Source organism: Palaemon carinicauda, chromosome 6 (genome assembly GCF_036898095.1).
Source record: "Palaemon carinicauda isolate YSFRI2023 chromosome 6, ASM3689809v2, whole genome shotgun sequence".
Lineage (NCBI taxonomy): Eukaryota > Metazoa > Arthropoda > Malacostraca > Decapoda > Palaemonidae > Palaemon > Palaemon carinicauda.
Window position 1 is genome coordinate 168,298,597 of NC_090730.1, and position 72,089 is coordinate 168,370,685.

Here is a 72,089-nt window from a genome sequence, read left to right on the forward strand (position 1 = left end):
CTGGCAATCTACTGGACTGGGGTTCGAGACCAGCTCAACCACTGTAGTTTCTTGTAGTGTCTGCAAATTCGCCATCCTTATGAGCTGAGGATGGTAGGTTTTGGGGAGCCTATAGGTCTTCCAGCTGAGTCATCAGTAGCCATTGCCTGGCCCTCCCTGGTCCTATGGATGGAGAAGGATCTTGGGCACAGATCATATGTAAATATAGTACAGTGGAACCTCTACATACGATCTTAATTCGTTCCAGAAACTGCTTCGTATGTTAAAACAATCGTATGTTGGAGCAAATATTCCCATAAGAATACTGTAAGTCCCCAGGGTGTTGTCCTCCTAGAGTATTTTCACTGTTCCTTGCCTCTCTCATTCATTAGTAATCTATATACTTTTTAATAGTCATAGAAATTTACAATTTAAAGGTTTAAAGGCCGCTCATGAATGGCAGAGACAATGGACAGTGATATTGCCCTAGCAAGCGGGACAATTCCCTATAGAATAACCTTATATACATATAAGTACCAACCCTCCTCTCCACCCAAGCCAGGACCAGGGAGGGCCAGGCAATGGCTGTTGATGACACGGCTCTTGAATATTATTTCAATTATTATTATTTTTATTATGATAATTTTAATTATTAAATTATGTAAACGAGTCTGATATATCTCTTCCTTCAAGTACTAATCTTGATAATTATTCTTATTATTATTTTAATTGTTTTAACTATGATATTTTAATCATTATTAATTTAATTCTTTTATAAGATTTAATTATTATTATTTTGATTATAATGATTTTAATTATTTAATTCTTATGTAAATGAGTCTGATATCTCTCTTCCTTCAAGTACTAATCTTGATAATTAATCTTATTATTATTTTAATTGTTTTAACGGGGGTATTTTAATTATTATTATTAGTTTAATTATTTTGATAAATTTAATTATTTGATTTTAATTGTTAATTATTATTTTAATTACTAAAATTATTTTATTATGTCAACGGGCCTTATAACTCTTCCTTCAAGTACTAATCTTGCTTGAGTGGCACAGGATATAACCATGTTCTTCCATATACAGTATTATTTATGTGCAGAGAAAGTAACATGATAAAGAAACTGGTTGATGGTTTAAATAGTTTCAGAATGAAGGTAGCGTTGCCATTCCCAACTTCTTAACAGAGGAGGAAGTAGAGTCTCTTCAATCTGCTTGTTACAAACTAGTTGATGAAATGAATCCCCAAGTCCACACACCCACTTCTTTCTCAACCGTAGGCCAAGAACAGGTAATACCACATACTTTAATTATGCAAGTTGATAATTCAAGTAATAAAGGTTTCCTTTATTGACATTATGATATTTGTGTGTATTTTGGTAGAATTAGATTTCCAAATTCCTGATTTATTATTATTATTATTATTATTATTATTATTATTATTATTATTATTATTATTATTATTATTATTAGCTAAGCTACAACCCTAGTTGGAAAAGTAAGATGCCATAAGCCCAAGGGCTCCAACAGGGAAAAATAGCCCAGTGAGGAAAGGAAATAAGGAAATAAATAAACCATATAAGAAGTAATGAAAATTAAAGTAAAATATTTTTAAAACATTAACATCATTAAAGCAGATATTTCATATATAAACTATAAAAGGACTTATGTAAGCCTGTTCAACATAAAACATGTTATATTCCACCGATATACCAAAGAAAACTTCACTTAACCCATTTTCCTATGATTACAAGATAAAACTGCTTCAGTTTCTTTAGAAAATTCTGAAGAAGTAACTCTAGCAAGTTTTTTTATTTCATTTTTTCCTCACAGGCAAAAAGCAGATATTTTCTTGACAGCGGTGACAAGGTTCGGTTTTTCTTTGAAGCGGAAGCATTGGATGAAGAAGGAAATCTAAAGGTAAAGTTTTCCCACAAAAAAGCTTGTTCAGTAAGTCAAAAAAGAAAGATACGTATCAATCTCTTTCCTCCCTTTTTATACATTGGAAAGTAGGCATCAAAAGTTTAGGGGAGGATAAAGGGGTCACTATATAAATAATGGTTTTGAATGGAAAAAAAAAAACATGACATATGAGCAGTTTATTTCATTGTGTTTATTATACAGTTACACAGACTTGAAAATGCTTTTTAGGAGGGAGGCCAAGATGTTGAATACACTATAGTGTTTGCATATGATTGAATGCTACAGAGGAGCACTTGAGGCTAGTGAAAGTCCGAACCCACTGTAATCTTGTAAGTTTAAACATAACTGGCCTTGAACCCATAGTTTTTCAACCAATCTCTTTATAATATACTATGCGAGATTAAACAATAACTCTAGAAGTTTACATCTTCTGAATATACCATAAATGAAGAATGCTTATGGGTTATAGAGAATTGGAATATAAAGTCGCAAACATCTCCCCAAGGGTAATACGTAGCCTGATGCAGTTACTGGTTCAAACAAAAAAGGAGTCTAATCATTTATATCTGAAATCCCTTAAGTGAGAAGTTATAATAAACTGGCATAACCAGAGCCAAAGAAGTAAAGATGGCTCTGACTTTATGGAATTACACTCTTGCCTATTCTGCTTTTCCATGTGACATGTGACTGTAGGCTCTCAAAAGTATTAATCTTAGCCAATAGAAGACCATGTTTTTAGTGACTTTACCATCTTTCTTTCTCTGGTGGTACCATTCTTGAATGATCCTTATCAAGGTGTAATAGCTTTTATTGGAAAGGGCAGATCTTCAATATTGTGTGGTCTATGTCAGGGAGAGAATAGTGAAGCATCGTTGCTTAAGTCTTCTCCATGAAATCAAGTGAAAATAACAGGCCCTTTGACAACCAAAGTGGAATGTAACCTTACTAGATCGTACAATAATAATATAAAGACATACCACTTCTTGCATGGCCCTGGAAAAGAAGTAAGTTGAAGATTACAGGCTCTTTTGTTACATGACAAAAGCCACATGTCAGGCCATAATCATCATTAGAGGATGAACTAGTTTGCCAACAGAGACTAGGATCAGAAAACTTTCATCCTTGATCTAGTTTTATCAAAGTAGTCCAAGTTTACAAGTCAAGTTTTAGCAATTCCTGATCAGGCACCTCATTTCAGGTCACAGTTGCTTCAGCTTTAACAAACTGGACAAATTAGTCAAATTCTGTTTTAAATTTACTGCTGTTACCACCATCTCTAGCAAGTTGTCAAGACAACTCAAGATTTATTTTAATCTGAGTGACAATTCTGTAATTGGACATGAAAATAAGCATTCTTGTGAGGTAGGATGCTAGGAAGCCCCCCTTCCTATTGTAGCACTACACTGACGAGTGCTTTTCTCCACCGTGAAAGGGGCTTTCTGCCCAACTTTATTCACTGAGGTGAGACTGGTGGTTAGTCTCCATCTTTGTGTCACCTTGGGACCCATAGAAATGCAACTTTAGGACTCAGGTGATCTTTCCTACAACCGCCTAATCCCCTTCCTTTACAACATGCATTACTCCTTGTTATTCAATGCCTAGAGTTTTTGGAAGTATTAAATTATTCACAAACTCTAATGGCTGTTATGAAGGGCTGCTATACGTGCATCATATCCCTTACTGGTTCCGTTGTCCTCCATTCTTAAACTCACATTAGGGATGACTGTTGTCTCCACTTCTTCCTCCATAGGGAAATTGAAGGATTTACTGCCAAGACACATCACTGGTGGAAAATAATAAGGGACAGGAAGTACAGGAAGATCTCTTGACCAATGAGGATCATGTCTGATCATCACAGGAGTAGAGCTGTTGTCACTTTATATCTGTCGAGAGCTAGAGTTGAAAAGACGGGAGACAATCTTCATAAGTGGGGTCTCGCCTCTTCTGCTGAGTGTCCATGTGGTCGTAATGGACCACGTACTTCGTGGGTGTGAATAGGGGCCAATCTATACAGATTTGCACCTCTACGAATGTAATCAGGCCGCTATGCAGTGGACACGATGTTCGCGCAATAAGATATGATATTGATGTGTCGAGTTCTGTGAAAAATTGTCCACTATCACTGAATTCCACATATAACCACTCCTGTCCTTGTTTTGTTCCCATACTCTGGTTGATAACATAAGGATTAATGGAAAAGATAAGTAAATAAACACTGTAATTAGAAATAGTCACAGTAATGTGAAGAGAGCAAACTGAAGGCACATGAAACAGTGAAAATGTGATGTGAAGACTACCTCTTATCTGTTAGAGAAGAGTGGTGAGCCTGGGAATGTTTTTGGACACAAATATAGACATATAGATGATATATATCATTGTTTGGCATTTAGTTCACTCAGTGGCTTCCTAATAATGAAGTGACAGGATGGTATTATAAATACATTTTCTCTTCCTTAGTCTAGTATTCCATTGCTATGAAAAATACAGAATTACAGTATAGCTGTACAGTATATCCTTAAAAGTATCAGTAATTGAGTCCATACATCTTGTTCTAAATACTGTACAGTATACAGTACTCTTAAACTTTGTTTTATTCACTACTAATTAATTACAAGTTTAGATAATATTTAGTAGTAGCAAATAGATGAGTTATTCAAAATTTATCATATTTTGTAATACCAATTTGCAATTGATTACAGTAATGATATGTTGATCATCAGTTTTTTTAGGTATAGACTGAAAATGGTTAGTTATTGGAATAAATGTGAATTGCTACTTATACTGGAATTTCCTCATAGAATTACCTTTCTGAAAAAAACCACCTCTCTTGCAGGTGGAGAAACATGGAGCTTTGAACAAAATTGGGCATGCCTTACACTGGCTAGTACCTGAGTTTAGGAGTGTGTCATTCTCTGACAAAATGAAGGCAACAGCGAGGCAGTTGGGTTTCATATCTCCAGCTGTTGTACAATCAATGTATATCTTCAAGCAACCAGGCATTGGTGGAGAAGGTAATGGCTATACAGTATACAGTACTAGAATTGTTGAACGTACTGTAATTATGTAATTATCAAAATAGGAACGTAGGTTAGATTTACAATATTTGATAAATTAACAAATTGCAGTAAATTTTATTCTTGCTTTTTAACTCTTTGGAAACTTGCTTTTAATCCCACTTATTCTTTAATACTAATTATTTGTAACTTGATAGTAGCTCGTCTCTGGATATGGCAGACATTGAGGGAAAATTTTCTTCCTTTCTCCCTACATAATCTGTGTACATTACGGTACTTCCTTAGTAAAGTTTGGAATTTGATAATTGAACCTTTCATTGATTAATGTTTTATGCATCTAAATAAATAGTAGTAACTTTACAAAAATTCACTCTGTGTTTGGCTATCTGCCTCAAAAGTAGGTGAATCTGCTCTTTGGATGATTATTTTACTTTTCCGAACATCTCTTGCAGATTTATAATAAACTTGACAGTTTTTGTATGGATTATTTTTCTCATTTCAAGGGTGGATCCCCATACGCCATTCTTTATAGAGTCGAGTATTTGGTTTCGTGTTTAATCACTGACTTAGTTTTTCTACTGTCAACTTGGTTTACCTTCACTTCTACTCTTTGTTCAATCTATACTGATCAGGACATTGTTTTCAAGAGCTCCTTAAATGTATGCCACCATTCAGTCCTTTATTCAGTTTTCTTAGATAATTCATTCTGCCTTCTTGGGGTTCATGACTTTTCTAAGATTTTGTTTAAAAAAGCAGGGCTTATTTTGATAACGAGAGAAGTCATGAACTCGCTCACTTTGCAATGACCAAGTTTTGTTTTTGATGAAACTTCCCGTCTGTTCAGTATCTTCACATCATTAAAGAATACAGTAGTGTTGGGCTGCTAACAATTGTATATATTTGAATGACAATACCAGGTATTTTAATATGTTAAAAAGAGGTTAATATTCTCTAAATCAACTTATCTCTTATTAAGTAAAAATATCATACAAATCAGTACAGTTCAATGAAGATAAGGTTGCCTAGCAATATACCGTTTTTAGTTTACATTTGTTTTAATTATTGTATTGTACACCTTTAAATATTTCCTATAAAATGGTTTCATTTTTAAAAATAAATAATTGAACATACAAATCATTTCATATTTCAGTGTTACCTCACAAAGACTGTACTTTCCTGTCAACCAAACCTCAAAGCTGCATAGGTTTCTGGTTTGCACTGGAGGATGTAACTCTAGAAAATGGTTGCCTATGGTACAGCCCCGGATCCCATAGAACCCCCACTGAACGCAGGTAAGCAATTTTTGAAAAGACAACTTATAAAATTATGAATATGTGACATTGTATAAGAAGAGCAGAAAAAGAATTCATGTATTAAAGAAACTGTAAGAAAACATAAGGCAGAATAGGACAAAAAGATAATTTCTGGGCTTGAACCTGTGCCGGCCAGTGAATAAGCTCCTATTAGCACTTATTCTTAGGTAATTTACTGCTAAATATACCAGAGAAAAAATGTAAAGGAGTGCTAGGTTAACTAGCTCGCTCACCTATTGGTGTCGGTATAGAATTGGGCGTATAATCCAGAGGTCCCCCACTATTTAGATTCATCCACGACAAAGACCCCAATAGAGGAGAGCCATTCAACCTCACTCGGCACCACCAACTCTGCATCCGCTCAGAACCCAACTCCTTTTTAGCACGCCTGTGTGGTAACCCGCTTGTTTGTGCTCTCGTGTTTTTGCCTTATTTTTCGTGGATTATGGCTTCTACTTCGGTTTCCCAGGAGACACCGTCTAAGTTAAGTACCAAGCTATGTTTTGCTGTGTTTTGAGCAATCTAGACCGTTTAATATTTAAATTATAGGAGTTTATTCTCTTCGATCATCTCGGTCTTGCTCGATTCCGTTTACGGTTGGTACTCCTGTTTTGAGAGCTTTTAGTTTCACTCGCGGTGTTACTAAGTGTATTATTTTTATTATTAGTTTAAATTTTTATATGTTTTATTGTGGATATTCATTATTTAGCGTTTAGAAACCTTGTGGTTCATATTTAGGGCCGATATCAGATTACGTATCGTAGATGGCTTGCCGACCTTCGTTACTGGGCGGCAATTTTTATTATTTAAGCCATCAGGATGTTGTCCTTCGGGATTTATTCATTATTTCGCATGCCTTGCCCTAATTTTTTATGTGTATATTTATATATTTTTCAACGCTATTACTTTTATAATGAATATTTGTGCTTATTACTCCGTATGTTCTGTTTTGGTAGTGTTTGGGGATCGTCAGTTGGTAGCCCTGCTGCTCCGTATCACGTGATCCTCCCCCAAGCTCCCCCTCTCGCTAGGTTGGTGGCTAGGCTTCTCTCCCCCCTCCCCTAGGGGACCGTTGCCTTCCCTCCTTTTAGAGGGGGTAGTTCAGTGTTTATGGACTTTGTCCTCCGGGTGTCCCGGCGGTTTCGTCTCTGTCTAGACGGGTTGGCCACCGGTCAACAGAGTAGGATCCCGGTGCACCCTATTTTATATTCACCTATCACACTTTTATTATGTTATACGAAACCCTCCGGGTTCTGTTGGTGGTTCTTATCTACGGTTCCGCCCCCTCTTAATTTATAACAGTTACTATGATTATATATGACAGATCACTATCCCGGAGTTCCTATATGTATTAGTTTATGGATGTACTTTTATTTCCCGGTCCGGGGCTTAACCTCGCTCCGGGAAATCAGACACCATGTGTCTTAATTCTTTGTTGCATCCTTCTTTATGATCCCGGCTCGACCGGAATGGATAGTTATACTCTAGTCTTAAGTTAGACTTATGTTTAGGCCCGGGTCCTCCAGACCCGCCCCTACTTAAGAGTATTACAGTTAAGCTGTAGTCTTAAGTTAGACTTATGTTTAGTCCCGGGTCCTCCGGACCCGCCCCTACTTAAGAGAATTACAGTTTCTCATATACTATTCTTTTTATAGATGGTGCATTGTCAGACGACGGCCTGTGCGGCTGTTCTTCACCAGCCTTGTGGCCATACTGTGTGTAGGTCTCACGCCCTCTGCGGAGTTCAGCTGGAAGACATCGTAGTCTGGCACCCTGATAATTGTATGGTCTGTTTTGACCTCATCACCACCCTTGGATCTGATTCGGTGAGTCCCGTTGGCTATGTTGTCTTTCTAATTATTTTACCCTTATTTGGTATACATACACTATTTAGTAAGATTTCTATGGTCTTGAAGGACCTCCGGGAATCTTCCTTTCTGTAATTCCCACTATTATTTCAGGCATCCCCGGAGCAGAAGACTGCGGCTCGGGCCACACTGAAAGTGTGGGTTGGGGGATTTGCCCGAAACGTGAAATCGAAACAGCCTTACGTCCTATCTGAAGACTACTGTGCTATGATCTACCCTAATGCCAAGTCTTCAGCCGCTGTGGCTAGGCATGTTGCGGCACCCATCATTGCCGACATTGATGCCACTATTGCGGGATTCATCGACCAGGAACAAGATCCGTTGGATGCCCCCGGAGATCTGGAAGACAATGTTGCCTCCTTGAACTTGGATGTGGAACCTATGTTGTTGGATGATCCGGATGCAGGTAGGGTGGTAAGTGAGGCAGGTGTTACCGGCGCTGAGATTCCTATCCTCAGCCCCGCTCTTTCTTCTTCATCTGATCTCTCTTCTTTCCATGGTTTTTCTGAGGACCGCGATTCGTCTCACCGATCACACCCGGTTCCCCCCAAAGATAAGTCTATATCTAGAACTTTGCCAAAAGCTCGTAAGCCCCACAAGGCTTCCCATAGTTCCAAATCAAATACAAACCCGTCATCTAAGGCTTCCGGCTCCTCCTCTAAGTCTCACGACCCGGGAGTACAATCCGCCACTTCTGCTCCTAACCCGGGCCTTTCCGAATCAGCCATGCTTCGCATTGTGTCGGAGATGCAATCTAAGATTGTGTCGGAAATGCAGGCCAAGATGGACACGATGTTCTCTAACATTGGTCAGAGACTTGGGGCATTAGAGCATGGTGCTCCGGAGCGAGTTCAAAGCTCTCTCATCCCGGATGCCTCTAAGCTTCCGCCGTTTACCAAGAATAACCCTTGGCGCATGGCTCTTCATTCCCCATTCTCAGACGGGATGTTAACGTTGGAAGGTCTTGGTACTCTTCCACTAGAGGATTTTGAATTCTTTCCTCCTGGTCTCGCATTTCCATTTCATGGTTATGCCAGGCTTACCGAGGAAGCTCTGGTTCGGCTGGATAAGGTCCCCAAAGAGACCGTCATTTTCCCAAAGGAACAAGCCCAATCTGTTTGGGCTAGGTTTCTGAATGATATAGGTTGCACCAATACCATGTTGACGCCTCATAAAAGTTCTTTCACAATGTTCTTAATGGACAAGAATACCGTGACTCCATGCGTCAATAAGATTGCAGAGCTTGCTTTTCAATATGCTCTGGAGGAGAAGCCCTTGCCTCCCATCCGAGAGGTAGATCCGATCTCCCTCCTTCTTCCTTCAGGTAATGAGTGTTGGGACAATGTCCATACCACCTTTACTTCTGGCAAGCTAACAGCGGACTTTGCGTCAGTAATGTTTAGTGAACGGCTTCCCCGTCTCCCGGAATCCCTTATTAAACAGGAGTATGATTCCCGCCTACGTGTTGGTCGAACTTTGAACTTGGCCACGTCTACGGAGTCGATAGCCTTAACTTATGATACTGAGAGTATCTTTAAGTCTCTCAATAAGGCTACTTTGCAGTCGTTATATTTTGACTTATATGACTTTGCTCTTGCTAAACGTAGGTGCCGCAAACACGTCCTGGCTGAGGCGACTATTAGGCACGAGCCGAATAAACTTATCCGGTCCTCTTGTTGGGGTCCAAATCTTTTCCCTGAGGATCTTGTGGAGGAAGTCTTGGCAGAGGCTACTAGAGTTAATCAGAGCCTTAAAGCCCGTTGGGGTTTGACTCCTAAGCGGAAATATGATCCCGCTAGTTACCAAGCCCGGGGTAGGAAGAGGCTCCGCCCGTATACCTCCACTCAGTTCCGGCAACAGCAAAGTAGCTCGTCCGTTTTCCGGCAGCCTCTTCCTCCATCTCCTGCTGTTCCTGCACAGCCTTCCACCTCTCAGGCTCCTTCCTCGGACGACTATGTCACCGTTCTGCTCCCTAAGAGCCAGCTTCCCGGTGCCTCCACCACCTCTCCAGCCTTTAACCAATCTTATGAGGCTCAAGGCTCTTCCCAGGGTTATAACAGAGGTAAAGGCTACCACCGTGGTTCATTCCAGAACAGAGGTAGAGGTAGATTCTTTCGCAAGGGAAAGAACTTCCGAGGCGGACGTGGAGGCAACTCCTCAAGCCAATACTGAGGTGCAGCGGGTAGGGGGGAGGCTTTATGCCTTCCGCAACAAATGGAGGTTCAGTCCCTGGGCTTTCAGTATCATCTCCAAGGGACTGGGGTGGAGTTGGATTCAAGGACCTCCTCCACCGAACAGATTTCATCAGCATTCCACTCCGGACCTAGTCGAATTTGTCCAGGACCTGTTACAAAAGAACGCCATACAAGAAACGAAACACCTGAAGTTTCAGGGTCGGCTGTTCAGTGTCCCGAAGAAGGATTCGGACAAGAGAAGAGTGATTCTAGACCTATCCCTTCTCAACTTGTCCATTCAATGCGACAAGTTTCGAATGCTTACCGTCTCGCAGGTGCGGACCTTACTTCCCCGTGGGGCCGTCACCACCTCTATCGATCTTACAGACGCCTATTATCACGTCCCGATAGCGAGACACTTCCGTCCGTATCTAGGCTTCCGCCTAGGAAACAAAAATTACTCCTTCAAGGTGATGCCTTTCGGGCTCAACATCGCCCCAAGGATCTTCACAAAGTTAGCAGAAGTTGCTGTTCAGGAACTCGGAAATCAAGGGATTCAAGTAGTAGCCTATCTGGACGACTGGCTCATTTGGTCAGACACCTCCCAAAATTGCCTAAAAGCCACTCACAGAGTCATCCAATACCTTCAATCTCTAGGCTTCCAGATCAACTTCAAGAAGTCCCGTCTTCTTCCGAAATCAAAGTTCCAATGGCTCGGCCTCTTATATCTCACACTCTGTGTCTTCCCAAACCCAAGAGGTTAGAGATTGCAATGAACACCAAACGCTTTCTCAAAGACAAAGTAAGTTCCAGACGACTCCAAGAGAGGATCCTAGGGTCCCTTCAATTTGCTTCAGTGACGGATCTACTTCTGAAAGCAAAATTGAAAGATATCAATCGTGTCTGGCGTTCGAGGGCGAACTGGAAGCTCCGGGACAGGAAAGTCCGCCTTCCTCCCATTCTCCGGGAAAGACTTCTACCTTGGACAAGGGCCAACAATCCGTCAAAGTCAGTTCCCCTTCGATTTCCGCCTCCGAAGTTAATCATTCACACGGACGCATCCCTATCAGGTTGGGGAGGCTATTCTCAGCTCAGGAAAGTTCAAGGTCTTTGGTCTCCCTTATTCCGCCAATTTCACATCAATGTGCTGGAGGCCATGGCAGTTCTTCTAACCCTGAAACGTCTCGCTCCATCCAAGAGACAACACCTTCGTCTGGTTCTCGACAGCGAAGTGGTGGTCCGCTGCCTCAACAGAGGCGGATCAAAATCAGGGCCTCTGAACCATGTTCTAGTAGCCATATTCTCCCTAGCAGCCTCGAACCGTTGGCATCTTTCAGCTGTCCACCTGGCGGGAGTCCGGAACGTAGTTGCAGACGCCTTGTCCCGGACCTCCCCTCTAGAATCGGAATGGTCACTCGATCTAAAGTCATTCCGGTGGATTCTCTCTCGGGTTCCGGGTCTCCAAGTGGACCTCTTCGCCACGGAGTCCAACCACAAATTGAGAGTATATGTGGCTCCCAATCTAGACCCTCTGGCCTACGCCACAGACGCCATGTCACAGAATTGGGACATCTGGGAAAGGATTTATCTCTTTCCCCCGGTGAATCTTTTACTGAAAGTCCTAGACAAACTGAGATCCTTCAAGGGACGAGTAGCCTTGGTCGCACCCAACTGGCCCAAGAGCAATTGGTACCCTCTCCTGCGAGAGTTGAGACTACATCCTCACCCGATACCCAATCCGGTTCTGTCTCAGATAGTACAAACACGCGTTGTGTACGCTTTCTCAAACATTCAGAGCGCCCTAACTTTATGGACTTCATGAAGTTTGCGGCCATGCATGGTGCCAATATCGATCCTCAAAACACCCTGTTCCTAGAATCAGATAAACGGGATTCCACCATCCGCCAATATGATTCTGCGGTTAAAAAGTTGGCTAAATTTTTGATAGACTCAGACGTACACTGTATGAACTTGAACCTTACAGTCACTTTCTTTAGAACTTTATTAGAATCAGGTCTGGCAGCCAATACTATCACCACTATTAAATCTGCCTTGAAAAAGATCTTCCTAGTGGGTTTTAACATAGACTTAACCGACTCTTTGTTAGCTTCAATTCCGAAAGCCTGTGCCAGACTGAAACCGGTTACTCGTCCTACCCCGGTTACCTGGTTCCTTAATGATGTACTCAAATTGGCTTCTGATACCATTAACAGTTCTTGTGATTACATTCCCCTTCTCAGGAAAACACTTTTCCTGGTGAGTTTGGCTTCCGGGGCAAGAATTTCTGAACTGGCAGCTTTGTCAAGAGACCCGGGTCATATTGAGTTCCTTCCTTCGGGAGAGGTCCTTCTTTCACCTAACAAATTCTTTTTAGCTAAGAACGAAGACCCTCAGAACAGATGGTCCTCCTGGAAAATTGTTCCCCTCACGCAAGATCCGTCTCTGTGCCCTGTTACTACTCTTAAGTCTTATTTATCCCGGACCTCCTCTAACTCCTCCGGGCCTCTATTCGTTAGAGAACAAGGCGGTACCATTACCATTAAAGGGATCAGGCAACAAATTTTGTATTTTATTAAACAAGCTAGCCCTGACTCTTTTCCTCTTGCACATGATATCAGAGCGGTTGCTACTTCGGTGAACTTTTTTCACCACATGAATTTTACGGATCTTTCCAGGTATACAGGGTGGAAGTCACCGTCAGTGTTCAAGAAACACTATCTTAAACATTTGGAAGCCCTTAAATTTCCTACAGTAGCTGCAGGGAGCGTAGTTACCCCCAGGTAACTCACATGTTAATTCCTTGTCATTTTATCTCTCCCCCTTACCTGCCTCATTTATACCCTATTTGTATTCGTTGGTTTCGCACCTGATTACTATTACTATATTTGTAAATTTTTGACTCCTGAGTATCTGTATATATCATCACTCACGGCATTATTATACCTTACCTTTTTTGTCAATTGTTCTACCAAGTGGATTTATGTTCTTTTTAAGATACCCTTATAGCTGTTTTTGGCACTCATCTCTGATTAAAGTAACTTGTATTTCCCTTATGTTTATGTTTTTTCCTTTATTTTGCAAGTTTGGTGACATTTCTCTTGTATATATTCACTGGCCGGCACAGGTTCAAGCCCAGAAAAGGGATTTTGACGTAGGAAAAATCTATTTCTGGGCGAGGGACCTGTGCCGCCCAGTGAACCCTCCCAGCTCCTCTCCCTTGGAGTCCCCAAACTTTGGGTGCTAAGGAGTTGGGTTCTGAGCGGATGCAGAGTTGGTGGTGCCGAGTGAGGTTGAACGGCTCTCCTCTATTGGGGTCTTTGTCGTGGATGAATCTAAATAGTGCGGGACCTCCTTTACATTTTTTCTCTGGTATATTTAGCAGTAAATTACCTAAGAATAAGTGCTAATAGGAGCTTATTCACTGGGCGGCACAGGTCCCTCGCCCAGAAATAGATTTTTCCTACGTCAAAATCCCTTTATTGATAATAATAATTATTATTATTATTATTATTATTACTGTATTATTATTGTTATTATTATTACTATTATTATTTTAAAAAATTATTTTTTTTATTATTATTAATAATAATGAATATTAATAATAATTTTTTTTTTACAAAACAATTCATCGGTGACGTCATAATATTGAAGCAATACCAGCTTATAAAAAAAATGGGATAATGTCAGTCTCCATTCAGCGAGATTCAAAATTGCATAAAGCATAAGGCAGAATAGGTGAAAAAAAAATAAATCAAGTTGAGGAATAAACAGAATTTTAATAATAAAATTTCTTACCATATGTTCGTAATGCGGATTCTCCAGAAGCTAGGTTTATTCAACATTTACCCTTAAAATTTAAAAAAAAAAAAAAAAAAAAATTCCCATTTTCTTTCCCTTCAATAAATACATTCCCTTGGTAAAAGAAGGAATATTTTAGGAGCAAGTGGTAATTGATATGCCAATGTCCTTGTCTCTTCAATTTCTCGGTTGTATCGGTAGTGATCACACCCCTCAAGATTGTTTGCTTATAACTGTGCATTAAGATGTATTCCCGTGGTTTTTCTAGCAATTACTGCCTGGATGTGCAAGGGAATTTTTCTAGATCATGATCCGTATTCTCCTTGGGTATCATGCCTAGGTCAATACTGTGATTTAAATACCTGCTGTGAAGAGTGCGTTTCCCTCATGGTACTTCTCATGGAAAGTATGTTTCAATGGTTGCTCATCAAGTTAAAAGTTTAAAGCACAAAGGAAACTTGCTGTCAGTTCAGGAAAAAACCAGGAAAGACTATACCAAAACCCTGAGCTCACTCCTACCTCATGTTGAAACACTCTTCCAAGCCTTTTCCTCGAATACTCGTGCTCCTCAGACACCTAATTACACTCTCCTACAATTGCTACTTCTGTTTCATGTTTCTTTAATCTTCTGGGAATTCCTTTTAATACCTTACCTTAAAAGAAAATAAAAGAACAAATTCCTAAATACTGCAAAATTTTTCCAGATCATGATCTTGGTAAATACTGTGATTTAAAGGACCGTTGCGAAGAGAGTGTTTTCTTCACGGTACTTATGGAAAATATGTTTCAATGATCGCTGATCAAGTTAACAGTTTGAAGCACAAAGGAAACTTGCTGTCAGTTCAGGAAACAACCAGGAAAGACTATACCAAAACCCTGAGCTCACTTCGGCCTCATGTTGAAACACTCTTCCAAGCCTTTTCCTCGAATACTCGTGCTCCTCAGACACCTAACAATTGCTACTTCTGTTCCATGTTTCTTTAATCTTCTGGGAATTCCTTTTAATACTTTACCTTAAAAGAAAATAAAAGAACAAATTCCTAAATACTGAAAACTCGGCTTCTCATCTCTCTTTAGTCTAAGGGGATCTACATCTTGCTGTCAGGAAATGGATACACACTTTAGTTTTTTTTTTTTGTGCTTATCATTTCTTACACCCTCCCTATGCTATTAATGCTATGCATTCATTAAGCATTGCCATTCACGGTGTGCTAGCAATTTGTTGTCTAATATGCCTCGCTACTTCTCACTCCCAGCACTGAATCTTCTTTAACCAACTATTTCTAAAGGCTCATTATCCATGGGGAATTTCTTCCCAAACATTTATATTGATGTTATTTTACAAAGTTGGAGTAGCTCAAAGGAGGTTTGGCATTATCCCTTAAGGATGATCTCGTAAGGATAGAAGTTGTTAGCATTTGACCTTTTTGGGATTAATGTGCATTGCTTTCTGAAACCAGTGTTTCCTAAGGATGTTTTCCCGAGTTCCAGTAATGAAAGCTGCCAATTCTCTTCAGCTGTTGTACATAGGTGGTATCATCCTTCCTTACCATAAGCAAGCAGGATAACTCATAAGGATTGTACTGTGCTGTATTGTAAACACTGACTTTTAATTTTAATGTGTACAGTACCATGTTGAATCAAATGGGACTTGTGTAACCTTGAATATTAGGACTACTGTGCTGTATTGTAAACACTGACTTTTGATTTTAATGTGTACAGTATCATGTTGAATCAAATGGGACTTGTGTAACCTTGAATATTATATATTAGCCCAAATCGTTCAACAATTTTGTTCCTTAAGAGAATATTTGAAACTATTTTTTTGTCACCTACAGTAACTACTTTCAAGCCCTTCTTGAATAACTGACAGCCTTTTGATACATGACTGTATGTATGCAGGTACAGAGTTCAATAGACCTCACACTGACCAGAGATGAGTTGTAGAGTATTTAGCATGTATTCTCTCATTGCTATATTGCAACTAAAATTACTTTTAAATGCTACTGTACTTCTAAGAAATTTTGTCAGATTTAATTTTTTTCAGGTTCATTCGTAACCCTGATAAAAATGGAGACCTCCTCATTTTTAATGGCCCAAGTGACCAACATGATGAATCAAAATATTTACCATTGCCCGTGAGTAAAGGTAAGTAAATGCAAGATGATAATATACAGTATAGTACGGTATATTATTTTACCCTGTGTAAATACAGTATATATCTGTTGCAACAGAAATGTTGATTGACCTTGTAGGCCTACACCCATAGAGAAGCTTGCACTCTCTTTTTATTATCCAGGCTGTGTTTACTATTAATTTTACATTGCCCTTTCAATTCTTTTAACTTTATTGATGATTTATCAGGATCTTTTAGTTACAAATAAAACCTGTAGAATAATTAATTATGGTAGCTTTCTCTCTAAGTAAAGGATATTCATTTCCTAAGTATAGAACCTTCTTGTTAAATACCCTTATTCAGTCTATAAGGGGAAAATTAAATCCTATGAAAAGCCGCACTTATTAGTTAAAAATCCTTTTTAATATGTAATATAACTAAAGATCTTTCATAGAGAATTCATTTACAGATTTCAGAAGAGTCAACTTCCTACGATAAAGTGATCAATTTTCTTTCAGGAACCCTTGTGCTGATAAATGGGCAAGTTGATCACAAGAGTGCTAAAAATACGTCTTCGAAATCCCGTCATATATACACCTTCCATGTAATTGAGCGACATAACACTGCATGGGACCCACGAAACTGGTTACAACCCACTCCTGAAATGCCATTTACAGGTCTTTATGAAAACAGCCCTTAACAAACCTAGGAAATTTCATTATAGCATAAAATCTTTGCCTAAAAAAATTAAACCATTTCAGATATTTCAGTGCATTATGACCAGCCTAACAGTTAAAAAAATTCTTGAAATAGAAGCAATTTATGTCATACTCATACATATCACTGATTTAGGGAGTGCTATTTTCATTATCTTATAATCCACCACTCGGACTAAACAAAGCTGATGATTTATACTAGATTCATTGAGTGAGTGGGTCGGAGGCACTCCCAGTAAAACGAGTAGGTATTTAGGAAATGTAAAACTACTTAAAAATGTGTTTGGAATATTTTTTTATAAATGAAATAAATCTCTCCCATAAACTGAGTCATTACTTAGGTAGGAGAATCTGGTTGACAGAAGATTCTAAGGCCGCCAATCACACCAAATTGACTTGACAAGATACAGTGCTGTACATTTAGGAAAAGTAAGTATAAGATATGACAATACCCACCAGATATACAATAAATTAGCTATCAGGTGATCTAGGAGTGAAAAGGGTTATTTTGTGATGGAAATAACTGTAGCTGAGGATGGAACGAGTCAGTCAGCAGTCTACTTGGCAAAATGTTATTTTCCTTAGTAAAATAAATTTTTGAATATACTTACCCGATGATCATATAGCTGCATCCCTGCTGTCCGACAGACAAAATCTACGGGAGGAATACGCCAGCGATCGCTATACAGGTGGGGTGTACATCAACAGCGCCATCTGTCAAGTAGGTACTCAAGTACTCTATGTCAACAACGAACCAATTTTCTCCTCTGTCCCACTGGTTCTCTATTGGGGAGGAAGGGTGGGCCCTTTAATTTATGATCATCGGGTAAGTATATTCAAAAATTTATTTTACTAAGGAAAATAACATTTTTCAATATCAAACTTACCCGATGATCATATAGCTGATTCACACCCAGGGGGGTGGGTAGAGACCAGCATAACAAGTTGACATTATGAGCTAAGTATTCCATATTTCATTTTAGCAGTTATTCAAAATAACAAGCATAAAATAAATAAGTACCTGGTAAGGAAGACGACTTGAACAATTACTCTGCCTTTTTAAGTACGTCTTCCTTACTGAGCCTCGCGATCCTCATAGGATGCTGAGCGACTCCTAGGAGCTGAAGTATGAAGAGTTGCAACCCATACTAAAGGTCCTCATCAAAACCTCTAATCTAGGCGCTTCTCAAGAAATGACTTTGACCACCCGCCAAATCAAGTAGGATGCGAAAGGCTTCTTAGCCTTCCAGACAACCCAAAAATATTTCAAGAGAAAGATTAAAAAGGTTCTGGAATTAGGGAATTGTAGTGGTGGAGCCCCCACCACTACTGCACTCGTTGCTACGAATGGTCCCAGAGTGTAGCAGTTCTCGTAAAGAGACTGGACATTCTTAAGATAAAAGACGCGAACACTGATTAGCTTTTCCAAAAGGTTGCGTCGGATATATTTTGCAGAGATCTATTTTGTTTAAAGGTCACGGAAGTTGTGACAGCTCTAACTTCGTGTGTCCTTACCTTCAGCCAAGCTTGGTCTTCCTCATTCAGAAGGGAATGAGCTTCTCGTATTAACAGTCTGAAAATAATAGGATAAAGAATTCTCTGACATAGGCAAAGATGAATTCTTAACTGAACACCCTAAAGCTTCAGACGGGCCTCGTAAAGGTTTTTAAAATAGAACTTAAGAGCTCTTACAGGACATAATACTCTTTCTAGTTCATTTCCAACCATACGATAAGTTTGGAATATCGAACGATATTGGTCAAGGCCGAGAAGGCAGCTCGTGTTTGGCTAGAAAACCAAGATGTAGAACATGTAGCCGTTTCGGATGAAAATCCGATGTTCTTGCTGAAGGCATGAATCTCACTGACTCTTTTAGCTGTGGTTAAGCATATCAGGAAAAGAGTCTTAAAGGTGAGATCTTTCAGGGAGGCTGATTGAAGAGGTTCGAACCTGTCTAACATAAGGAATCTTAGAACCACGTCTAAATTCCAACCAGGTGTAACCAAACGATGCTCCTTCGTGGTCTCAAAAGACTTTAGGAGGTCCTGTAGATCTTTATTGTTGGAAAGATCTAAGCCTCTGTGACGGAAGACTGATGCCAACATGCTTCTGTAACCCTTGATAGTGGGAGCTGAAAGAGATCGCTCTTTCCTCAGATATAAGAGGAAGTCAGCTATTTGAGTTACAGAGGTACTGGTCGAGGATACGGATACTGACTTGCACCAGTTTCGGAAGATTTCCCACTTCGATTGGTAGACTCTAAGGGTGGATGTTCTCCTTGCTCTAACAATCGCTCTGGTTGCCTCCTTCGAAAAACCTCTAGTTCTCGAGAGTCTTTCGAAACTCTGAAGGCAGTGAGACGAAGAGCGTGGAGGCCTTGGAGTACCTTCTTACGCATGGCAGACGTAGCAGGTCCACCCTTAGGGGAAGAGTTCTGGGAACGTCTACTAGCCATCGAAGTACCTCGGTAAGTTATTCTCTCGCGGGCCAGAGGGAAGCAACTAGTGTCAACTTTGTCCCATCGTGAGAGGCGAACTTCTGCAGTACCTTGTTGACAATCTAGAACGGAGGGAATGCATATAGATCTAGATGAGACTAATCTAGTAGAAAGGCATCTAAAAGAACCACTGCTGGGTCCGGGATAGGTGAGCCAAGTATTGAGAGCCTCTTGGACATCGAGGTTGCGAAGAGATCTATGGTTGGCTGGCCCCAGGTGACCCAAAGTCTCTTGCATACATCTTTGTGGAGGGTCCAAAATGTTGGAATTATAGTCCCTTCCTACTGAGACAATCTGCTAAAACATTCAAGTTGCCTTGGAAGAAACTTGTTACTAGTGAAAAGTCTAGACCTGTTGAACAGGAGAGGAGGTCACTTGCGAACTCGCACCATGTCAGAGAGTAGGTCCCTCCTTGCTAGGAGATGAACATCAAAGCAGGGAGTTGTCCGTGTTCACCTCCACTACTATGCCTTGAAGGAGAGACCTGAAGCTTTCCAGGTCAGACGTACTGCCAGAAGCTTCTTGCAGTTAAAATGCATTGTCCTTTGACTCGAGTTCCATAATCCCGAGCATTCCCTACCGCCTAAGGTCGCACCCCAGCCTACGTCCGATGCGTCTGAGAAGAGAACGTGGTTGGGAGTCTGAACAGTCAGGGGAAGACCCTATAAAAGGTTGATAAAGTCCTTTCATCAAGTCAGACCAGACTTATCTTCCGGAAAACGGGATCGAGACCGCTTCTAGCGTCTTGTCCTTTTCCAGTGAAGAGCTAGATGAAACCGAAGAGGACGGAGGTGTAGTCTTCCAAGTGACACCAATTGAACCACGGATGACAGTGTCCTAACCAGACTCATCCACAGCCTGACAGGGCCGTGTTCCTTCTTCAGCATCTTCTGGATGGATAGCAGGGCTGGGGGTTGATCGTCTTGTTCAGCCATGTCCTCATCAGAGGGTTCCTCATCCGAAACTGATGAGGAAACGGCAACGGAGTGGGCAACGTCTGACTCGCTGAATCCGGTCGCACTGGTGGATGCGTGACGGAGCCGGACACAAGATCATGGTACTGCTGCACAGTCTGTGAACTGTCAACCATGGGGAAGCGAGGAAGTACAGCGACAACCCGAAACTGTCTAGACTGTCTGGGTAGTGCAGACAACCCCTTATCGGGTTGCTGAGGTTGCCGCACTGCGTCACAACAAGTCACCTCTGCTGGTTGTTGAACGTCTTCCCAGTGACACACTGAACGTCCACAACCACCTCCGAGAGTAGCTTAACGTCAACGTGCGACTGGCAACCCACACTGGGTCGCATCGGTGGAGGAACCATCTTAACTGGCGGACGTGAGTAGGATACCTCAGCGTCAACAGGGCGTACAACCAACCGGTAGGAAGGTTGTTGGCAAGAAGGTTCTTCTCCGTAAAAAATCCTCTATCAAGGACTAAGCTTGGACTGCATGTCTTGCAACAAAGCCCAAGGTCTATGGGAGCAGGTGTGGCAACAGACGGGGTTAGCGACTGAAGCGGAACCATTTACCCTCCCTGGAAGCATGTTATGCTTTAATTAAAGTCCATAGGAGGCTAAGCAGCTTAAGGCTCCTCTCCAAATGACAGAGTCCTCAAGGGAATATCAGAAGGAGGGAGAACAGCACTTTCTCATTTACAGGAACCATGTCCGAGAAAAGCTAGGTTATCTCAGTGAGGGTTTCACTGGTGCATAAGCAGCAGACCAGAAGGCAACGTTATGAAACTGCTTGACAGTCTGTGAACTGTCAAAAACTGAACTGTCAACCCCAACAGGTGCGTGAGGACATACAGCACTGGTGTATTAGTAGCACACCAGAAGGCAATGTCATGTAACTGTTTGACAGTCTGTGAGTTGGCAACAACCAAAGCTGTGTGGGGAAGCCTCAACTCCTGACTGACTAGTTTGCTGCGGGCGAGTGGCGGTAACCACAGTGTGTTGCTGAGGCTGACACACCGTGTCAAAACACGGCAGCTTGTGGTAGCTCACGCACGGCAACGGAGTGCTCCGTGTGTCTGTGGGAGTCAGCATGCGTCTGGCAGGGTAGACTGCGCATGGGTGGAGGAGCTCTCACAACAAGAGTGTGGGAGCAGGCAGCCATGCCGGGCGCACAACCGTGGCAGGCTGTAGGCCAACGGGTGCATCGTCAACCTTCTCCGCAGTCGGAGTGTGGGAGCTGGCAACAACAAAAGCGGAGTGCTGGTGCGTGGGAGGGACTGCCGTGGGTTGCGGAGCATGCCGCATTGTGGCAAAACACGGCAGCTTGACAGCACCTTCCCACTGCTGATGCGGTAGCTCACGCATGTCAACGGAGGGTGCAGCATGAACATGCGTCTGGCAGGGTCGACTGCGCATCGGTGGTGGAGCTCTCACAGGTGGAGTGTGGGAGCAGGCAGCCGCAGTATCTGCTGAGCGCACAACCGTGGCAGGTTGCAGGTTAACAGGTGCAGTGTCAACCTTCTCAGCACGATACTCCTGCATGAAGGAAGCAAGCTGAGACTGCATATCTGCAGCATGGACCACTAGGGTCTATAAAAGACGGCAACAAACGGAGCTACTGTCCGTTGTGACTGAGGGTCTAAAACAGCTGGTGCGGCAACAGACGGAGTTACTGCCTGTTGCGGTACCACCTTGCCTCTCTCGGAAGGTGTGCAGTCGTCGAAGACTGCAGCGAGTCCGAACTGACCCAGTGGCTACACCTAGGCCGTTGGACTTGCGCGGAAGGGACCGACTTGCACTTAAAAGCTGCAAGATTTGGTCCATGGTTTCTGCGAGAAACCTCTTCCGCAGACGAGGAATAAATGGGCTCTCTCGTCTTTGTGTGGGTGGGGTGATCACGTCGGCAACGTGTGTAGATACACCCGAAACCACGGAGGGAAACGTCTGTTCGTCGATCAAGCCCTGTGGAACCCATAAGTCCTTCGACATTACTTCTCCCCTGGGCTTGGGAGCTTGTAAGAGGTATCGGACTAGGTGAACAACTGGCACGAACAGACGAACCCTCGAACGCAACACTGTAACACTTTGCGCATATCACTTTATCACTTTTGATTTTCTGTTTGCACTTATTTCACTGAAATCGAAACTTTAAGTGATTTGTACCTGAAACACGCAATCCTATCCTTCATTAAAAGGTAGTAATTGCGAAAACAGTTTTACAATGCAACAGAAAAACATAATGAAAGATAAAGAATTCAGTGGCTGGAAAAGAGAATAAACACTAGATCAAATAAACTACGTTTAAAATCTCCCACCGCATAAAGCCTGGGAACAAGAATAAAACTCTAGAAACGTTTTACCTTCTTCCCCTATAGCGACTAGGGAGAAGAGTAAAAAACGAGAACAACGTTACCCGCTTGAACGAAACGTTTATTCTCCTCTCTCTCCCTCCGTCTCTATCTCTCTCTCTCTCTCTTGACTTAGAACCTGAGAGAAGAGCCCAATTATATATCGTTAAAACATATTATTTGTTAAAGGAAAAAACTGAAAGGTTTCCCAAATAAAAAGTTCCTTTATTAGCATTAAAACCATTTAAGCTAAGAAAGAATGAACGAAACGCTAGAATCGGTTTACTCTTACTGCAACGTGAAACCGTGAAATACTCTCTCTCTATCGTAACGATAGAGCGCATGTTGAACGTTCTGAACGTCAACAACTGCGGAGACTAAACTAAACGTTAGTTCATCTTTGAAAACAGTACGAGACTATCAAAGAAATTCTTTCAAAAACATTAAAATTAAAAAAGTATAAATTCTTAAAAGGAAAAACGATATGACGGGCTCAAAGTTAATTAACTTCGGATCCAAGTAAGGACCGCCTACTATTAGGGAAGGTCGCATATAAACAAACATAAAAATTAATTTTTATAAGTTTATAATAAATGGAAAGTTAATCGAAGAGGCCTATAAAGGCGGAGAGATATAAAATAAATAGATCTATAACTTGTTAAGCAAAATTACCAAAAACCTAAACACACTTCCGTCTAAGGGAAGGGTCGGTCAATAAAAGTGAAAGAGAGTCCATACTCTCTTCGTCACCAACACTTCCGTCTAAGGGAAGGGTCGGCCATTTAAAAGTGAAAGAGAGTCCATACTCTCTTCGTCACCCTAATTAAATCTATCCAAAACGAGTTCAAGTTTTGAAATGAAGATAAAACCCCTGCATAGCGAAAGCTCAAAACTGGAATAGTGTACTTCACCAAATCGTTGTGAAAACAAATCCAGTTAGGGACGGCGTATTTAGTAGGTCTTGCCTGTGGCACGACAGAGGGAAAATTGGTTCGTTGTTGACATAGAGTACTTGAGTACCTACTTGACAGATGGCGCTGTTGATGTACACCCCACCTGTATAGCGATCGCTGGCGTATTCCTCCCGTAGATTTTGTCTGTCGGGCAGCAGGGATGCAGCTATATGATCATCGGGTAAGTTTGATATTGAAAAACAGAAAATCAAGGAACTACAGTACTACATTGTATAGGTTTTGCCTAGATGGTTACATGTTCTAAAGGAAAGTGCATATGACTCAATATTGGTTGAAAAAAAAAAGAATGGCTGCTCACCTTTCCTGTTTAATCCATTTTCCCCTGAAGCACAAAAACTCCTCCAATCTGCATATTGTATTTACTCTTGAGTACACAATGATCCTGATCTTTTATGTTACAATCTCAAATAATTGTTTCCTAAGGAATATATGTCATCTGGCTTCTTGGAATTGTCCCGGTGTCTATAGTATCATTTCCTATACTACTACCACAAACGAACTGCAGTTCAGTGACCCACTGATGTTAGACAAGACACCATCTATAACGGCTCCTCAACATATTAACATGCATATACTGTTCTGCATCCTGTGCAGATGCCACAGCTTGAAAACATTCAACTACCTGGCTTGATAAGATGGCAACTGTCTTCTTGTGACTTTATTCCATTCATCACGCAAACTGGAGTTCATCAGCCCTTTCAATTAATTATCAAGATCTCTAAGATCAAGACAGGAGAAGAAATTAGATACTATACGTAATTGAAGCTACCTTATCCCTACACCCTGAACAGGACAACTTCATTAAGAAGGCAATGGCCTATAGCCTCCTTGAAAGTCACTTCAGAAAGTAACCTTGCTGGACCTCACATTTGGCATTTGCTCCTGACTTCAGTGAAGACGCAATTAAGTAATAAATAACTATGCTATACCTACCTTGTCTGCTGTCACTTATAATGAAGAAGACCAGCTCTGACCAAGAAACACACTACTGGGGAAAATTGAATTTTGAAATACACTTTACCTGATACAAACTTTTTGCTTTATAGTGTTTGGAACATACAGCATAACTTGAAAACCTATGTGCAGTTTGGCACCTGACTCTCACCATCCCAAAGTTCTCTGCTGGGACATTTGCATTTAAGCCTGTTTCTTAGACAGATTCAGGCATACTGTATAATAGATTTATCACAATATGAGCTATTTCTAAAACATGGAAGTTTCATCATACAAACTCACTGTAATCGTATGATGATAGTCTTCCAGCCAAATACATTAACCTTACTGCCTTGCACACCATCTACACAAAAAGTAATGGTTACTGGTTGAGATATAGCTGATGATCCACACAGTCCTCATGTATAATGAGACTTGTTTTCTTCTATCACACAAAGATTGATATACTAGAGAATAAATATTTGAGCTATGCAAACTGATGAGTTTGTAATTGATGTTAAGTAGTATAAAATCCTGTATGTTTGCAATTCAAAACAGATAATGAAAATTTTATCTAATAACTACAGATTCTACAATTTACTTGAGTAATACTAATAAGGATGGGCCATAATTATTATCATTAAGAACATAAATGCAGGTAAGTTAGTTCACAGGATGGATTGTTAACCATCATTTTATTAACTGTATTACAGTTAAAGAAAAATTACATTCCTTTCCAATAAAAGCCTGTCACCACTCGAAGTTAAGCAAAATCTTGAGATGCCTCCAAAATTTCATTAGCATACGACACTGAAAAGATAAGAAAAATACATATTAATAACACAATGTATCGACCCTTGACTTGAATATTTTTCCCTGTTAGGGAGCGAGTTTACTATAGGTATTACTCAAGAGGTCTTTGCAAAATCCTCTTACCCAAAGCTGCACTCACTTTTAACCCTTCAAACTCTTAACACTTACTTGTTACAACTGAAGGGTTTTCCTCCACTTGCACATAAACTCCTTCAATATAAAATCAAAAAGAAATTTGCATTTTTTCTAGCTATACTAATCAGTCCTTTGTAATAGGGATGTATTTAGTGAAGCTGGAACGGCCAATGAAATTGTTAAATTTAGTTAACAAGTGGTGTGCGCGAGCAATTGGTACTGCTCACCCGCCATTCAATAACTTAACTTTTGATGGAAGTTAATGTTAAAGGACAATGGTTTGTATTACAAGAAAAAATACAAATTACTTCTAAAATTCATTTGTTCCTACATGTATACAAACCTTGGAGAGACTCTTCATGGTGGGTAAGAAGTCTCCATACAACCAGTCTGCCTTGTCAACTTACAGAAAGGGGGTAAGGAATGGGACTGCGCCTCCTTGCTTGTTGATATAGACTACTATGACGGTGTTGTCCAACACTACCGATAGCCTGTGTTAAATGTTCTTGGAATGTTTGCAGTCAGAACACAGCTTGCATTTCAAGGACCTTGGTACAGAAGTTCACTGACCACACCTCGGGTGGCCTACAGGTAGGCCAGATGTAACCCCCAGCCCTCCTCCAACATGTCTAGAGGTTGAGAGTTGGATGGCCCCTTCCAATCACCAGGAAGATTAGCCCATGCCTCCTGTATCACTGGATTAGAATGAAATGAGGGACCCCTACAGACTGACCTGAGATCCTTCAAAATCACCAGATGGACTGAGCTTCTTCATAAAGCAAGAAGACTAAGAAACACTGGCAACATGGAGCTGTGTTCAAGAACACTATCGGTCTGAGAAATAGGGGGAAGGAAGCCACTGATCCATAAATGTAGCAAGTACCCATCCCGAACCACACTAACTAACCAAGATTCGGCTTGTGCTCTGTCAGCTTGCTCAAAGACATGATGCCCATGCCCATCCTCCTACTCGGCATCGGGTGAGAGGGAATGCAGACATCAGCTTCCCTTCTATTTTCTCTCTCTCTTTCCCCTTCCTGACCTGGTTGGGGGCCTCAAAAGGGTTGTGCATGCACAGAATACCTTCAGGAGGAAGAGGTTGTACACGGCCCTGATTAGGGATTAGAGGTTGCAGAGCCTTCTTATCCATGATCCCATAGGCATTGCCGCATCCGAAGGTTTGGCCACAGACCTCTTTGAAGAGCCAGAGCCCTTGATAGAGACTAAGCAATAGATCAGGGAGTACTCCTTTCCATACTCGCTTGCATGAGACTCCAAGGAAGGAGAGATGTGGCTATCCCTAGACAGACTTGTTTTGAGTCGGGAAACCAAAGTGTCCCTCTTCCTCGAAACGCAGTTAGCCCAATGGAGTACTGACTGGTATGTCAAGCAAGTCACTGCCTTCCCACCAGACAGCAAAAGATTCAAGGGACAAAACCCATTTTCCTGGCAAAGTATGCCTAATGCCTGACCATTTTCAAGCCGAGAGACAACTTGGAGGGTGGCCAGAGCAGAAAATTCATGGCCACCAGTGGCCAAGTAGGATACACCTTATGACTCTTAGTCTCTTCAAGGAGTCTTCTCAACAGTGCGCACACTGACGGGTCTCCTGAGAAGTTGATGATGCAGCAGACTCTGTCACAAAGTACCTTCACTGCCGAGAGTGTGTGTACCTGGATCCTGTTTGGCTAACCAGAAGCAAGAGAGAACCAAGATCCACAGATCTGATTGATCACCAGGAGCAATTAGCAAGACTCAACCATGGCAGCTCAAGAGAGGTCCTCGACCTTCAGAGGCCCCCAAATGCCAATCAATGACCGAGACGAACATAAAAAGGTGCCACCAAGGCTGCCTCACCCAGTTCATTACGCTTTATAACTGCAAGGACATCCACAAAGGAACAATGGCTAGTGGTTCTCTGCTCCGGTTGGTACCAGTCCATGGTTCAGTACCTTTGTAGAGGTTCTGGCAGGCTGCTCTGGAGATTGTGCCACACCAATATATAACTATACCATTTGATATTTTATACCAAATTTATTCTTAACTATTTACATGTACACAATGAAGTTCATAACACTGTCACTTAGTTTAGTAGCATTTCTTTTTATAGTGTGGGATTTGGTCCATATTCCAGTCATTACCCAGATTTAAGTAACTAAATAAAAATTGACCACAGTGACCCAGAGATGGGCCTAATTTGTATAACAGATTCTGACAGTTAGAATCATATGCAAGAAGTGGAAATTTGTCTAAGTTATTCTGGAAATTCCGATGTTATAAGATTTTAATTTCTACCCATTAATTTAACATTTTCCAGCTAATGGAAAGGGTCTGAATTCTTTTTGTACCACCCAGTACATATATGATTGTTGTACCCCATTTATTATTAAATAACTCTTTAGTTGTATAATAAACCATTTTCTTTAGCAGAAATTCTTGATGAGGTTTGTACCCCACATCCCAAAATCATTCCAGGATTTTAAACAATGGCTGGTAAAATTTACAAGTTCCTGGTCAAGAAGTCACAATAACAGAAAAACTTAGTTGAACATTTGTGGATTAAGGAAAGAGAGAGAGAATGGCTCCAAGTCTCTTAATAGAATGATATGGGAGACTTTAAAATATTGAACTTACATCTGGCAATGGGGTAAGACTAAAGGAGATAAGGTATAAGAGGGAATAAAAATTCTGGGAGTCATGAGGGGACTAAAGTACTCCAAAAGGAGAGATAGGATATGAAAAATCATTTGTGGTATACAAGGTTAGGACATTATTATATATCAAAAGTAGGATAAGACAATACTGTTTAACACAACAGATGATGTAAATAATAATGGCAGGTGTGGTAAAAATTATAAAGGTGATAAAGAGTGTCACAACTGAGATGGTATGGGCACATGTTGAGGCTGGATGGTGGGAGTGAGTGAGGAGAGCTTGGGAGTTAAGGGGGAATACGAAGAGGGATACAGGGAATTAGACGGCAAGATGAGACGAAGGATAATAGGGAGAAAAGAGGTTTGGTGGGAGAGGATGCCTTTGATAGACTGCATTGGAGAGGGTGCATCAGGCAACCGACTAAATAATAGTTAAAGTTTTCATAAGAAATATTACCAACAATATTTTTCAATAGCATGTTGAGATAATGGTATATCACAGTAATAAAAAGAATACCTTAGAACAAATCCTGAACTTGTAGGTAAATAAGAAGGCAAAGGTAATGTAAAGACAAAAAAATAAGAAGGCAAAGGTAATGTAAAGACAAAAACAAGAACATAAGAAGGCAAAGGTAATGTAAAGACAAAAACATAAGAAGGCAAAGGTAATGTAAAGACAAAAACATAAGAAGGCAAAGGTAATGTAAAGACAAAAACATAAGAAGGCAAAGGTAATGTAAAGACAAAAACATAAGAAGGCAAAGGCAATGTAAAGTCAAAAACATAAGAAGGCAAAGGTATTGTAAAGACAAAAACATAAGAAGGCAAAGGTAATGTAAAGACAAAAACATAAGAAGGCAAAGGTAATGTAAAGACAAAAACATAAGAAGGCAAAGGTAATGTGAAGACAAAAACATAAGAAGGCAAAGGTAATGTGAAGACAAAAACATAAGAAGGCAAAGGTAATGTAAAGACAAAAACATAAGAAGGCAAAGGTAATGTAAAGACAAAAACATAAGAAGGCAAAGGTAATGTAAAGACAAAAACAGGAATACGAAAAACAAATTGTTTGATTAGATACATGACAGCGAGGAAAAATCAAGTCATAAAATATGAAAATATTCTATTTCATGCTTTTCCTTCAATAACTTTAAATAAAATTATCTTAACTAACTGTATTAATTTAGATGAAGAACATCAATAATTTTAAGGTAAAATATTCTAATATATAACTTACTATTTTCTTCAACTCGCTCTGGGTCAGTAACAATGCAGTTTTTGATGGTACACTTCCTCTCAATGTTTGTTGTAATGAGACAGTTTTCAAGTACACACCTATAAGAAAATATTCTTCATATTACTACGGTATATCTGAAAATTTGCTTCACTTTTTAACAAAAAAATGCTCGATTGAAGTAAACTATTGAACGTTGTTTTTAAAAAAAAATTTTAATCATTATAACAAAACCACAGAAGAAAGTAATTAACAATACAACACTGATAAAAATAAATAAAAGAAAGACAACTGAGTCTTTCACAATACTAAGGGTCTCCAAGGATCTAGTAGGAAAAATAAAAATTTCAAGAAAACCCAGTTTGAAAATTGCAAACTTATACAGTATCTCGGCGATATATGAATGAACTTTAAAAAGTTTTGGTCTATGTATATCCATGCACCCTTTATAATGTGAAAAGAGGAATGCTTTTATAAGACACTGAAGCAATAAACAAATAGTACCTTGAGCTCCGGAGATCCTTAGTATTATGAACGCTTCAATTATAGTTAATAAAGAAGCGAGAATGAATGCCATAATTTCAGTTATACTTACCCCTGGGCAATGGTGACATAATCATTAAGAACGCAATTGGTCAAACGGACAAAGGAGTTGATTCTGCAATGATTTCCTACCACAGTGCTGGTGACATTTGTCTTTTCACATATGACAGATCCAGCTCCAATTAGAGTATCAGGTGTAACCTGGAAATGTTATTTTCATTAGTAAAATAAATTTTTGAATATACTTACCCGATGATCATGTGGCTGTCAACTCCGTTGCCCGACAGAAATCTACGGTCGGGATACGCCAGCGATCGCTATCCAGGTGGGGGTGTGCTCAACAGCGCCATCTGTGGTCAGGTACTCAAGTACTTCTTGTCAACAAGACCTCAATTTTCTCCTCGGTCTACTGGTTCTCTATGGGAAGGAAGGGCGGGTCCTTTAAATCATGATCATCGGGTAAGTATATTCAAAAATTTATTTTACTAATGAAAATAACATTTTTCAATATTAATCTTACCCGATGATCATGTAGCTGATTCACACCCAGGGTGGTGGGTGGAGACCAGCATACATGTTAACAAAGAAGCTAAGTATCCCGTATTTCATTTTATTAGTTATTCAAAATAACAAATATAAAATAAATAAGTACCTGGTAAGGAAGTCGACTTGAACCATTACTCTGCCTTTATTAAGTACGTCTTCCTTACTGAGCGTAGCGGTCCTCTTAGGATGCTGAACGACTCTTAGGTGCTGAAGTATAAAGGGCTGCAACCCATACTAAAGGACCTCATCACAACCTCTAACCTAGGCGCTTCTCAAGAAAGAATTGACCACCCGCCAAATCAACCAGGATGCGGAAGGCTTCTTAGCCGACCGTACAACCCAAAACAACAATAAAAAGTATTCAAGAGAAAGGTTAAAAAGGTTATGGGATTATGGGAATGTAGTGGCTGAGCCCTCACCTACTACTGCACTCGCTGCTACGAATGGTCCCAGGGTGTAGCAGTTCTCGTAAAGAGACTGGACATCTTTGAGATAGAATGATGCGAACACTGACTTGCTTCTCCAATAGGTTGCATCCATAACACTCTGCAGAGAACGGTTCTGTTTGAAGGCCACTGAAGTAGCCACAGCTCTCACTTCATGTGTCCTTACCTTCAGCAAAGCAAGGTCTTCTTCCTTCAGATGAGAATGAGCTTCTCTAATCAGAAGCCTGATGTAGTAAGAAACTGCGTTCTTAGACATTGGTAGCGAAGGCTTCTTGACAGCACACCATAAGGCTTCTGATTGTCCTCGTAAAGGTTTTGACCTTCTTAGATAGTACCTAAGAGCTCTGACTGGGCAAAGTACTCTCTCCAGTTCGTTCCCCACCAAGTTGGACAGGCTAGGGATCTCGAACGATTTAGGCCAAGGACGTGAAGGAAGCTCGTTTTTAGCCAAAAAACCGAGCTGCAAGGAACATGTAGCCGTTTCCGATGTGAAACCTATGTTCCTGCTGAAGGCGTGGATCTCACTTACTCTTTTAGCTGTTGCTAGGCATACGAGGAAAAGAGTTTTTAATGTGAGGTCCTTAAAAGAGGCTGATTGGAGCGGTTCAAATCTGGATGACATAAGGAACCTTAGGACCACGTCTAGATTCCAGCCTGAAGTGGACAACCGACGTTCCTTTGAGGTCTCAAAAGACCTAAGGAGGTCCTGTAGATCTTTGTTGGTGGAAAGATCCAAGCCTCTGTGGCGGAAAACCGCTGCCAACATACTTCTGTAACCCTTGATCGTAGGAGCTGATAGGGATCTAACGTTCCTTAGATGTAACAGGAAGTCAGCAATCTGGGTTACAGTGGTACTGGTTGAGGAAACTGCATTGGCCTTGCACCAGTTTCGGAAGACTTCCCATTTAGACTGATAGACTCTGAGAGTGGATGTCCTCCTTGCTCTGGCAATCGCTCTGGCTGCCTCCTTCGAAAAGCCTCTAGCTCTTGAGAGTCTTTCGATAGTCTGAAGGCAGTCAGACGAAGAGCGTGGAGGCTTGGGTGTACCTTCTTTACGTGAGGTTGACGCAGAAGGTCCACTCTTAGAGGAAGAGTCCTGGGAACGTCGACCAGCCATTGCAGTACCTCTGTGAACCATTCTCTCGCGGGCCAGAGGGGAGCAACCAACGTCAGCCGTGTCCCTTTGTGAGAGGCGAACTTCTGAAGTACCCTGTTGACAATCTTGAACGGCGGGAATGCATACAGGTCGAGATGGGACCAATCCAGCAGAAAGGCATCCACGTGAACTGCTGCTGGGTCTGGAATCGGAGAGCAATACAATGGGAGCCTCTTGGTCATCGAGGTAGCGAACAGATCTATGGTTGGCTGACCCCACAGGGCCCAAAGTCTGCTGCAAACATTCTTGTGAAGGGTCCACTCTGTGGGGATGACCTGACCGTTCCGGCTGAGGCGATCTGCCATGACATTCATATCGCCCTGAATGAACCTCGTAACCAGCGTGAGCTTTCGATCTTTTGACCAAATGAGGAGGTCCCTTGCGATCTCGAACAACTTCCTCGAATGAGTCCCCCCCTGCTTGGAGATGTAAGCCAAGGCTGTGGTGTTGTCGGAGTTCACCTCCACCACCTTGTTTAGCTGGAGGGACTTGAAGTTTATCAAGGCCAGATGAACCGCCAACAACTCCTTGCAATTGATGTGAAGTGTCCTTTGCTCCTGATTCCATGTTCCCGAGCATTCCTGTCCGTCCAATGTCGCACCCCAGCCCGAGTCTGATGCGTCCGAGAAGAGACGGTGGTCGGGGGTCTGAACAGCTAAAGATAGACCTTCCTTGAGAAGAATGCTGTTCTTCCACCACGTTAGAGTAGACCTCATCTCTTCGGAAACAGGAACTGAGACCGTCTCTAGCGTCATGTCCTTTATCCAGTGAGCAGCTAGATGATACTGAAGGGGGCGGAGGTGGAGTCTCCCTAACTCGATGAACAGGGCCAGCGATGAAAGTGTCCCTGTTAGACTCATCCACTGCCTGACTGAGCATCGGTTCCTTCTCAGCATGCTCTGGATGCACTCTAGGGCTTGGTTGATCCTTGGGGCCGACGGAAAAGCCCAAAAAGCTCGACTCTGAATCTCCATACCCAGGTAAACAATGGTCTGGGATGGGACGAGCTGGGACTTCTCTAAATTGACCAGGAGGCCCAGTTCTTTGGTCAGATCCATAGTCCATCTGAGATTCTCCAGACAGCGACGACTTGTGGGAGCTCTTAACAGCCAGTCGTCTAAATAGAGGGAGGCTCTGATGTCTGCCAAGTGAAGGAATTTCGCAATATTCCTCATCAGTCTCGTAAACACAAGAGGTGCCGTGCTTAGGCCAAAGCACAGGGCTTGGAACTGGTACACAACCTTTCCAAAGACGAATCTTAGGAAAGGTTGGGAGTCTGGATGGATGGGGACGTGAAAGTATGCGTCTTTCAGGTCTAACGAGACCATCCAGTCCTCCTGCCTGACCGCTGCTAGGACCGACTTCGTCGTCTCCATCGTGAACGTCTGCTTGGTGACATAAGCATTGAGAGCACTGACGTCCAGCACCGGTCTCCAACCTCCTGTCTTCTTGGCTACCAGGAAGAGACGGTTGTAAAAGCCCGGGGATTGATGATCCCGGACTATGACCACTGCTTCCTTCTGTAGCAAGAGCGACACCTCTTGTTGCAACGCTAGCCTCTTGTCCTTCTCCTTGTAGTTGGGAGAGAGGTTGATGGGAGATGTAGCTAGAGGGGGATTGAGGCAGAACGGAATTCTGTATCCCTCCCTTAGCCACTTCACAGACTGAGCGTCTGCACCTCTGCTCTCCCAAGCTTGCCAGAAGGTCTTGAGTCTGGCTCCTACTGCTGTCTGGAGAGAAAGGCAGTCAAAACTTGCCTTTTGCGGACTTGGAACCCTTCTTGGACTTGCCACGGTGACTGTCTGCACGGGTACCTCCTCTGCTGGAGGTTCTGCCACGAAAGGGCGGGATGAACCTAGAAGCAGGTGTATCAACTGCTGTAGGGCGGAAGGGTCTAGGCACGGAAGGTAAGGTTTTAGCCTTACGTGCAGAAGAAGCCATGAGGTCATGAGTATCCTTCTGGATAAGAGAGGCAGCCATCCCCTTAATCAACTCCTCCGGAAACAGACACTTGGAGAGAGGAGCAAACAGCAACTCTGACTTCTGGCAAGGAGTGATACCAGCAGATAAGAAGGAGCACAGATGTTCTCTCTTCTTTAGGACTCCTGATACATATGAAGCCGCAAGTTCACCAGACCCATCCCGAATTGCCTTGTCCATGCTAGACATGATCAGCATGGCCAAGTCCTTATCTGAAGGGGAAGTCTTCCTGCTTAAGGCTCCCAAACACCAATCGAGGAAGTTGAAAATCTCGAAGGCACGAAAGACTCCCTTCAACATATGATCAAGATCTGAAAAGGACCAGCAGATCTTCGAACGTCTCATAGCCAACCTGCAGGGAGAGTCAACCAGACTTGAGAAGTCGGCCTGGGCAGAGGCAGGAACCCCCAAGCCAGGTTCCTCTCCCGTGGCATACCAGACGCTCGACTTAGAAGCCAGCTTGGGAGGAGGAAACACAAAAGAGGTCCTTCCCAGTTGCTTCTTGGAATGCAACCAGTCCCCCATAACCCTCAAAGCTCTCCTAGATGATCTGGCGAGAACAAGCTTGGTGAAGGCAGGCGCAGCAGACTGCATGCCCAGAGCAAACTCGGAGGGAGGAGAACGAGGGGTTGCAGACACAAAGTGTTCAGGATACAAATCCCTGAACAAAGCAAGGACTTTGCGAATGTCTAAGGAGGGTGGCGAAGACTTGTGTCCTTCAACATCAGAGTGAGGATCATCCAGATGAGCAGCTTCATCATCCGATACATCATCATCCGAAAGTTGAGTTGTGAGAGGCAAAGGCAGAGCAGCAAGCTGAACGGCTGAATCCTGCAGAACGGGTGCATGCGTACCTGCGGATCCATCATCATGCCTCTGCTGGACAGTCTGCGAGCTGGCAACAACAAAAGCAGAGGGCTGGTGTGTGGGAGGGTCTGCGGTGGGCTGAGGAGCATGCGGTATGGTATGCAGAGCATGCTGTAAGGTATGCGGCTCATGCTGCATGGTATGCGGAGCATGCTGTAAGGTCTGCAGAGCATGCTGCATGGGCTGAGGAGAATGCCGCATAGTGCTGGAACCCGGCAACTCCTGATGCGGCAGCTCACGCATGTTAGCAGATGGTGCAGCAAGAACATGCGTCTGGCAGTGAGGACTGCGCATCGGTGGAGGAGCTCTCACAGGTGGGGTGTGGGAGCAGGCAGCCGCAGTATCTGCTGAGCGCACAACCTCTGCGGGTTGTAGGTTAACAGGAGAGGTGTTAACCTTCTCGGCATGATACTCCTGCATAAATGCCGCAAGCTGAGACTGCATAGTCTGCAGCATGGACCACTTAGGGTCTACTGTGGTTGGAGCAACAACAGACGGAGCAGAGGCCTGTTGAGGGACCACTCTACCTCTCTTGGGAGGTGTGCAGTCATCAGATGACTGCGGCGAGTCCGAACTGACCCAGTGGCTACACCTGGGCCGTTGGACTAGCTCGGAAGGGACCTTACGTTTGAGCGGTCGTGAGACCTTGGTCCACCGTTTCCTCCTGGAAACCTCTTCCACAGACGAGGAATGTAAGGGCTCATTCGTCTGTAAGTGGATGGGACGATCCTTAGCAGATACGTCCGCAACCACTGAGGATACATCCGTGCGCCGATCAAGGCCTGCCGAACCCTTTGGTCCTTCGACATTTCTTCTCCCCTGGGCTTGGGAGCTTGCAAGAGGTCCCGGACTGGGAGGACGACTGGCACGCACAGATGTACCCTCATGCGCAACACTGACACTGACACTATGCACATCACTAGCACTAACACTTCCCACTGCACTCTTCGCTTTCAGCTCTCTGACATCTGCCAAGAGCTGATTGCGGTCACTAACCAACGACTCCACCTTCTCACCGAGAGCCTGAATGGCACGCAACATATCAGCCATTCCAGGCTGAGCACTCGTAGCAGGTTCGGGAGTCACCACCACAGGGGAAGGAAAAGGTTGAGGGGCATGGGGAGAGGAAAAATCCACAGAGCGAGAAGAACTCCTCTTATCTCTCTCCTTCTCTAACCTACGTGCATATCTGAGGAATTCATTAAAATCGAATTCCGAAAGCCCAGCACATTCCCCACATCGATCTTCCAATTGACAGGATTTTCCCCTACAATTGGAACATACGGTGTGAGGATCTATAGAGGCCTTCGGAAGACGCCTAGTACAAGTCCTAACACTACACTGCCTGTATTTAGGAACTTGGGAATGGTCAGACATCTTGAATTTAGAGGTAGTCAAGGGGGAATTCCAAAATTAAGCAAAGATCGTTAACCAATGAATCAAATTAATTCCAAAAGCTTGCTAAGCTAAGGATAAAGCTTCCTGAACAGCGAAGGCTAAACTTCAGAGCAAATACATCACCAAATCGTGAACAAAAGACTCCAAAATCAACAGCGTATCCATGTAGGTCTTGCCGGCGGCACGACAGAGGAAAAATTGAGGTCTTGTTGACAAGAAGTACTTGAGTACCTGACCACAGATGGCGCTGTTGAGCACACCCCCACCTGGATAGCGATCGCTGGCGTATCCCGACCGTAGATTTCTGTCGGGCAACGGAGTTGACAGCCACATGATCATCGGGTAAGATTAATATTGAAAATATTTATTTCATACAGTATGTTGACTTTGGCTAAAAAAAAAAAGAAAATAAATCTCCAACTCTCTTTAGATTTTGTAATCTCTTATCATTCATGTACTGTACTTTGATATGATAGCAAAGAAAGGATTGTAATTATAATGTATATTTAACTGAAATTGCAAGCACTTTTTGTAATCTTTTAATGTATATTTCACTGAAACTACAAGCATTATTTGTAATCTTCCAAAAATAAAATTACTTTTTTCCATTAAAACCCAACACTTTTACTTTCCATCTTATTGGTAAAAATAATTTCCCCATAAGAAAAAAAAAAAAACTACAGAGTAAATTATAATAAAAGAATTCTTATGTGCTCCATTCACAGCTTCACAAATATTGGCTGTGCTCTCTCCTCCCTGGCATCTATGTGCAGCAGATTCTAACAGGTAAGACCCCAAAGCCTACAAAAAGTCTAATCCTCTAATTTTTGTAAAAATTCCCACAAAATTCCCTGACTTATATAAAAGGTTTGTGGTTTAAAGGTTACCTATGAGCAACAAAGGCAAGGAACAAGTCATTGCATTTGTCGCACTGTCTAAAAATCAATCATATTTACACATGATCAGTGTCCAAGCTAGGACCAGGCCATGATTGCTGATGATACAGCAGGTAGACCTATAGGTTGTGCACACCATTGGAAACTATACGGCTGTCAGCGTGGCATGGCTCAAACTTCAATGAACTGCATTTCTTTTACCTTTGTTTTCCATCCTTATGGACTATGCAGTGATACAGCCAAGATAAAAATGCTGGTACAAATGCTTATTAACTTAAAATTTTTCAAATGATATTGTGAAAAGTCAAAGCTGGAGCACCATGCACAAATGGCAAAGGGAAATTATCAAAAGATTTAAATGTAAATGCACCAAGGGAAAGTCAGCAAAAGCATCTCCTCTACCACAGAAAGAGAAACGGTCAAAATCAAATTTATAGTTGAAAATTTGAAAACCAAGAAAAGTAGCTACATCTATGCATACTGTATACATATTATGTGGAGGGATAGAAATAGTCATATATTGAGATCATAATTACCAAATATTAAAGGCATCCTTTTTGCCATCAAGATGTAATTGTTTTCAACTATATACTGTACCCCTATAGCGCTATACAGTGCAAAATACATCCAACCTTGAGAGTGGCACCAATTCATGCCACAGACTTCTTTGCTATCACTGGCACTGTTACTAATAAGTGGGCTTTCACAGTCCTTTTGGGCTTGTGGATCACAAGGGGGAATCACCACTGCAGTCACCTCACCCATGATCTTTAACACTAGCATCACCAAACGAGAAACGCACCGGGGGACACCGAGGGTAAGGTAACCTTAGGTACCAGAGCCCTTAACAAAGTCATGGATGGCCTACTCGCCAGACCTAAGTAGGCCCAAGCCTTCCTTAGGTCAAATTTGTCGTCAGTGGTCTACACAGCAACAGAAGAGTTTCCAACCTATGATGGGGTGCAGTGATCACTGGGGGAACTCCACAAGACACCAAAACATGAAAACCTGCAAACGTGGATTTGAGATCGCCTTCCTCTTGCGTATACTCCCCGGAGACTGAGGCAGGGACATATGCACAGAAGAAAAGTGGTAAAATACTTCATCACTATCTTTTTGGGCATTGCAGAAATAGACACTGGAGGGTAAGTTCACTTCTCCTTCAAAGCATAATCCTGCCACTGCACAGGAGGCCACAATCTACACTTGACACATGGGAATAATTCAAACAATCATGCCCCCTAAAAGACGCATAGAGAGAGAGAGGGGATCTACAGCAAGTTTTGCCATAAACCAGTTGCAGCGTCCACCCTTTCCTAGGGAAGTATGAATCTCTTGCTTCACACCAATAATCACAAATAGCAACAGCCAACATTCACTTTGTAAGCAAAGACAAAAGTGAAGTGCTTTCAACAGACATGCAGGGGGAGCTACTTGCTCGTGCTCACCACTATTGTTAACAACCTCGTTAAAGAATTCGATGGCTGTTCAAACTCCTCTGAAGACATGTTCCCTATTTTAAAGGACTCCAGGTTTGTATATGCATAGGCACAAATAAGTATAAGATTAATGTTGATCTATTAACATAGAAAACAAATCTACTATATATTACCCGATAAAATTGGGTAAACTGTAATGAGAGAAAATTAAGGTACAATAATAGGATTGATCATATATATATATAGATCTATTTGTGATGCAGTTTAATAAAACAAATTTTGAACAAATTATGATTAGATATATGATACTTTATCAATTTTTTGAAGACCCATTTTGAATTTTGTTTTCCTTAGTAAAAATGGATGTTCAAGTACATGTTTTTTATAAGGGTAGAAGTAAAGTGTCAAAAGAAAATAACAGAATGTCAGGGCACCAGCCGCCCGTTGAGATACTACCGCTAGAGAGTTAGGGGGTCCTCTGACTGGCCAGACAGTACCATATTGGATCCTTCTCTCTGGTTACGGTTCTTTCCCTTTGCCTACACAGACACCGAATAGTCTGGCCTATTCTTTACAGATTCTCCTCTGTCCTCATACACCTGACAACACTGAGATTACTAAACAATTCTTCTTCACCCAAGGGGTTAACTACGGCAATGTAATTGTTCAGTGGCTACTTTCCTCTTGGTAAGGGTAGAAGAGACTCTTTAGCTATGGTAAGCAGCTCTTCTAGGAGAAGGACACTCCAAAATCAAACCATTGTTCTCTAGTCTTGGGTAGTGCTATAGCCTCTGTACCATGGCCTTCCACTGTCTTGGGTTAGAGTTCTCTTGCTTGAGGGTACACTCAGGCACACTATTGTATCTAGTTTCTCTTTCTCTTGTTTTGTTGAAGTTTTTATTGTTTATATAGGAAATATTTATTTAAATGTTGTTACTATTCTTAAAATATTTTATTTTTCCTTGTTTCCTTTCCTCACTGAGCTATTTTCCCTGTTGGGGCCCCTGGGCTTATAGCATCCTGCTTTTCCAACTAGGGTTGTAGCTTAGCATTTAATAATAATAATAATAATAGAGAAAATGAAACTCGAAACATTATGTAAGCCGTATGACAAAATTTGAAGGATCCCATATGTGAGAATGCACATCAAGTGATCAAGTACTGTATATTAATACAAAAAAAAGTCTCAGAAGTCACATTTCTCTCATATGGAAATATTGTACAGCTTATGAAACTGAAGCCTAAGACAATTGCAGTGATATTTGATTGGAACTTTCCAATAAAAGGTTTCTGATTTGCCAAGAGCTGACTTCGCAAGTAGTGTACAGTACTTACTGAATTGCAGAATCAAGCGGTACTTAGGTTTAAAGGCCACTCATGAATGGCAGAGGCAAGGGACAGTGACATTGCCCTATCAAGGCCCCTCTCCAGCCAAGTACGACCAAGGAGGGCCAGACAATGGCTGCTGATGACTCATGACTCAGCAGATAGACCTATAGGCTCCCCGAAGCCCTCCATACTTAGCTCAACAAGGATGGTGAGGTTGCAGCAACCAAAGAAACCAACGAGTTTGAGCGGGACTCGAACCCCAGTCTGGCATTCACCAGACAGGGATGTTACCACATTGGATACTACAACCCCTTACAAGAATTGTCTAAGAGCAGAAAATAACTATTCTTCAAGCTGCTTGTAAGTGACAAGCATTCATGGAAAATAAAAAGAATGCACAGAATGCAGTGAGGTACAAGGCTACATCAAGCTTGCTAATATGTGCTGGCACTTACTTCCTCCTCATATTGTATACATACCATACTTTAAAATGTTCCCTTTTACCATTCTGTTATTAAAATATGGTAATATTTGAGATAACTAAGTTTGTCCTTAATTGGTTTAAAGAAAATAAGGTTTTTCTAAATGAAATAGTGTACAAAGAGATAATGAAAAGTAACTTACCTGGGCTTTTTCATGTACATCAGCAGAAGGATGTCTTGTACTCCATGTAGAGTTAGGACAGACTTCACTAAACAATGAATGCATCTGCAAATGGTACAAGTTACAAAATCACATTAAAATTAGTGCCTTTACATTAATAATGTCCTTACACAGTAATAAACATCAAACATACTCATCAACTTCAAGGAGATGAAGCAATGAAATTCTTGTCCCTTATGATGACCTAAGTATCATAAATAGCTTTGCTTACTTCAATTGATTAGAAAAGTTCATAGAACTTGAAAAAATTAATGTTTATTTAGTGACCAAAACAAGGTCAAGCTAATCCTATTCCGAGTCACATGAAAAAGACCTGCCAATTCAAAACAGAAGGCTACAGTAATTGTAGTACAAAGTTTGATAAGAGTAAGTATTTTTGTCAATAGACTGTGAGTTAAGTCTGAAAACCTACTTGTGAATTCCTAGTACAATGAGGTATAAATCCCCTAAACACCACATATTTTCTATTATGGCAACAAATTATTCACAATGGTATGAATACAACAAGGAAACATACGTTCACAAAAAAGGCACTAAGTATTAGTACTGTAAACGTGTTCACAAATCCTGAGATAGATCTTCCTAGCTATTAACATATTACAGTAGGATTTTATTGTTAATTGGATAGGATCAGTTTTTAAATTAATCCTTGAAATGACAGCATAATATAAAAATTTGTTAAGGTAATTTGCAATTTTCCTCACTATACAAACTTGAGTCCTTCGTGTAGGGATATGTTTTCAGCGCAAGTTGGACCGACCATTAAAACTGTTAACGAGGTAGTAAATAACAGGTGTTGGTGAGGAGCCCCGCCCTCTCACCTGTCAAAGTCTCTTTACTTATGACCTTCTGGTTCAGGACTTGGAGGGGTTATTGAGGAGGGAAGTTTAATATAAAGGACTCAGTTTGTATAGCTAGGAAAAATACAAATTATTACATTGGCAAACAATTGCAAATGTATCTTACCTTGCGATTTAGTTCCCAATAACAATTTAAATTGTTTGCTCTAACACACAAACCCGGGTGATGATATATATAGCAGACTCTAGAATCCACAGGTTTTGAACTGTGATGGCGAGACAATACGACACTGCTGTTATACTTTGTCACCAAGTCATCATATTCTTCATTCTCAATAACATCATGAATGTCTGAAAAAAATTACGTAACTTTCTAAAAACAAGAACAAAAGTATATAAACTCGATTTGTTCCGTAACCGAAATACAAACCACGCTATTTACATTGGGCTAAAAGGTAAACCCAATGTAAATAGCTAAGGTTTGTATGGTTAGGAAAAATACAAATTATCTTCGAATTTGTCATTTGTTCCGTAACCGAAATACAAACCACGCTATTTACATTGGGTTTACCTTTTAGCCCAATGTAAATAGCTAAGGTTTGTATGGTTAGGAAAAATACAAATTATCTTTGAATTTGTCATACTTATCAATAGAGCTTTGGTGTGCAACAAAATCATTTCAGACATTACAATCACCTGTATATGCAAATATCTACCATCCAAAAAACAGAAAATGGTGTAGATTTTGTATATCAAATGATGGAAATTCGAAGTCATCTATTTTCAATATGCTAAACATATTCACTTACCTAACTTTCTGGTATTTCGTTCCTTAGTTGGAGCGCTTGTAAACTGACACGATATGAGATGAGGAATGATTTCATCCTTCAAAGAACCCATGTCTCCACATGGGGACCTGCAAAATTGCAAATTTTATAATAATTCGTTAATAATCACCAAACATACATATAAATTTTACATTAGTATCTTATTAACATGAAACTACCACTTCATTGTCTACATAGAATTTGCTCTTTGAAATGAACTCAAGCAACTAGGTAGTAGGTTGGCCAGGGCAACAGCCACCCATTGAGATACTATCACTAGAGTTATTGTGTCCTTTGACTGGTCAGACATTACTACATTGGATCCTTCTCTCTAGTTACGGTTCAATTTCCTTTTGCCTACACATACACCGAATAGTCTGGCCTATTCTTTACATACTCTCCTCTGTCCTCATACACCTGACAACAATGAGATTACAAACACTACTTCCTCACTCAAGAGGTTAACTATTGCAATGTTATTGTTCAGTGGTTACTTTCCTCTTGGTAAGGGTAGAAGAGACTCTTTAGCTATGGTAAGCAGCTCTTCTAGGAGAAGGACACTCCAAAATCAAACCATTGTTCTCTGGTCTTGGATAGTGCCATAGCCTCCGTCCTATGGTCTTTCACTGTCTTGGGGTAAGGTTCTCTGGCTTGAGGGTACACTTGGGTACACTATTCTATCTTAATTCTCTTCCTCTTGTTTTTTTAAAGTATTTGTAGATTATATATAATATATTTATTTCAATGTTGTTACTTTTCTTAAAATTTTTATCTTAATTGTTAATTACTTTTCTTGTACTTTCCTTATTTCCTATACTCACTGGGTTATTTTCCCTGTTGGAGTCTTTGGGCTTATAGTATTTTGCTTTTCCAACTAGGGTTGTAGCTTAGCAAGTAGTATTAATAATAATAATAATAATAATAATAATAATAATAATAATACATACATACATACATACATATACCAAAGCACTTCCCCCAATGGAGGATATTAGATTTGTCAAAAATTACTAAATAACAATTTACAATACGACCATCCTTACTCTTTACTCAGAATATATTCGATGACCCATCTCTTCATAATATAGAGGTGGGAATCTGTCAGAGATGTCGACACATCAAGTGACTTTGCAGAGTTCAAGACACGGCCAGATAAATTGAGAACCTCGTCGTAATCTCCGCCAGCTACGGCAAACATCAAACGACCTGTTTCAGATGCAGTGCATATGACATCACTATCTGCAAATTGAAATATACAGTATAATGAAATGAAGATAATCAATTCTCTACAAAAACAAGAAACTAGCAACTCATTTTAACCGGCCCAAGGTAATACAGTAGCGTAAAAGTGAATATTTTCATAAAAAAATAGTCCTGCAAACTTTAAAAGGGATTTTGACATAGGAAAAATCTATTTTTTGGGTGAGATAGCCATGTCGTCCTGTTCCTTCTGGCAACTTCTACAGCATAATATTTCTGTGATTGATATTACAAGAGAATTACCGTCAGGTATCACGGAGTTCCAACCCCTGGAAACGACTATCCGAAGATATCGTGTATTGTAAAAGAAATTACCAAGGTTCTAAGCATTATAATCTTTTCAGTTAAAAGCAAATGAACTGTTCAATGCAAGCTAAGGTAATGTAACATATTATCTTTTCAGTTAAAAGCACAAGAACTGTTCAATGCAAGCCAGGGTAGCGTGACTTACTTATGGCGGGCTTTGATTTTGGTCCCGGTGGCGTAGCCTTCAAGAAATCTACCTGCTGATTGGCACTTAACATTGTCAATGCCGCTCCACGAGCTCTGTGCTGGTTCAAAATGGACTGGAGCTTCACATCACTGACTAAGTCACTTGTAATGATCACCACATCATCGACATTATGCTGAAATAAAAATCCAATGTTCTTTTGTCAAGATACATACATACATATACCAAGGCACTTCCCCCAATTTTGGGGGTTAGCCGATATCAAACAAATGAAACAAAAAAGGGGACCTCTCCTCTCTACTTTCCTCCCAGCCTGACAAGGGACTCAACCGAGTTCGGCTGGTACTGCTAGGGTGCCACAGCCCACCCTCCCACGTTATCCACCACAGAAGAAGCTTCATAACGCTGAATTCCCTACTGCTGCTACCTCCGCAGTCATCCAAGGCACCGGAGGAAGCAGCAGGGTCTACCGGAACTGCGTCACAATCGCTCGCCATTCATTCCTATTTCTAGCACGCTCTCTTGCCTCTCTCACATCTATCCTCCTATCACCCAGAGCTTTCTTCACTCCATCCCTCCACCCAAACCTTGGCCTTCCTCTTGTACTTTTCCCATCAACTCTTGCATTCATCACCTTCTTTAGCAGACAGCCATTTTCCATTCTCTAAACATGGCCAAACCACCTCAACACATTCATATCCACTTTAGCTGCTAGCTCACCTCTTACACCCGTTCTCACCCTCACTATTTCGTTCCTAACCCTATCTACTCGAAATACACCAGCCATACTCCTTAGACACTTCACCTCCAACACATTCAATTTCTGTTTCTCCGTATATCATAAACAGAATTTAAATCTCAGTCCTGTATTATAAATTCAAGAAAAGTCATATCTAATTGAAAATTTTTTATTACCTGCGTATATTTAGTTCCTTTAAAATTAACCAAAAAAGTATAATTTTTATCATAAAAAAAAAATTCAGGGGTAATTTACAATAACCTTAACCTTGCACTCGGTGTTTCCCAGTCACACCCAACAAAAGCAGAGGAGAAAATCTCCTACCCAGTCGAACTCAAAATCTCTTAGTCATTTTAAATGGTCACAACTCAATTTCTATACAATCTGACACTGCTGACAGAAATAAGAGACCAGAGGCAGGCTGTATACAATAAATACAATACATTAATGAATTTCTAACAAAAAGAAAATAAATTTTTTTTTGCTCTAAACTTCTTACTATAATTAGGCCTATAAACAGCCTGAATAGCAGCTTACAAGGGATGGCCTCTTATCAACTCATTTAGGAGTGATTGTTTAAAAACTTTAGTCATTATCTCTGGAAAGAAGAAATATGAAAACCATAAGCTTGACCAACATCAAGGAGCAATGAATAAGAACGTAACTTTGCTGCCAGGCATATTTTTTTATGTTCATTATAATCCATTGCCAATAAACAACATTTGTAAATACTTAAAACTTTTTCAAATAGCATATAAGTACAGTAAATACACCAGAATTCTGAGATGAAATAAAAAGATTACTGTGTTGTAGTAAATACGAGTCCGATAAACAGGCAGTATGATAAGATCTTAATAGTGTTTACCCCTCAGCCACAATTGGTCCAATAGCATTTACATCTAAATATTTCTGTGTTGAGAACCCTTTAGTAAAACCTAACTAGTCATGGGAGCTCCCCAAGATAAAAAAAAAAGGATTACAGAGGAAACATTTATACAATCAATCCCATAATCAGAACAAATTCAACAAATCGCAACATTAGAATAGGTCACGCTAGTATGTACCATTAGTCATCAAGAAGGAAGGTATGAATACAGCATTGTGATCAACTGGTATATCTTATCATTTTCTTATTTCATACATTTTTTTTATATTTGCCGAGTCACATCACACTGCTCCAGGGGAATAAAATAATGAAGTGAAATGGGAACAAGAATTGACTTGAGCTGCGAATACTTTCCTTAAAATGATATTTTCATAATAAAATAAATTTTTGAACATACTTACCCGCTGGTTATATAAGAATGGCTAAAGTCCCTGACGCTCCGGCAGAACTATTCAAAACTCGTGGCTAACGCAGGTATGCCAGGTGTACACTAGCGCCCTGGTGGACTACAGGTAGAACTACTCCAACTTATTCAGATTTTTCTTGCCCCTTGGTCTCTAGAGGGGAGGAGGGTGGGATTATAACTTATATAACCAGCGGGTAAGTATGTTCAAAAATTTATTTTATTATGAAAATATCATTTTTCAACATACTGTACAAACTTACCCGCTGGTTATATAAGAATGGCTGATTGATACCCTTGGTGGCGGGTCAGAGACAGCAATTTGATTGGAAATTCACTTAATAGTTACACATAACTAATATAAGAGGTTTGTACCTGATAAAGAAGCATACTGCAATGGTTCTCTGCCTCATTCTGTCTGCTATCCTTAGAAGATCCAGCAGTCCACCCAGGGGGCTGAAGATCTCTAGGAGCTGTCAAACGGTGCCATAACCTATAACATGACAGGACCTCAACTAATACCCTTGTTCCGAGCGCTCTCAAGGAACATGACCACCTGACCAAATCAATAGATTGCGGAAGACTGTCGACCAATCTCCACATACAACCATAAAACAACAAAGTTCCAAGAAAAAGAAAAGGGTACTAGGAATTAGGGGAACATAGTGGTAGATCCTTCACCTACTACTGCATTCGCAGCAACGAATGGACCCAAAGCGTAGCAGTCCTCATAAAGAGTGAACATGTTTTAAGTAATGGGATGCAAATACTGTACAGACTTACTTCTCCAAAAAGTCGCATCCATTATGCTTTGCAGAGAACAATTCTGTTTAAAAGCTACTGAAGTAGCCACTGCTCTTACTTCATGTGCCTTCACCTTGAGCAGTCTAAGATCCACCTCATCACACTGTGAATGAGCTTCTCTAATTAAAAGCCTTACAAAAAAGGATAGAGCATTCTTCGACATAGGCTGCGAGGGCTTCTTGACTGCACACCAGAGCGCCTCCGAGCTGCCTCTCAAGCTCTTTGTTCTGTCCAAATATATCCTTAAAGCTCTAACAGGACAGAGTACTTTTTCTATCTCATCGCCCACTATGTCATAGAGATTAGTAATTTCAAAAGACTTGGGCCATGGACGAGAAGGGAGTTCATTCTTGGCCAGAAAACCCTGCTGCAAGGAACATATTGCTCTTCCGTTTCTGAATCCAATGTTCTTGCTGAAAGCATGGAGCTCACTGACTCTTTTAGCCGTTGCCAAGCTTACTAAGAAAAGGGTCTTCAAAGTCATATCTTTAAAAGTAGCTGAGTGCAGAGGTTCGAACCTGTCACTCATAAGGAATCTAAGTGCTACATCCAAATTCCTGGCAGGTGATACCTGATGACCTCTCTTAGATGTTTCAAAAGACCTAAGTAGGTCTTGTAAATCTTTACTGTTGGAGAGATCCAGATTCCTATGTCTGAAAACAGTTGCCAGCATACTTCTGTATCATTTAATCGTTGGGACAGAGAAGTTACGCTTATTCCTCAGATCTAAAAAGAAGTCAGCAATCTGTGTTATAGAGGTATTGGACGAAGAAATCGAGTTAGCCCTACACCATTCTCTGAATACCTCCCATTTGGACTGATACACCCTAATGGTAGAAGTTCTCCTTGCTCTTGCAATAGCCTTGGCTGCTTCCTTCGAAAAACCTCTAGATCTTGCGAGTTTTTCGATAGTCTGAAGGCAGTCACACGTAGAGCTTGGAGGTTTTGGTGGTTTCTTGCCAAATGGGGCTGTCTGAGAAGATCTGCTCTTAACGGAGGGCTTCTCGGCACGTCCACTATCCACTCCAGTACCTCCGTGAACAACCCTCGACGGCCAGAAAGGAGCAATTAGGGTCATCCTGGTCCCCTAGTGAGATACGAACTTTTGCACCACTTTGTATAGGATCTTGAAGGGTGGAAACGCGTAAACATCCATGTGTGTCCACTCCAACAGGAACGCGTCTATGTGAGCTGCCTCGAGATCCGGAACTGGAGAGCAATACGTTCCCAGTCTCTTTGTTTTGAAGGTTGCAAAGAGATCTATGAGAGGGCGATCCCATAATCGCCACAGCTTCTTGCAAACATCCAGATGCAGCATCCATTCTGTGGACAGAACTTGATTCCTCCTGCTGAGCCTGTCTGCACTCACATTCTTGGCTCCTTGAATGAATCGAGTCAATACAAGAAGCCTCCTTTCCTTTGCCCAAAGGAGTAGAGATCTCACTAACTAGTACAGAGACTTCGAGTGGGTCTCCCCCTGATTTGCTATGTACGCTAGGGCCGTGGTGCTGTCCGCATTGACCTGAACCACCATGTCTAGGACCAGATCCTCGAATCCTTTGAGGGCTAAGTGCACCGCTAAGAGCTCCTTCTGATTGATATGAAGAGCCCTCTGTTCCTTTGTCAAAAGCCCTGAGATCTCTCTATTTCCCAATGTTGCTCCCCACCCCGAATTTGAGGCATCTGAAAACAACACGAGGTCTGGGTTCCTCTGCTCCAACGAGAGGCTCTCGCTGAGTTTGTGAGCATTGTTCCATCATCGAAGCTGTGCTCTGATCGTACTCGTAACGGGAATACTCTCCTTGTCGAGACTGTCTCCCCTCTCCCAATGAGCAATGAGGTGCTGTCTCCCCAGAGATACAAACTTCTCTAGAGATGAGAGGGTTCCCAGAAGACTCATCCATTCTCTTACTGTAGTGACTTTCTTCTCCATAAAGGCCTCCAGCCTTAGAAGTGCTGACTGAACTCTTGCAGGCGACGGAAAAGCCTGAAAATCCTGACTCCGAATCTCCATCCCCAAATAAAGGATCTTCTGGGAAGGAGTCAGCTGTGACTTCTTTGAACTCACTAGAAGTCCCAATTCTTTTGTCAAATCTAGGGTCAATGAAGGTCCTTCAAACAGCGATCGACCAAGGGAGCTCTTATCAACCAATCGTCCAAGAACAGGGAGGCTCTGATGCCTCTCGAGTGCAGCATGCTCGCCACATTCATCATTAGTTTTGTGAAAATCAGAGGAGCTGTGCAGAGGACGAAACATAAGGCTCGAAACTGGTAGACGTCCTTCCTGTATACGAACCTCAGATAACGTCTGCAGCTTGGATGTATCGGAACATGGAAATAAGCATCCTGGAGGTCCAATGATACCATCCAGTCGCCTTTCCTCACTGCTGCCAGCACAGTCTTCTGAGTCTCCATAGTGAATTTCGAGTTCTGGATGTAGCGGTTGAGGGCGCTCACATCCAGAACCAGTCTCCATTCCACTGAACTTTTGGGGACTAGGAACAAGCGGTTGTAAAACCCTGGAGACTCCACGTCCCGCACCCTTTCTATCGCTCTCTTTTCGAGCAGAAGCAACACCTGAAGGTGCATGGCTTGCCTCTTCGGTTCTCTCTTGTACAGGATCTGCGGCTAAAGGAGGTTTTGATACGAACAGAATTTTGTATCCTTCCTTTAGAAGACATACAGACCAAGGGTCCGCTCCCTTCTTCTCCCAGGCCAGCCACGCGATGCTCGCGCTGACGCTCCGCGGCGTCCTGGCGCTCTGCCCATTCATGACTCGACTGGCGTAGGTCATCACGCTGACGCTTGGCGCCTGCCTGGTGCTGCTGCTGACACTCCGCGCCTTCATCAATTAACTTCTGAGCCTCATCACGCTGCCGCTCAGGCTCCGCTTGCGCCTCGCGCCTGCTTCCATCCTGCCGCTTCGCGGTTTGCTCCGCCATTTGGCGAACGTCATCACGCTTGGACTGACGACTGGCTGTATGCTCTTTTAATAGCTGTTGTGAAACAGAGCTCTGCCGAGACAAATCTACCTCCACCTGCCGCTGAACAGTGAAACTGGGAGACCGCCTGTGCGATATCACGTCAGTCCCAGAGACAACAGGCCGCCTGTGCGACAACGGGTCTACCACTGAAGACTGACGCCCAGCCACACTGCCAACAGCCGGTCGATAAGACTACATCATCGACGAGAGCTGTTGTTTCATGTCCAACAACATAGCCCACTTTGGATCACCTTGAGGAGATAATTGTGCAGCCTTTTCTATAGCAAATTCGCCCTCTTCATCGCTCTCCAATCGTTCACCCCTTTCGGGAGAAGAGTCCCAGTCCGAAGGGAGAGGCGGAGCATGAATCGTCACACTCCGCATCCGAATCAATTACTCTATCTCCATCGGAACCCATATTTGAGCGCTTCGCAGGCGAACACTCGTCAAGGGACCGAAAACGTTCAGGTGTCTCCCAATGACTACAGCCCGGCTGTTGCGGGAAGGAAACGTGCCGCTGTTCCACAGACTGAACTTTCCTCTTAATCGGTCTAGAGGCTTTACACCACTTATCGTCACGTGACCCTTCATCTGAAGAAGGGGACAAAGCACCAACCTCACTTTTTCTATGGTGAGGGTGAGCGACCTGAGCTACATTAGCAGGATCACTCGAGGGAACGTCTAAGCAAGTGATGAAGCATCTCGTTCCCTTTCGCCCTTCGACATAACTTCTCCCCTTCCGGGAGCTTGACAGAGGTCTTAGGCTAGGCGAACGACTGGATCGCGCAGGCGTGCCCTCCACAACACTTAACACATTCGTCGAACTTTTAACACTTGATTGATCACTAGTACGACCACTTTTAAGTAAATTAATTTCTGACATAATTTGTTTTTTGTCCGCCCCTAAAGATTCAACCCTCACACCGAGAGCTTGAATTGCGGACAACATCTCCCTCATCGTAGGTTCTTTAGGCTCTTGATCTACCACTACGGGGGAAGAAATAGGATTAATGACATCAGACCCAGATAAATCCACAGAACAGGAAGAACTACGTCTAATCCTATCTCTCTCTAATTTCTGAGTATAACGCTCATAAGCTACCCACTGACTTTCCGTTAACGAAGAACATTCTTCACACCAATCCCCATAAGCACACGATTTTCCCCTACATTTAACACAAATTGTGTGCGGATCAACAGAACCTTTAGGAAGGCGAGTCTGACAACCCTTACTACACTTCCTATATACAGGGGAGGGGTCGACCATATTGAAAAGTGACGAGAGAAAATTAAACAATAACAAAGGTCAAAATACCTAAATAACCCCAAAATAATAAAGATTTCAAGAATATTTGAAAAGGAAATCACTAAAGCGAAAGCCCAAAACAAAAAGACAGAGTACATCACCAAATAAACCGTCCAATGTAAATAGCGAGTGAATTTTCAACGTTCTGGCCAGTATGGCCGGCAGAGAAAATCTGAATAAGTTGGAGTAATTCTACCTGTAGTCCAACAGGGCGCTAGTGTACACCTGGCATACCTGCGTTAGCCGCGAGTTTTGAATAGTTCTGCCGGAACGTCAGGGACTTCAGCCATTCTTATATAACCAACGGGTAAGTTTTATGTTTAAGTTTTATGTTTAAAAAAATTATTTCAAACAATTCAGGCTTCTTTTAGAATGCATAATATACTGTTAATAAAGACAAGGAACACATGAAGTACTTGGCAACACAATCACGAGAGCTTACTTTAATTTTTGCCGAAATGTGTCTCAGTGAATCAGCAGTCCCAGGATCATCAGCAGTGTTCACCATTGTTATGTCCAGGTTCAACTTCAGATCATACTGCTCTACCAATTTCCTCATCCTCTGCTCTGCACCACTACTCACAACCACTGTTGCCTCTGAAACGCATTTAAAATGACTTTTATCGGTATTTTCCACTTGTACTTAGTCTCTGTCAGATAATCCCTCCACTCTACCAGTAAAATTTCTTCATCTTATCAGTCAGAAAAACTCTTAAATACCTCAGTGAACAAAATCTATCATTCTTTGCATGCAGAGCAAAGGGGGCTAGAAAGACAACTGATTAGAAATACTGTAGTAAGAATAATTCAAATTTTTGCATTCGCAGGAGACATATTTTACCAACTCTAGGCTGATTTAATCCTAATAAAGGGGATGGTGTAGATTTTTTTCGTCATTTTATTTGAAAGAGGATTCACAACTGTTGTAATGTATATGAGTAACTTTGATAAGCCATTTGTATCTTTCAGTTATCTTTGTACCCTAGGATGTGCTAGTTAACATCAAACGGACTTTCCTTGCAATGACCATGATGATATCACTGAACTTTTTAGCCAAAATTATAAGATATTCGAAAATTTATACCAAACTACTGTTGAAGAATCAACAGTAAATGAGCAATACACGATATGAAACGTTGAATACTCTGAACGAACAAGATATAACGATAGTGGAGGTCTTGTAGAGAGTGGGGTTCCCCTGCTGTATGGGACCGGAAAAGCAGCCGTCAAAGTAAGTAAGAAGAATGTGGTCCTAGCCCTAAAATGTTTTGTGTTGTTGAAGTCCCTTCCCCCAGAGTTCCTCAGATGATAGTACTATGATAATAATATGACTCAATCTTGCTAATCCTCTTAAATGAAGTACAACAAAACATTAAAAACCAAAACCACATTCTATACGAAATAATTTTTGTGATTATGGCTATGTAATTTGCCTTAAAATAAAGTATAGACTAAACATATTCATATAGTTTCTTATAGCTAAAAATTCTAACAATAACAATGTACAGTATTAGGAAATTTAATCAAAGAAACTTGAAAAAAAAAAAAATCATTCTCAATGCAAGCCACTGAACTACAGTAATCAGGACATGACTATAACAAATTATCTAAAATTAACATTCATCACATCAGATAATAATGTGTACAGTATCTTTAAAAGTGAACAAACAAGTACTGTACTGAAATGCACTTTTCATTTATACTTTAAACCTTTTACCCCCAATGGACGTACTGGTACGTTTCACAAAACTCATCCCTTTACCCCCATGGACGTACTGGTACGTCCTTGCAAAAAACTGCTATTTACATTTTTTTTTTGCATATTTTTGATAACTTTATGAGAAACTTCAGGCATTTTCCAAAAGAATGAGACCAACCTGACCTCTCTATGACAAAAATTAAGGCTGTTAGTGCAATTTAAAAAATATATATTGCAAAATGTGCTTGGAAAAAAAAATGCCTGGGGGTCAAGGGTTGGAAAGTTCCAAATGCCCTGGGGGTAAAAGGGTTAAATAAATCATTTAAATATTGTATCACATAAATGTTACCCATAAATCCAGCTTCCTGTAGCAGATGCAAAGGATAGCAAACCATTGGAAGGGTCCCCAAAGGCAGCAAACACTTAGGATTGTGATTTGTTAAGGTGGTCATCCTCATTCCTGGACCCGCAGCTAAAACGATGGCTTGTGCTTCCAACCGCATTTTGCTCTGAAAGGCAAACATATAATTTTTAAGTACCCAGGACATCATCAAACACAATAAGGCTGCATAACATGTTTTAATATTAATATTATTATTATTATTACTAGCTAAGCTACAACCCTAGTTGGAAAAGCAGGATGCTATTAGCCCAGGGGCAGGGGCTCCAACAGGGAAAATAGCCCAGTGAGGAAAGGAAACAAGGAAAAATAAAATATTTTAAGAACAGTAACAACAAGATTAAAACAAATATTTCCTATATAAACTATGAAAACTTTAACTAAACAAGAGGAAGAGAAATTAGATAGAATAGTATGCTCAAATGTACCCTCAAGCAAGAGATCTCTAACCCAAGACAGTGGGTATTACAACTTTCATTGTAATAAGTTATATACATTAGAAGGAAATAAAGTAGAAATGAATAGGCTGTGGGATTCACGCAGCAAGTCGAGAGAAAATACATAAAAAGTCATTGGCTATACCATCATACTAACATATATCAAACCTTACCCAAGCATTAGCACTACTAAACATAAAAATATAATGTTCCTCCCTAACCCACCCAAGATGCCTTGCCCTTATTCATAGGGAAGGTTACGACCTTGACCCACACTGGCCCCACGTACTTAAAATAACCTACGTTTTAATACTCAACGTACCATACATTTAAGTATATCTGAACAGCACACGAGTAAAGATATACGGTAACTAATGCATACAACTATGTATAGCAATAGAAGTTGGAATTGTTTTTACGTTATTTACGGGTAGAAACATTAAAATAGTACGAACAAAGACGCTCTGCATCTAATAGTAAAGAGATTATGATAATTATTATATTATAAAGTTGGGAGCCTTCATATAACGACCAACAGGACCTCTTGCGTGGATAGAACACCACTTAATCTAACCTACAAGCCGTGCCCTTACCTACTTAACTGATGGGGGCTCACGCTCACCGCAAACCCCCTTCGGGATGTATGTATGATAGCGGCCACCTATATGTATTATTATGTCAAGCTTAGAATACGGCAGTGTAAGAGGGGTCGCTGGGGGCATTAGCCCCCCCCCATTAGGTAAGTAGGTTAGGTTAGGAGGGAAAGTTTAGGTTAGTTGATGTCCATTTGTAACGAACGTGTGAGGAACTGGCCGCTGATGTACAAAGGCTGGTATTATTGTACTGTATTACAGGGTAAAGTAACCTAGGGAAAAACTACTTTTTTTCTATAGAAGAAGGTCCGTTCTCTCCAATAATACCCAAAAGCCCCCACCCCTTCGACTGCCGTATTCTTAACGATAGGGTTGAAAGTACGCGTTATGGGACATGACTGTCATCATACATACACCACTATAGTTGTAAGGAGGATAGAGCTAATCAATAAAGAACCAGGAATACAGTTTAAGCAGTAAGAAAAATACAGTTAATATAACTTTTTAGACATTTATTAACTACGGAATTGTCCTGCAGAATTCACCTACGTCACGTAGGGTAGGATAACCTTAGTAGCCTAAGGTATAGCATGCAAAAACTGATCCATATGTTAGCTTCTTTTATATATCTAACTGGTTTGTAGTATTAACAATTTTAAACTTACCTGAGTTATTACAACACTGTAACACTGAAAAAATACAAATATTATCACACTGGAACTTTATTATTTACGTTTTGTTTGCCAATTTTCTAAAATGACAATTACAGAAATCAGTTTATGGCCCTATGTTTGGTAGCATCTTTGTAACTGCACCTCTTACTCTGCTCTTATGAATCTTGTGTTAAAATAATTTCAAATATTATTTCTTTTAACTAATAGCTTTTTTCTGTGTTAATTTACGCATTAAATCTTTAAGACCTTCAATTTCGCTCATGTAATTTCCACTATCGTGTGTTTCCATGATATTTCCAATAGAGGAAAAGATCAGGCCAACACTCATACACTGAAAAACTATTCAATATTACGTTATAAAACTGAAATCTAGAGCCTCATTTGTAAATAGCCTTCTTAAAGAGTTTATAATATTAGCTGCATTGATAGTAACACTGTCTTTAAACCAAGAATTGTGTCCAAGATTCAAAATAATGGTTAAATGGCTGATGCAACTTTCCGACAAAATTATTATATTTGTTCTCAGTCTATATCCTCTTCTGAATCTTCTGTTCCATTTTTATCATCATCTATAGTCGCCTCTCTTTCTCTAGCGACTAATGGTGGATTAATTGATACCGCAGTGTTGAATTCACCATTTATTCGTTGTGATCAAACCTGGTGACATGGATAATATGCTAGTTAGTATCATTACAAATTGACATGTTATTGATCTAAAATTCATGTGTCAGACAATGAATAACACAATGATTTGTATGTTGATCGTTATAGCCTCCTCTAACTTACAGTTGTTAATGTATCAACATATTACATAATTGTGTACAACATTATACACACACGATGCGGTATTGTGGTAGTTTTGGAGATTGCTCTATGGTGTGTATTCTCTGCAAATTCTCATTCATAATTACGTTATTCATTCGTTGTTGTTGTTGAAGATTGCCTGGCCCTTTTGGCCAGACACAGGCTCTTTTTTATTCATTCACGATTAAGATATGATTATGCTCCGTACATCAATGGCTTGATTCTTTTCCTATAGTGGTGTTCGACATGTGTTAAGACTAAAGGTTAATGCGCCCGGGTTTAGCGCTTCCATAAGCACATTTTCTCTCGCTAGCTTTTAACTCATTATTCTAGTTCCCTTTTCTTCAGTATAGCTATATTATTTATTTCACACATATACTTATTCTGCATTCGCTCTTATGGCGATTACATCGTCTATTAGTAATTTAGTTCATAGTATATCTAAGTTTTATTCTACTGAGTCTCTTTTCTAATACAGTTTCAATTTTGCATATGTAACTTCCATTATCGTGTGTTTACATAATATTTTCAATAGAGGAAAAGATCAGGCTAACATTTACGAATTGAAAAACTATTCAATATTACGTTATAAAACTGAAATCTAGAACTTCATTTTTAAATAGCCTTCCTAAAGAGTTAATAATATTAGCTGCATTGATGGTAACACTGTCTTTAAACCAAGAATTATGTCCAAGATTCAAAATATTGGTTAAATGGCTGGTGCAACCTTCCGACAAAATTATTATAATTGTTCTCAGTCTATATCCTCTTTTGAATCTTCTGTTGCCATTTTATAATCATCTATTAGTAATATATTTCATACTATGTCTTAAATTTATTCTACTGGGTCTCTTTTCTTATATATTGAGCTTATTTTCCCTTATTCGATCACTAAATTCTTCGGCATCTGAATGCCAATATACTGCATAATATCTTATGGAGAAATTCAAGTATTTCGCTGTCCTTTCTATCCAGTCATAAGTTTTCTTAATCCTATTTTAAAACAAAAAACAATATATATCTCATTATTATTTATATATTTTTCTATTCATAACTCCCCATGTCTTGTTTAGTATATAGGAATCTTTTTTTAAGATCTCTACTTTAGGAGAATTTTTGTGTTTTATGTTTCTCTGTTGCCAATGTCATGCATATAAAGCTTATTTTGCAATTTTCCATGCACTATCTGGATTATTTGATTTTTCTCCTGACGTATTTTAAATAACTCGTTTTACCATCTAGGAATTCAGAACCATATATACATAATGTTCCTAAAAACATTAATGAGAAAATTTATAATATTGCTCCATATAGTACTGTTCAGAATGAAATGTTATAAGACAGATATATTAGCAGGTATTTGATATATAGGCTATACTGTAGAATTAAAAATAAATTTACTTCTGTTTATTAGGAAATATAAATTACATGCTATCATCATTTGCAACTGTCTAAATAAATTTCATTGAAGGCACCGATTCGTTTTATTATCTTTTTTTTTTAAATTGAAAATACTTAGATTTACATTCCGTTATGAACACACACCTGAGCTATATCGCAATACGTGGAATCATTTTGCATAAAATGAAAGATAGAAAATTTCCATGAACATGAACAAAATTAAAGTAATATTCCCATTTAGATTCAAATTTATATTCTGTAACATTTGGAGAAGTATTGATTTAAAAGTTCAAGATAGAGACGACTGGCGAAATCTAACCAAGGCTCTTTGCGTCAACAGACGTAGGAGGAGATGATGATGATGATAAGGATGATGTTCTGGCAGTAATTTTAGTCATCTGGAAACATTTTAAACGTTTTAGATGTATTTTGAGCAATGATCTTTCTGTAATTTTAGGCTTCTGGGCTTAAACTGCCAACTGAAATGAAGGACCTAAAGGGAGCAATTGAATTTAAGAAGAAACTAAAGACATTACTTTTCACAAGATCATATGATTTGTAAGATGCTACAATCAAAGAATTGTATAAGTTATAATGAAAATGTTTCGTTAGATGATTAATATGGACCCGCCCGAGAAGTAGTTCACTCGACTTCAGTGGAGGGTTGGATTTAAACCCAAAACAAGTAAACAAGTTATAGATGCATATTATGCTTTAATCAATAAAAAAACGTGTCGTTAGAGAAGGGGCAGCGGGTATGCAACAGAATGAGAATTAATTATGCTCTTGAGTTGTTGAACATTTAGTATATATCATTTTAATGTGTAAATGACAAAAGTGAATTTACTCTCACATTGGTGAAGTGTATTAACACCACCTTGAAGAACTTCGCCCCTCAGGTAGAATAGGCCAATTGGCTGTATATGTTGGCAATCATGAGTTGTTAAAGAAAAGGCTATGGTAATATTATATCGATAGAGAAATTAGAAAGGTTCTATTGATTTAAAGGTAAAACCAACAAGGATAGATAGTTATACATATATTTTTTCGTTTTTGTTTTTGTTTTTGGTGGTTGATTAAATAATGAAAAAAAAATGTGTCATAATCTTGTGTAGCGGTGGTCACGAAAATCTAAATTTAACTTCTGATTATTATCATTATTTTTTATTTTAATGTTAATTTGCATCACTTGCAGCATCCGTAATATATATGTCTGGCCCTTGTGTTAAAAACAACCATTCTTACGCAGGCCCTATGCTTAAAACTTCCAATGTTTGAAATATTAATTTACGTAACTATAAGAATGAACTGCCATATTATCTTAAATATTCATCTCCTTGTTTCACGCGTCCATTATTGATTTTATTATCTATACCAATCGACTGACTCATTCAACTACTTAATTATTTACATAGATTCGTTATCCAAGCTTGATTTGATCTTACTCTTTGGGTGTTCTAGCTATTATGTAGAAATTAGAGGTGAGGGGAAGTTTTCTTCAATTTTCTTTTGCATTACTATCGAATAATAGCAAGGATACTAGCAATGACGATGATGATAATAACAACAATAATAACAATGCTAATAATAGTAGTAATATTTCTTATAATAAAGACTGTTTCTTATATTGACCACTTATTGGAACCAAGAGCCTTTGGAATATAGTAAACAATATAAAAAACGGAGTTCTAGCTATCATTAAGCCTTCACCAAAAAAAAAAAAAATGCTAAATCAAATAATTTTTTATAATATATAGGTCTATATGATTCTACAAGAGTTGTACTCTGTCATTGGTTATTACATTTTCTTGGTATATTTTCTTGTGTGTCCTAAATCACAGTTTAAAGTTTTTGTTTCTAATTCAATTCGGTTTCATTAAAAAAAAAAGAAATACTGGTTAAAGTTGGAACATAGCATATCCTTTAATTGCACAACAATCGTCTGACTTTTTTTTTTATAGCATTTGATGGTAAACATCCTGAAATAAAGAGCTTCTCCTAATCTCTGTATCAAGCTCTGAACCTCTCAACAAAGATATATAACACCTAAAAACATTCAAAGGGTTATGTTTATCATCAATTTTTTCTTCTAAAATATGAAAATAATTGTTGCAATCTGAATATGAAGCACAAAGCATGATGCATCATGAAATTCTAAATCGGTCAAGATATAAATTCATAATTTTTTCATGCGTTTACTTATCATTTTTCTCATAACTAAAAAATGTACAGGTATTAAAGTTTCATGTACAGTGAAGGCTCTCTTCTAGAGATGAAGGGTAGGTTACATAATGGTTCTTTGTACCCAAGTACTCGTGAAAGAGTATCTCTATTCTTACCTTTAGTTATAGAAATTTAATTTATGTGAAAAGTAAACGATTTAAAAGGAAATATACTGTAAATGCAGACATCCCAATTCGCGTGTATGAGTGGGGGAAAAAATCTAACTTAGACCAAAAACGATTTAGACTATTCATTGAAAAATGCGATTGCAGCAAATTATTTAGTTGTGATAACCATAAGTCAATGAAATATACTTGAAATACGCATATTTATGAAATTAGAATATAATTTTTTAGGTTTTAGCATTGAATTTTGTTTTTATTATCATTTCATTATTATTTTATTATTTCTCCCATAATCGCAAGCTTGTTTTCAAATGACGTCACATCCGTGTACAGAAATGGCGGACTCGCGATTTGGTAAGGCGACGATTTCAAGCACAATTTTCGAAGATAATCGTTGTCAATGGCTGAATGTCCTTGACAACTTGCTAGAATCATTATATTAGATGCAGTAGTTAGATGATCAGTCGGAAATGATAATTACTCGCTATTAAAACGGGCTAGGGCTTCAACCAGCATCCTTGGTTAGGCCTACCGTAAGGAAACATGGGTTCATTGCATGTCATTACTTTTTACTTACGTCTTTTGAGTATAATTTTTAGGACGTTTTGGGTGTAATTGATCATTTGAAGACGAGATTAATATAATATTGTTAGGAATATTCCTTGTATTATAGCTTAGGATAGGTTTTCTGTATCCCTCACTGGAAGGATCCAATCATTGTTTAAATTCTACCGGTAGGCCTACCGAGGGCAGTGTGTGCACCACACAATCCTGTATAAACTCTGTAGCCTACGCCTACTTGACTAGGATACCAAGGTTAAGGAGGTAATTTTGAAGTTTACCAGTATCATGGTAGATCTTAACCCATTGGCCATCATTTTGTTATTAAACATCTAAATCTCGCGTCCCCTTTAATGTACGAAATGGTTTTATATACATTACGATTTCGTACATCGAATACGTGTAGTTATACGTGTATATATTGTCGGGTTATCGGGCTTCCTGCTTGCTTAGATTTCGAGAATCTATTCTATCGTCATCATATTATTGTCTGCGCAGATGTTGGTTAACGAAGTAACGCTAGTTATTCACTTATTGGTCTTCTATTCTCGCAAAATGCTACGCTTGCAATCATGTATCAGGGACATATGTATCATAGCGGCCACCTGTATGTATGGTGATGGCCAACTATGAATACGGGAGTGTAAGGGGGGTTCGCAGGACATGGTAGCCCCATCCTCCAGTTAGTTAAGGACGCTGCTTGTAGGATAGGTGGGGAAGCTTAGGTTAGTTGGTGTCCAATCTCTACGCACGCTTGAGGAACTTTCCGCTGTTATATAAAGTCTCCAAACTTTATGTTATTGCTCCTCTATTTTGGCAAGTGGTACGTGTTGCGCTACAGATGTTAGGCGAGTATTTTGGCGGACAAAAAATTGGTGACCCAACCACCTATACACTGCCCCATGTGATATTTATGACCCCATTCATATTTGAAGTTGCTTGGTGTACAAGTATTAATTACACATGCAACCACACTCGCTTAGGTAATGTTGTTTGCGTAGATTAACATTTCAAAACATCCATCGATATTTTTTATTTTGGAGCCATTGCAGAAGGTCGGGTCGTGGGCCAAAAAACAAGAAAGAATTATCATAATCACATGAATTATATGTTTTCGTATTTGCTGTGCTTTATACTATCATTTTGAATGGGCAAAATACATATTTAAATGGTTAAAATACTACTCAATATTCTACAGACTATGAACACTATACGAAGAAAGCACTTGTATTTATACAAATTATATTTGTTCCGTAATTGGAATACAAACCTACGCTATTTATTAAGGGTTATTACTCTTAGGGAAGCTGAAAGGACGAGCCATTAAAATTATATGATGTCTACTATGTATTGTTCTATTGATATGAATTGTCAGAAGGCTGATCTGGTCGGTTAATGTACAGCCTTCTACACTATGAATACTCACTGCCAGAATGAAATATACACATCAGGAAGTTCGATTCTTTTTTCGTGTTCAACTCTGGCTGGGCGTTTTATAAATGTTTTTGAGATCTAATTACAATTGATGTACCGTGGGAGGTTCCGCCCCCCAATCTCCATATTATTTTTTCTCAATCCGTAACAACTATTAACATGATTCATGGATAAACAGCGAGTTGACCAGCATTCCGATCACAACCCACCATACGGAAATTCTGCATCCAAACAATATCTTGTGCTTCCGTTTTTACTGAACAGCAAAATTCTTGATCTTTCACTTCGTAGGTTAAAAGTACAGTAACTCGTATTGAATTTATTCATGTATAAACCAATACATTATCTTGATTGTTCTTACCTTACTCAAAGTCCTTGAATTTTAATTCCTTTGGTTCTCGTAATTTGAGCCTCTTGAAACAAGTGTACAGTATTTAGAGAATTCATCCGATACGCAAGTAAATTCAAGCAGATTATAAAGCTATATTTTTTTTTTTTTTTCCAGAATGACTTTAAATATGTGCCTTTCAAACTTGCGTCTTTTGCCGTTATATTACAGTATTGTTATTGATTCGTCCTGCCATCTACGTGGTCACTGCATGCGTAAGTTGGGCATGTCGTTAACTTGAATATTACGACGACTCATTCCCTACCAGTAGATACGGTATACTGTATAATTTTTGATAATTACGGGATATGACCTTAAAGTACTGTACATACAGACTTAAGAAAAGGGGTATAGATACATGTAATGGGGTTTTAATCTCGACTTGTTTGAACATGTCATAATGTCAAACGTATTAAGGTGTATGGCAACCGAAGCTCCACCTACCAGTAGATATATAATTTTTGATAATTACGGGATATATCCCTAAATTACAGACTTAAGAAAAGGAGTATGAATGTATAAAAATAGAGTTTCAATCTCAATTTCTTTGTACAGTCATTGTGTCTATCAAACATGGCAAGTTGTAAGGCAACCAAAGCTCTACATGGTATGATATTGACTAGGTATCAACAAATCATAACTTGGCCTGTTTTGAAAAAAAATAGCATCATTAATTCTGTATCTTTACTTCAGATCATGATAAACAATTTCATTCTTATCAAATAAAACAAGTATTAAAGAAGATTTATGATATACGGGTATGGTACTCCTCTCTTAACGACGTACTCGTTTCATGACACCTCAAGAGTTAACACGGCTCCACGACTCGTCCGATATATGTTTAACAAAAATCTCTCAAGGTAAAGTTACGACACGCGTAGAGTGCAGTGGAAGCACAGTCGTGAGTTAAATTGTATGTGGTCTTGTACGATAAAGTTGGCTGAGGCAACTGGCAGTGCAGCCTCCATCTCATCACCTCTCACTTCCCCGCATGGTCTTTCGTTCGTATCACCTAATAGCGATAGGCTGTTTTCTTTTGATACACGTATACCCCAATCAGAAAAAAAGGAAGAATACTACTTCCCAATTATCATCTGCCAAGAACCAAAGGAAATCTATTGATATCAAAATGAAGTAACCTGAAGAAGGAAAGAAAGTTCAAGTAATTGTTTGTAGTATTGGCTTAGGGTATTCTGCGATATCTACCATCTTAAATGACAAAGAACTTACAAGTAAAGGAGATAGTGAAGACTTCAACTGGATGCTGTACAAGGCAGCGAAAAGACCTGATACCTCAGGTTCTCCCTTACTAGGTTTTTGTATTTAGACTTAGTTGAAATGAAGAGAATAACTGTTAAAGACGATTTCACATAGTGATGGAGTTGCTGGAATTGAACCCCGTCGTTAAACTAGGAGTTCCCTTACACGACCAGGTACAAACTACCCACGTATTTTAAGTGGAAAATTTTGAAGTCTAAACAGAGTTGTAGCTTTTTCAATATTAAACTTAGCCGGTGATCATATAAGCTGCAACTCTGTTGCTCGACAGGAAAACCTACGGTCAAAATACGCCAGCGATCGCTATGCAGGTGGGGGTGTACATCAACAGCGCCATCTGTCGAGCAGGTACTTAGTACTCCAAGTAAACAAAGAACCAATTTTCAATATTAATCTTACCCGATAATCATGTAGCTGTCAACTCCGTTGCCCGACAGAATTCTACGGAAGGGATACGCCAGCGATCGCTATACAAGAGGGGGGTGTACTCACAAGCGCCACCTGTGGCCAGGTACTGCAGTACTTCTTGTTGACACCACCTCAATTTTTCCTCTGTCGTGCCTCCGGCTAGACCTACATGGATACGCTGTTGATTCTGGAGTTTTTTGCTCACGATTTGGTGATGTATTTGCTCTAGAGTTTAGCTTTCGCTATTCAGGAAGTTTTATCATTAGCTTAGCTAGCTTTTGGAATTAATTTGATTAATTATGGTGACGAAGAGAGTATGAACTCTCTTTCACTTTTAAACGGCCGACCCTTCCCTTAGACGGAAGTGTTGGTGTCTAAGAGAGTATAGACTCTCTTTCTTAATTTTGCTTAACAAAAGTTATAGATTTATTTTATATCTCTCCGCCTTTTATAGGCCTCTTCGATTAACTTCCTTTTATTATAAACTTATTAAAATTAATTTTTATATTTGTTTATATTCGACCTTTCCTAATAGTAGGCGGTCTTTTCTTGGTACCGAAGTTAATTAACATTGAGCCCGTCATTTCGATTTTACCTGTTAACATATTATGCTATTTTAATGTTTTTGAAAGAATTTCTTTGATAGTCTCGTACTGTTTTCAAAGTTGAACTAACGTTTTGTTTTGTCTCTGCAGTTTTGACGTTCAGAACGTTCAACTTGCGCTCTATCGTTACGATAGAGAGAGAATTTTCACGGTGTCACGTTGCAGTAAGAGTAACCGTTTCTAGCGTTTTGTTCATTCTTTCTTAGCTTAATGGTTTTAATTCTAATAAAGGAACTTTTTATTTGGGAAATCTTTCAGTTTTTTTCCTTTAACAATAATATGTTTTAACGATATATATGATTGGGCTCTTCTCTCAGGTTCTAAGTCAAAAGAGAGAGAGAGAGAGAGAGATAGATACGTTTCGTTCAAGCGAGTAACGTTGTTATCGTTTTTGCTCTTCTCCCTAGTCTCTTTAGGGGAAGAAGGTAAACGTTTCTAGAGTTTTATTCTTGTTCTCAAGCTTTATGCGGTGAGAGATTTTAAACGTAGTTTATTTGATCTAGTGTTTAGTCTCTTTCCAGCCACTGAATTATTTATCTTTCATTAGATTTTTCTGCTACATTGTAATTCTGTTTTCGCAATTACTAACTTTTAAGGAAGGATAGAATTGCGTGTTTCAGGTACAAACCACTTAAAGTTTCGAGTTCAGTGAAATAAGTGCAAACAGAAAATCAAAAGTGATAAGTGATTAGCGCAAAGTGTTACAGTGTTGCGTTCGAGGGTTCGTCTGTTCGTGCCAGTTGTTCGCCTAGTCTGGGACCTCTTACAAGCTCCCAAGCCCAGGGGAGAAGTAATGTCGAAGGACTTATGGGTTCAGCAGGCCTTGATCGACGAACAGACGTTTTTAAATATAAAACTTACCCGCTGGTTATATAAAAGAGCTGAAGTCCCTGACGCCAGGGCAGAAAATTCAAATCTCGCGCTATCGAAGATACGCCAGGTGTACCAACCGCACCCTAGCGGTAGAACAGGTGGAACTACACACCAACTCCAGTTCTTCTCTCTGCCGTCATAGCTGACTGACATACAGAAGTTCGCTCTCGTGTTTTTACTCTCTTGGGAAGTTGTTTGGTGATGTACAACGTTCTTTTTTGAGTTTAAGCTATCGTTGATTAATTTTCCTTGGTTCTTATCTTGAAATCTTTTTGTTTGAGATTTTCTTTATTGTTTTTTCCCTTACTTTTTGCTTGTCGGTCTCTCACGTTAACTTTAAAATGGCCGACTCCTCCCCTGCTCAGCGTAGGTGTGTTAGTGAGGGTTGTCGTACACGACTTCCTAAGGGATCTATTGATCCTCATTCTATTTGTGTAAAATGTAGGGGTAAATTTTGTTCATTAGATGATAGGTGTAATGAGTGTCTTTCCTTAACTGATGATGATTTTGGTACTTACGATCGTTATGTTAGGAGATTAGAGAGAGATAGACTTAGGCGTAGTTCTTCCCGATCTGTGGATAGAACCTTACCTAATTTACCTGTTCCTAATCCTGTTCCTTCCCCTGTGGTGGTAGATCAGGAACCTACTATGAAGGACATGTTTACTGCTATTTTGTCTCTTGGTGAGAAAGTTGAGTCCTTAGCAGCCGATAGAAATACTATCTTTTCAGAGTTAAAGGTATTGAAAAACCGTGATCCTATCGGAACTGTGGAAAGTGTTTCAGTGTCTGATGTGGTACCGAAGAATCGTGACTCTCTCGGTGTTGTGACAAGTGTTGATAATGTGGTTAGTGTTGCGGAAGGTGCGTCGACTCGAGTGTCTGATGTGGTACCGAAGAATCGTGACTCTCTCGGTGTTGTGACAAGTGTTGATAATGTGTTTAGTGTTGCGGAGGGTGCGTCGGCACGATCTTGTCGTTCACCTAGCCTTAGACCTCTTTCGAGCTCTCGAACCCATGGGAGAAGTAATGTCGAACGGCTTAAGGGAACGAGAAGCATCATCAATCGTGCAGACGTCCCCTCGAACGTTCCTGTTGCCGTAGCTCAGGTCGTTCACCCTCATCGTAGGAAAGGTGAGGTTCATACGTTATCCCCGTCTTCCGATGAAGGGTCGGGGAGTGAGATCTGGCGGCGAGCGTCGAGACCGCTTAAACGCTCCCATGTTGATTTGGACGCGGCGCGTCAAAACACACAGCGTCGGGAATCGCCTGTGCGGCCAGGATGTAGTTCGTGGGGTTCACCGGAACGTTTCCGTTCTCCCAGCGCTTGCACTCCGGCCAAACGTTCAGATCACCGTGTTCGTGCGGATATGATTCCTTCCGATTCGGACCTTGTAACTATTCATGCACCTCCTCTTCCATCGGATTGGCTTTCTTCCCCTGAAATGCGTGGTGACATTAGTGCGAATCTTCCTTCTAGGAGTTCTGTTGATCCGAAATGGACTGCGCTTTTGTCTATGAAGGAACAACTCTCTTCGTTGATGGATTCTTATCAACCAAGTGTTGGCGTTGTGTCTGGGCGTTCGATGTCAGACCAGTTATCGCACAAACGTTCGATGGTATATGGCCTTGACGAGTTATCACTTAGACGGTCTCCCATTCACAGTGTTCAACGCCAGGTTGATTTTGATGAGTCGCGTCAGAGAGTTTTGGTTGACCAGTTTGCGTTTTCTGGTCGCGGGGAAGAGCGTCGGCGTCGACAAGTGGACGAGACGCGGCAACAATTTGAAGTAGTGGATCGCCCGCGGCAACAACTTTTGGACGCGGCGCGTCAAAACATTGGTTTACAGCGGCGACATCCTGACTCCTTTGATCGCTCGCAGCAACAGTCCTCGGACTTTACGCGACCTCGCGGCGATCTTCAACAGTTACCTTCTGATTTCAAGCGTTCTTCTGTTCAACAACAGTTGAATTCTAAGCGGTCTAAGCAGTTGTTGGTTGAGGATGATCGTCTACATGTCCGTGTTTCGCATCAATCTACTTCTACTTCTCCCCACCAAATTGACTCAGATGTTGGCCTTGACAGGCAGTCCCATCCAGACGTTGTTCCTTCGGTTCAGGCTGCAGCTGTTGCTGCACTGCCAGAAGACGAACCAGAGGAAAAGTCGGATGAGGATAATCCTATTGAGGAAGTCTCTGAGAATGAGGAGGAGAAGCATTATCAGCATGCTGTGGACCTTCGCAAGTTTATGCTTATTTTGACTGGAATTTTCCCGGATTCTTTTACCCCTGTGGCCCCTCGTTCTCCGCCTTCTGAATTCATCTTAGGTAAAGCTACTAAGGTTCCAGTTTACACCAAGATGGTTCTTTCTCGATCTTCTAAGCGGGCCTTGAAGTTAATGGGTTCTTGGTTGGACTCCAAGAAAGCTTTTGGCAAGACGGCCTTTGCCTTTCCTCCCGCTAGGTTAGCCTCTAAATCTAGTGTGTGGTATGAGACTGGTGAAGTGTTGGGCTTGAGTTTTCCTTCGTCTGCCCAAGGGGATTTTTCAAGTTTGGTAGATGCTTCTCGTCGTCTTGCCTTAAGGAAGGCGAAGATTTGGTGGTCCATTCCAGAGTTCGACCATTTGCTTAAAGGTCTTTTCAGGGCCTTCGAAGTTTTTAATTTTTTGGACTGGGCTTTGGGGGCTTTGAGTAAGAGGGTCTCTGATATGACGGAAACGGACACTAGTGGTTTGGTTCATTTGATGTCCTGCTTGGACAAAGGTGTGAGAGATGGCTCCAACGAACTTGCTGCCTTGTTTACAGCTGGAATTCTCAAGAAAAGGGCCACGATGTGCTCCTTCCTCTCCGCAGGAGTGTCTCCCTATCAGAAGACAGGCCTTCTTTTCGCACCTTTGTCTAATTCTTTATTTCCTCAGGAATTAGTGGGCGAGGTGGCTACTGCTCTCACTCAGAAGGCCACACATGACTTAGTTACTCATTCGACTAGGAAAGTTTTGCCTCCGTCTTTCTCCTCTCGAAAACCTAAGGAATCTTCTTCTGGGTTTCGTCCTCAGTCCTTTCGTGGGAAGCCCTCTGGGAGAGGCTCTTTTAAACCAGAAGGAAGGAAACCTAGAGGCAGAGGGGGCAAGTCCGGCCGAGGTAAAGTCTGACTGCCCTCTCCTTCAGACAGCAGTGGGGGCCAGGTTGACTCACTTTTGGGAGGCTTGGGAGAGGAATGGAGCGGACCCCTGGTCCGTCCAGGTGTTAAAGGAAGGCTACAAGATCCCCTTCCTGACCAATCCTCCTTTAGTCACAGATCCAGTGGATCTTTCGCCCAAATACAGAGAGGGTCCCAAGAAACAAGCCATGCTTCTACAGATGTCTCTTTTATTAGAGAAACGAGCAATAGAGGAAGTGCAAGATGTTACGTCTCCGGGGTTTTACAACCGCCTTTTTCTAGTACCCAAGAGTTCCGGGGGGTGGAGACCGGTTCTGGACGTAAGTGTGCTCAATGGTTACGTCCAAAACTCGACGTTCACCATGGAGACTCAGAAAACAGTTCTGGCAGCTGTGAGGAAGGACGATTGGATGGTCTCTTTAGATCTTCAGGATGCCTATTTCCACCTTCCGATTCATCCCAGCTGCAGACGTTATCTGAGGTTCATGGACGGAAACAAGGTCTTCCAGTTCAGGGCTCTTTGTTTCGGACTTTGCACGGCTCCTCTATTGTTCACCAAGATCATGCTGAACGTGGCAAGCATGCTGCATTCGAGGGGAATCAGGGCCTCTCTGTATCTGGACGATTGGCTGATAAGAGCCTCCTCAGCCGATTGTTGTTTGAAGGACCTCAAGATGACTTTGGATCTCTCCAGAGAACTGGGTCTCCTGGTGAGCTCGAAAAAATCACAACTCATTCCATCCCAGGAGATTCTTTATTTGGGGATGGAGATTCACAGTCGGAGTTTTCGGGCTTTTCCGTCGTCGGTGAGAATCCAAGCAGCCCTCCTAAAAGTACAAACGTTCCTGAAGAGAGATCTTTGCTCCGTCAGAGATTGGATGAGCCTTCTGGGGACTCTCTCGTCGTTAGAGAAGTTCGTGACCCTGGGGAAGTTGTTCTTGCGTCCTCTTCAGTTTCATCTCAACCGCCATTGGAAGAAAGGGGACAGCCTCGACAGGGATTGCATTCCCATCTCGACTTCCATCAAGTCTCATCTTCAATGGTGGAACAACGAGCCCAGACTGAAAGAAGGCTTGTCTTTACTTCAGAGGAACCCAAACCTCGTGTTGTGTTGCGACGCCTCCAACTCGGGGTGGGGAGCCACTCTAGAGAAGCAGGAACTTTCGGGGACTTGGACGGTAGAGCAAACCTCTCTCCACATCAATCAAAAAGAGCTTTTAGCTATTCATCTGGCTCTCATCGGCTTTGAAAAGCAGATCAGGGGCAAGGTAGTCCAAGTCAATTCGGACAGCACGACAGCTCTGGCCTATATTGCGAAACAAGGCGGGACCCACTCTTGGCCTCTGTTCGAGATTGCAAGACTGCTCCTCATCTGGGCGGAGGAAAGGAAGGTGACTCTTTTGACGCGGTTCATCCAGGGAGTCAACAATGTGAGCGCAGACAGACTCAGCAGGAAAGGTCAGGTTCTCTCCACAGAATGGATTCTGCACCCGGACATCTGCAAGAGTCTGTGGCGGTTATGGGGTCGACCTCTCGTGGATCTCTTTGCCACCGCGAAGACCAAACGACTAGAGTGTTATTGCTCTCCGGTTCCAGATCCCGAAGCTTTTCACATAGACGCTTTTCTGATGAACTGGTCACACATGGAGGTTTATGCCTTTCCTCCGTTCAAGATCCTTTACAAAGTGATTCAGAAGTTCGTTTCACACGAGGAGACCAGAATGACTCTGATAGCTCCGTTCTGGCCGTCAAGGAGCTGGTTTCCAGAGGTACTGGAATGGATGGTGGATGTCCCGAGAAGCCTTCCCATGAGACCCGATCTTCTCAGACAACCTCACTTGGCCCGAAATCATCAAAACCTCCGAGCTCTACGTCTGACTGCCTTCAGACTATCGAAAAACTCGCTAGAGCTAGAGGATTTTCGAAGAAGGCAGCCAAGGCAATTGCAAGGGCAAGAAGGTCTTCAACCATCAAGGTGTATCAGTCCAAGTGGGAGTTGTTCAGGGAATGGTGTAGAACTAACGCGATTTCCTCTTCCAGTACATCGCTTTCCCAAATAGCAGATTTTTTCTTGGACCTTAAAACTAAGCATAACTTCTCGTCATCAACTATTAAAGGTTACAGGAGTATGTTGGCGACGGTTTTTCGACACAGGAACCTAGACCTTTCTGATAATAAGGATCTACGAGATTTACTTAGGTCTTTTGATACGACCAAGATGATTCAAACGGCTCCCATCGCCTGGAATTTGGATGTTGTCCTTAAATTTCTCATGAGTGACAGATTTGAGCCTTTACACTCGGCTTCATTTAAGGACTTAACCTTGAAAACCCTTTTTCTAGTTACCCTCGCCACTGCGAAAAGAGTTAGTGAAGTTCACGCTTTAAGCAAGAACATTGGTTTTCGGAATGGGAAAGCCATTTGTTCTTTACAACTGGGGTTTCTGGCCAAGAACGAAAACCCTTCTCGACCATGGCCCAAATCCTTCGAGATTTCTAACCTTTCGGATTTGGCTGGCGATGAATTGGAAAGGGTTCTCTGTCCAGTTAGAGCTCTACGTTGTTATGTGGACAGAACTAAGAATCTGAGAGGTAACTCAGACGCTCTGTGGTGTGCAGTTCGGAAACCCTCGATGCCCATGTCCAAGAATGCCTTGTCTTTTTTCGTTAGATTGTTGATTCGAGAAGCTCATGCTCAGTGTGATGAGTCGGATCAGAGGCTCCTCAAAGTCAAGACACATGAAGTCAGAGCGGTAGCGACTTCAGTGGCCTTTAAACAGAACCGTTCTCTGCAAAGTCTGATGGATACAACATTTTGGAGAAGTAAGTCTGTTTTTGCATCCCATTATTTGAAGAATGTTCAGACTCGCTATGAGGACCTTTTTACGTTGGGTCCTTTTATAGCTGCTAATGCGATAGTAGGTGAATGATCTACCACTACGTTCCCTTTTTTCCTAATACCCCTTTTCTATCTCTTGGAACTCGTTTTTTATGGTTGTTTGTGGAGATTGGGCGTCAGTCTTCCGCAATCTTTGATTTGGCTAGGTGGTCATTTTGTTCCTTGAGTGCACCCGGAACAAGGGTATTGGTTGAGGTCCTGTCATGTTATAGGTGTTTGTACCGTTTGACAGCTCCTAGAGATTTTCAGCCCGAGTGGATTACTGGATCTCTTAAGGATAGCGGACGAAATGAGGCAGAGTATCATTGCTGTCAGCTTCCTTATCAGGTGAGAACTGCTTAAGTTTATTGTATGTAACCCTTAAGTGAATTTTCTGTATGTAGCTGTCTCTGACCCGCCACCAAGGGGTGTCAATCAGCTCTTTTATATAACCAGCGGGTAAGTTTTATATTTAAAAATGATATTTTCATAATAAAATAAATTTTTGAATATACTTACCCGCTGGTTATATAAATTTAACACCCTCCCTCCTCCCCTCTAGAGACTACCTATGGTATGGCTATGAGGCATGGAAGAACTGGAGTTGGTGTGTAGTTCCACCTGTTCTACCGCTAGGGTGCGGTTGGTACACCTGGCGTATCTTCGATAGCGCGAGATTTGAATTTTCTGCCCTGGCGTCAGGGACTTCAGCTCTTTTATATAACCAGCGGGTAAGTATATTCAAAAATTTATTTTATTATGAAAATATCATTTTCCCTCCGTGGTTTCGGGTGTATCTACACACGTTGCCGACGTGATCACCCCACCCACACAAGACGAGAGAGCCCTTTTATTCCTCGTCTGCGGAAGAGGTTTCTCGCAGAAACCATGGACCAAATCTTGCAGCTTTTAAGTGCAAGTCGGTCCCTTCCGCACAAGTCCAACTCCTAGGTGTAGCCATTAGCCCTGGGTC

General features: G+C 40.9%; 2 protein-coding genes across 3 annotated transcripts in view; one reads left to right on the forward strand and one right to left on the reverse strand.

Annotated features, from left to right (window-relative positions):
• LOC137642810 (phytanoyl-CoA dioxygenase domain-containing protein 1-like) overlaps positions 1–17,233 on the forward strand; it is a 23,234-nt gene extending 6,001 nt beyond the window's left edge. Inside the window, exons 3-8 of the mRNA XM_068375687.1 lie at positions 1,131–1,277; positions 1,820–1,906; positions 4,743–4,920; positions 6,074–6,215; positions 16,124–16,224; positions 16,711–17,233. Of these exons, the coding sequence (XP_068231788.1) occupies positions 1,131–1,277; positions 1,820–1,906; positions 4,743–4,920; positions 6,074–6,215; positions 16,124–16,224; positions 16,711–16,892 (837 nt within the window). The 3' untranslated portion in view covers positions 16,893–17,233. The remainder of the gene's footprint in view (positions 1–1,130; positions 1,278–1,819; positions 1,907–4,742; positions 4,921–6,073; positions 6,216–16,123; positions 16,225–16,710) is intronic.
• An 8,062-nt stretch (positions 17,234–25,295) lies between these two features.
• LOC137642279 (translation initiation factor eIF2B subunit gamma-like) lies at positions 25,296–55,119 on the reverse strand. 2 transcript variants are annotated; one of them, XM_068374807.1, is made up of 11 exons: positions 54,971–55,119; positions 53,225–53,384; positions 51,619–51,773; positions 44,055–44,229; positions 43,387–43,582; positions 42,326–42,432; positions 41,683–41,867; positions 40,678–40,761; positions 30,049–30,197; positions 29,457–29,554; positions 25,296–25,427 (listed from the first exon to the last, which is right to left on the reverse strand). In XM_068374807.1, exons 2-11 carry the CDS (start codon positions 53,376–53,378, stop codon positions 25,381–25,383), a joined length of 1,350 nt encoding a protein of 449 aa, XP_068230908.1. In that variant the 5' UTR covers positions 53,379–53,384; positions 54,971–55,119; the 3' UTR covers positions 25,296–25,380. The 2 variants fall into 2 exon arrangements, with proteins under 2 accessions (XP_068230908.1, XP_068230909.1); XM_068374808.1 differs by having other exon boundaries at positions 55,039–55,061.
• Positions 55,120–72,089: the final 16,970 nt, after the last annotated feature.

Excerpts from the sequence above, each read along its gene's own strand:
- LOC137642279 (XM_068374807.1), bottom strand. The coding sequence starts at position 53,378 with ATGCGGTTGGAAGCACAAGCCATCGTTTTAGCTGCGGGTCCAGGAATG. Across the intron at positions 51,774-53,224 it reads ACAGGAAGCTGGATTTATGG|AGGCAACAGTGGTTGTGAGT; the intron begins GTAACATTTATG and ends AATGCGTTTCAG. Across the intron at positions 41,868-42,325 it reads ACGAAATACCAGAAAGTTAG|ACATTCATGATGTTATTGAG; the intron begins GTAAGTGAATAT and ends AATTTTTTTCAG.